The sequence below is a fragment of the Cynocephalus volans genome, chromosome 2 (assembly GCF_027409185.1).
Source record: "Cynocephalus volans isolate mCynVol1 chromosome 2, mCynVol1.pri, whole genome shotgun sequence".
Taxonomy (NCBI): Eukaryota; Metazoa; Chordata; class Mammalia; order Dermoptera; family Cynocephalidae; genus Cynocephalus; species Cynocephalus volans.
The window spans coordinates 61,361,197-61,433,285 of record NC_084461.1 but is presented as its reverse complement, the minus strand read 5'-3'; the positions used below and the strand labels follow the sequence as shown (position 1 = coordinate 61,433,285).

Below are 72,089 nucleotides of genomic sequence, written 5' to 3'. Positions count from 1 at the left end.
AGGCCATAAAATTAGTAGAGTACTCTTCTGCAAAGGAAGAACCACAATTTAATCTGAGCAGTTAGAGAAATGATGTTTGCAACTCCATTAGGGCCGAGTGCAAGAAAGCAAAGATCTAAGTAGAACCTGTGTCCTGCAGATAAAGTGGCCATCTTTTCCAAAGGTAGAAAGAAATAAATTCCCTGTACCCCTTCTTACTGGCCAGCCGTGAATTCTCTCCACCACCCTCAATTCCCTATTTCTTTTGACTTAAGTTTAAAAATCAAAATATTCATGGGGAAAAAAAAAAAGGTGAAAACTCTAATTTACTCCACCTCTCAAAGTTCAAAAAGCAAAATAATCCATTAACTCGTGACCTCCTCACAACCCGCACAGGAATAGGAATTTAGATTTACGTAACTACTTGGACATGGGTCTGAATTATAAGAAGCAATTTCTTTTTTTCAGATCTCTGGACATTTTAATTTGTGGCATTTTCGGTACTGCCTACTAAAAACAAATGCACAGAGGATTTGAAAGGTCCCCAGCTCTAGAAGCTAGTTTCAGTCTGTTAGTGAGGATGACCTAGAAGGTTTGTCCTGAAAAGCAATGATTCTAAATTTAATTAATTGTCAGCATAGCCACAAACCTTGAGGAAAGATAATGGGATTATCTCAGAGTACAGTGCTTACATATTTGGGCCAATAAAAAACAGGGTTTTAGTTTAACAGGGCTTTTTTTTTTTTTTTTTTTTTTTTTTTTTTTTTTTTAAGTAGAGGCTGACTTTGCCTTGCTAATTGTCATTCCTAGTGTTTGTTTTCTTTTGTCCTTTTTACCCATCCAGTACAACTGACCAAAACTTACACCAATGAGACTCTTCACACACTTTGTTTTTGAGAGTTTGCTATTTGCTTATCACTGTACTAGCAATAATGAAGGGGATGAAGACGTGTTTCCTGCTCTTTAGGAGACTCTAATTCACTCCAGGAGAAAAGACTTAGAAGATTTAGAATACTCGTTAAGGAGTAGGAAGGGCCTACATAGTATTGTTAACAGGACAGAGAGAGGAAGCTGCTAGCTTCTTGGCAGTAATTTAGAGTATAAGGGAAAGGCACAGGTGACAGGAATCTTTTCCAGGTCACCCAAGTGGTCTTCAGGCCATGTGGGAGGGAAAACTAGATGAAGGACTGGGAAGCCAGCAGCCATATGGGGTCCAGCTCAGCTTTGGGCTTCTTTTCCCACCCTCTCTGCTCCTGCAGTGGGTAGCAGAAAATAACTGAGGGGAAAATCAGGAGCTCCTGGTGCATGTTTGTGCCAAATACATCGTCTGAATCATTCTCACCCTGGGGTGAAGTTAGAGAGCTCCGTTTTCTGGCTGTTGACCCAGAGCTGCTTGCCTTGCTATTTGCATCAACATGATGCCCAAATGTAATCTCGGGAAATAAACTAACTGGATTATGAGCTAAAGAATCATGTGGCTTTTTCTCCCACTAGGATCTCAACAGCTGTTCTAGGACCAACACTGCCCAACAAGAGTGCCTCCATCACAGGGTGAGTCTAAATGACTTAATTGCCTGGGAGTAATTTACAGAAAGTATGTGAAATTTGTACGTGATTAGGAAGAATAACTGCAGTGGAACACCCACTGCATTTCTTTTTTTTTTTTTTTTTTTTTTTAATTTTATTTTGTCCATATACATTGTAGCTGATTATTGCTCCCCATCACCAAAACCTCCCTCCCCACTGCATTTCTTTATCATTTTTGAGACCATTCTTTCCTGGTTGGTGTTTGAAAGCAAATAGGTCTTCCTGCTTGAGAAAAGTGTTTGATTCTGTTACTCCAAGGTGTTTGACAGAGTTAAAAACAAATTAGGATACAAGTGCTGTTTTGACGCTACCTCCCCTCCACCCCCCAACATATACTCTGTTTTGATTTTTCAAACCACAGACCCAGAGAACTGTATTTTCCATAATTGGTCATATTCTTACTGATCCTGTAGTCGGCAGAAGACTTGAACTTTACCACAGTATTTCACAGCAGAAAGAGATTTTCTCCTCCTTTAATAATGTGGAATGTGGTAGGACAGCTCACATAGGCCATCTGCTTTGTCATTTGAAACAGCTAGTTTAAGTCCAATTAGCCAGAAACCTGCCTTCTTCATATCTTGCCCAAGGTCTAAAACCATAATCACCCATAACGAGCCTATGCTGTCACATCTGCCCAGACCCCCTGGTGCCAGTAGAACTGGGCAAGGCCAGGGTCAGCACCATTGTTGGGGTAGCCTGGAAGAGCCAGAGGAGCCCTGCAGATAAGCAGCATCTTGGCACCTCCACCTTCACCTTCCTGTCTCCTCCCCCCTGTGTGAAGGCCAAAAGCCCTGCCTGCTCCTAAAATGTCTGAAACAAAATATAAATCGAAAATTTCTTGTCAACCTCTCAAACTGTAAACAGTTGAATTTTCATCCATTCATGATATTATTAAGCACTTAATTTATATTTCCTCCATATATATTTGTTTGTTCATTGACGTTTTGCCCAGCACACAGAGCGTTTGGCACTCAGTTTCTTCCCTTTTGGAAAACCACCTTTATGAGTTTTCAGGGCTGACCAGGGAACGTAGGATTAAGTTTCTGTGCATGGAGTGAAGCCCCCAAATAGCAGAGGCCATGCTCCTGGCAGAGCGGTGGATGGGATAGCGGGGAGAGGGAGGAACAGAGAGTGGGCAGGTGATCCAGGAGTTCCAGCGTCTCATGCTTCTTGTCAGGTTCTAGCCTTGACCTCTTATGCCAGATAGGCCTCCAGGTATGGTAAAGGTTATAGATACTAAACAGAGAAGAACAAAAGGAACCACTCTTTTTTTAAAGCGGCAACTTTAAAAGAAAAAAATTATCATGCATGTTTTGGTTCCAGCACAATAATGATTATACATAAATAAGACATAATGTTATCTTTATTTTCAATTCATATATGCTTAATTTTTTGTCTGTGTTTCTTCAATCTGGATACCTAGAAAAAATATAAAATCAAAGTCAGCATTTATCATAGTCTTCGTATAGAATTATTACTTCCCTTAAAATGTACAGAATTTTTATTCTACGGACTTAATTTTTAGGCACAAAACTCATTTTAGGTTCTGAAAAATACTTGCAAGTTGTTTCTTTAGCTGAGTTAGCTTTGCCCATTTTACTTACTGTGCTTTTACACATATATTTGTGTTTGGGATTTATGAAAATGTCCTGATCTTTTTAATAGTCACTGCTGGGTGCATGAGCAATGGATTAGAAAACTTTCCAAAATGTGGTAATACCACCATAGCAAAACACCATTACAGCAACAAAAAACACAAAACCACTGAACACCAGCCCAGAACAACATTCCCCCAACTATCTGGGGAAAATAAACCAAAAAGAGCTATCTTTCATCGTGCCTGAAAGGTCAGTTAACCAGGGTTCTTGGGAAAACGAGAGGAATGATATTTTACAGAGAAGGGACCCTTATGGAAGACCCTCTGCTTCCAGCCCCCAGAAATGCACTCCAGGGTGGAGTGTGGAGACTGATCTCAGGGAAGAGAAGTCGAAGATATAAAGCAGTGTAGAGCCCATTTTACCTGGTGTGGAAGCTCTGGGGCTGTGTGGATGAACTGACATAATGTGGTCCATTTGAGCTAATAACCTCTCTTGTTCCACAAGCTGAGGGCAGAGATTTTTTTAAAGTTGTTATTTGTAAATGGCTGAAGGAAAGATTGGTGTTTTGTGTTGCAGTATTCTTATATAGGCATGGATTTTGAGTCACAGCTGTGTCTTTTACTAGCTGTGCAGTCTTGGGCAAGTTAGTTGGCTTTTCCGGAACCTTAAGTATTTTTCCTACTAAAAGCAGAGACACCAATGACTACTTCACAGTGTTGCTATGAGAATTAAATGAAATACACGTGAAAGCACCAATCTGATGCACTGAAAATGCTCTATAAATTATTATACCACTATCTGGAGTTTTTCTAGCATCTGAATCATCATAAAGAATTGCTTGGGCTCTCTCCTTGTATTTACTTGGGTGCACACAACCATCACCAACTGTGAATCAGGATCACCTGAATAACCCTGAGAAAGGAATGGTAGCCTGGTCCGAGGGTGGGGCCTCATGTTTTACCCCACCTGACAGCACAGGAGCACACGGATAAAAATTTGTCACTCGGGAGTGCAAAAGTTAGGGAGTTAGGGAAAGTGTAATGGGGCAGAAGAAAAAGATAGAGGGGACACGTTCAGTTGGCTTTGGCCAGGCATGTCGAGAGGCAGTGTGGATGATGGCTCTGGGGCCTGCCCACCTGGCTTCTTCTCACCAGTGATACTTCCCTGCTTCTCAGCGCTCAGGGCCCACATCTACAGGATAGGGAGAATGATAGTACCTGCCGCACACCACCGTAGTGAGGATGCACTTTCTAGAACTCTCATCAGTACTGCTGGTCATGTCTATATCACTCTTAAGCTCTCTCTTTAAGGAGCCTCTATAGAAGAACACGTGGGACACCCGCTCACGCCTCCCAGCAGGCTCTCCAATACCACACCCTCACTCTACCTTTGGATACAGTCTCCATTTTTTAGTGATGATTTTCACCACCTTCAGCTCTTCTGCATGTGTCCTTCCTCTTCCTTCTTGTTCTGGAGTGTGGCCAGGGGTTCTGAGTACTGCTGAGCCTCAGGAGGTCTTGTGCTGATTAGACTGGGGCTGCTACTGGTCTGAATGGATAGGTGGGAGAATGGACTCCATACAGTGCTTGATTTCTGATTTTTAAAAAATCAACAGGAATTGAAAAAGGAAGCATCAAAAAAATTTAAACGGTTTTTTATTAATTCAATAATGTCATTCTTCATGCTTCTATAGATCCAAAATGGTACCACTGTATTTAAGAGATGGAAAATAAATACTAATGTCTTCCCAAAACATCGCAGGACTCTGCAGTTTCCTTTAAAAACTCCTTTCCTTTTGGGAGTGGACTTGAATTCAATAGAGGGACAAGTATTAAACATGCCCCCTTTGTTAGTCTGAAATTTAGACAAGGGCTTGTGACCGGACATAGCAGAATGAATTGGAAATACTATTTTAGACTGAACTCTGACTCTCCAGATTGTGAGTAGTTTAATTCATACCCTCCGCACAGCTTTGCTATTGACATTTATTAGCTGAGAGTGTTGCTGCCAACACAAGTTTTGAGTAGATTGTGGTATAAACAGATTTCCTCTTTACACGTTCGAATCAGCGCAGAAGGACTGTTTTTATTGAAACCGTATCTCAGCTCAAGCTTCTCCACACGTGTAGACACACATGTACAGAGTTTAAGTTGAATTTATGGTTGGTAAATGGTCTAATTATGGGACTGCATGTGTTCAGAGAGGAAAATTAAATCAGCGAGCATGGGGGGCCAGGATGCCCTTCCACTCTGGTTCGGGTTCTTTATGGTTTTAGGCTTTGAGGAATCAATTCCATGAAATGGTGGGTGACAATCCAGGCAGACATTTGTCTCCTGGCTGATTTAGAATGTTATCTACATATTTATTTTTATTTTTTTCCTTGATGAGGTGAAATTTGATTCCCTGTTGCCTGCTTCATCCTAACACATCACAGAACAGTTTCTAACAAGCGATTCTTCTGGATAATGTCCTGGGCCTCATTTTCCATGTTAGAATACAAGAAATGCTAAATTAAAAGGGATGCAATTGACATTATGTCCACCACCCCAGTCGCACACTGCTGTCACAGTGATGACAATGAGTAGATGGCCATTCACCGAGCAGTGCCCAAGCTTCTTTGGAATTCACCTAAGGAGAGGTTTTGAACTCTTTCCCTGCACCTCTAATGAATACAGTCTTGACCAAAGCAGACCAATGGGTACCTGAAGGTTTTGAAAGTATCTGCTGCTGTTGCTATATAGTTAGCTCAAGGAGGATTGAGATTTGCAAAAATGGGCAAAATATGCACTCCAAGTATATGTAGAACATAATCTAGCCAGGTCTACCCAAACATAGTGATTTTGCTGCTTTTCTGGTGTAGGTTTAAGTTGACAGATTACAGAGGGGAATTTTTGTCTCACCCACACTCCTAGATTATTCAGCTTATTTATTAACACTGCTCAGCCCTCCATGGAGATTGTGCGGTATAGAGCTAGCACCCTAAACCGAATAATCTCTTTGCTGATAGCTGAAAGTAAAGGCATCTGTGGCCATCAGGTGGAGTGCATCAGGTCGGTTCCAGGTGTCAAGTTGATTAATGTTGGAGTCGGTGATGCCAGCAGCCAGGCTACATGAGTGCACAGATCCCCAGGAACCACGCCTGGTGGTGTGTCATCAGTGGGTAGAAACACACAGATACTGAACAGACACCAGTCCTTCTGTATGCTTAGCAGAACACCCAGAAAATCCTCCAGGATGCAAATTCCCAAACCTAAAACTTTTCAGCCATTTTTCATGTTTCCTAACCCAGGGGGTTGTTTCCTTAAATTGACATCAGTATTTCCTTGCTAAGAAGTCCAGCCCAAGAAGTCTCCAGTGGGAAAAGCCCAATATAAAGTTAGGATCTGCCTAATTGGGGTTGGGAAGGGCAAAGAAGAGAAGACAAAAAAGAGTGTGGTGATAAAATAGCACACTTCTTTAGTAATTCTGATTTTCCAAAGCACCATCATATTTCTTTTCTCACTTTTATTTCACATCCCTGTGAAGAAGGTTGAGAAAGGTGTGATCATGGGAGTGATTCAGGGTGTGTTTTGAGGTACTCTGTGTGTACAAGGAGCCATTCGTTAATCCCTGTTTCCATGGGGCATTATGAGATGGATAAATGGTCAACCAAAGGTCACACAGTTTAGTCGGTGGCAAAGCCAGTGCAAAAACCACAGACACATCATCCTCCACCCCTGCTCATTCTCTTAGACCAATGTTTCTCAAAGTATGGTCTCCAGCCGAGCAGCTTCAGCATCACCCTAACCTATTGGGTCAGCTCCTCTAGGGATGGGGCCCACCAATTTCTTCTAACAAGCCCTCCAGGTAATTCTAATGCATGCTCAAGGTTGAGAACCACTGGCTTAGGCCAGTACTTCTCAATCTGGGTTTCCTAGACAACAGGGCCCAGTGGACATAATGATAAAGCCCTATAAACTGTTTTCCAAATTTCATAAAACTTAGTGAAATCACAATGTTAATGGTACTTTAAAAATTATATATTTCATTTTATATGATAATAAATGAAAACTGGAAAAGGAAATTGATTATTAATCAATGCTGTTTGGTATTTTTTCATTCATGCAATTACTCAGTCATTTATGGGTTATCTAATATGCTCTGTGCGAGACACTGGCAGAACCAAAGATGGTAACATTCCTGTCTTGAGATAATTATAGGTTTGTAAACAGATGGTTACAGTATGATACAATAAGTACTGAAAGGCAGATTTAACCAGTACTATGATAGAAAAACATCTAAAATACCTGGAGAGAAGAATCTCTAGCCTGTACCATGCTGCTTTAAGGCTTTGTGGTTGAGCTTGGACGATTGGGAGGGGGAGAGATGGGCTGACAGACAACTCTCAGGTGGAAATCTGCTCCTTCCTCTTCTGTGGCCACCACCCAGCTGAGGACCCGGAGAAACAGGAGCCCACCTCTGGATGCTGAGTTCGCCCCCTTCTTGGAACCTCCTGCCTTTTTCCTAGGTAACAACATTTCTGATTATGAGAAGTCCTGACAGAGCATTTAGAACAGGCTTGCAGGGGGCTCTGCACCAGAGAGGAGAATTTTAAATAAGAACTTCAGCTTATATTTTTATAGACCTGCCTCATCTTTTATTATAATGGTTCATTATTTAAAAGGTACTTGTCTATTTAACCAGGGATCTGACACCAAATGAAATGTCTATGTGGGGAACATTTCTGTTTTATTACAGTCCAATTACTTTTGAAAATGCATAAATTTAATTTCAGTTCAACTATTTCACAGGTTTTTGTTTTTTTGAAAAATCTATGATTCTGTGGTTTGTGTTTCAGAAAAACAAAATACTCTCTGGACTGATTTTGCTTTCAGATGAGAGTGAAGTTTGTCTCTGTGAGGTTCTTGGTTCTAGTGTCTAAGTGGACAATGGGCCTACCTCTGTACACCCTTTTACGTTTACTTGGCATCTGCCTGCACTGCCACTTCAGAATGTCTGTCTGCACCGAGTATGAGGGTACTTCAAAAAGTTTGTGGGAAAATTTGTATTATCTTTCAATTTTATTTTTCCACAAACTTTTTGAAGTATAACTGAAACAAGATGAAAGGGAGAAGGCAGGGCAAAGATGTGAATGAATGCACGTATAAAAACTTTCATATGTAACAACTGGAACTTATGTTGAGAACATTAGCAATTGCTTCCTTCTTGGGGTGGGGGGCGCTTCTGGTTCTAAATGAGGTGTTAGTGTTTGTGAAGGTGATAACCTTGTCCCATTGAATTATGATGAGACAACAACCCAGTTGTCTACAGAGCCAAAAACAAACCTCAAAACTGCTTAACTCATCCGTCAAACAAATTGTATTTTAGGAAATGCAGGACAGAGAAAAATGTACAAAAGAAAAGGAGATTTATTTATTTGTACAAAAGTAGAATGACAGGCATTTGAGTGGATCCAAATAGCATTTAGGGAGAAAAAAATGTGATTCACTGCCAGCTATTAAATCTTGTTTATCCTTCTTTAAACTAACCAGAAACACATTTTGGAAAAATGCGAGTCAACTGTTTAAGCACTGAAGCCTGTTGTGGGTGCTGCCTGGGCTCTCCTGCCTTCCATGGGGATGAGGGTGAAGCAAGTGAACATGGTTTCCAGAGGCCAGGCAAGGGGGCAGCTTCCAGTTCTGCTTCTAAGGGCCACTCTCATACTCTGGAAGAAGTCCTTCAGTTTCCTCAAATAGGGATGCTCACCTCTAGGCAGTGGCAAGAAGGTTGGTGTTTGCAAGGTGGTTCGGAGGAAGGGTCTTGAAGGATACAAAACATCTCTCTGCAGACACCGCCACTGACTGAGTGATGGGTCCTTCACGAAGCATCATTTCCTGATAGCTAGTCATTATCATGGTATCCACAAGATCATCAGCTGATTTAACTAATGCTGACTCCAGATATAGCTATGTGACTGAAATTCGGCAGAACACTTGACAAGTATTTGAAAAATTTGCTGGAATCCCAGCACCCAGTGAAAGAAACCCCTCCAGATTGCAGTGTGCTGGGGTGGCCCCTTCCAGCCTGGCCCTTTGCTCTTCCTGCTACAAGACCCATGAGGGAGCAGCCTTTATAGCTGTTTCTACTGACCCTAGCACCCCCTTTGATTAAATGTGTTAGTATTAATATTTGGGTTAATGCCCTTAGAATTGGAGGGGAGTGCACTTACTTACTATAGACTATAAGAATTAACTTGATTTAAATAAGTACAAAAATATACACATATCTGAAAGAAACAGTGCAAAAATAACTTTTCTGGAGCAGAAGCCCCTAGCATCTTTTTGCTTTCCAAGCAAATAATTCTACCATGAGGATGATCTAGGATTTGTGGTTTTGGTAGTGTCTAGAGAGGGGACTCTCTGCTGAGTTTAAGGCCACAAGGAAAGGCCCAAGTGGACTCATTATATCCAAAGACCTACTCTGCCCTTCCCACAGTGGTGTTCTGGGTAGCAGGACTATCCACGCGGTGGCTTGCTGGCTTTCACACCTCAGTGCACTGGTAAAGCAAAGAACCCACGCTGGATTCTCTCTTTCCTTTTTCCCTCATAAACCTTCAACTTTTCTCTTTTGCTCAACACTCCAGCTTCCCTCACATATTTCTATTAATATATATAAATTCCTTGAGGATAAGAACTGTCCTGTTCATTTTTATTTCTCCTCTTAGCAGACACCTACCACATAAAGTAGGCATTGTAAAATGATGATTAAACTGGCTCCTGTGATCAGACGCAGGCCTTCTTACCTGGCAGCAGCGTGGGCCACCTAGGTGAGGTCCAGGCACGTCAAGGTGCAGGTTAACATACCTTTTCCCCAGATATCTACCTTTATACCTAGTATTAGGGAGACTTTCCTTTTTAAAATTTTTAATTAACTTTAGAAACAACATTTCAACCTTAACCACAACAAAAAGAAAAAATAGTTTTCATCATTATCCTGTGGATTTCCTCAGTGTCTGCACTTTTAGGGTGAAAATTCATTTGCACTGTTTCAACAGTACGTATGGGATTGATTTGGTGAGGGGAAAATAAAATAGCCTGGGACATTAGAGGAAGAAAAACTTAGATGAGAAGAAAGGTCTTCCTTCTATTCTAGTTGTTCGGCCAGAGTAGCAGTTTACAGAGGGAATGAAGAGGAAGGCACAGAGTATCATATTCACTCAGAAATGTCATCGTGTGCATCCTTCCAGGAGCTACAAGTTCCATCACTAGATCCCTCTCATCTCAGAAGGACACAGGGAGTCTGGCCTAATGGTTTTTCTGACTCTTACCACAGAACACAAGGGTGAAGGGATAAAGAGTTTAAAAGAAAAATAAGCTCTCAGGCAGTGCTTTAAAAAAATCTTACCAAGTCTTTGCATATTCACTTGACTACCTGCCCGATGTTCTGGTGCTTCTGGGAAGGATGGCAGTGGATGGAATGTGGATGGGACCACAGGCTCACACACAGGAGGAGCCGAGCTGATGGAGGGGGCAGTGGGAGCTCCCTGCAAGGTCCTCTCACTCTGGCCTGGCTTCTTTTGCCACATCACCTTCTACTTCCCCTTCCTAGGGAGTCTGTGGCCTCAACATTCCTACAGGCACCCAGGCCCCATGTCAACTATTGCATGGCAATCTCTGTGCCTAGAGCTTCACATCTGGGAGTGTGGTGGTAGAGATAGCATTTGTGGTCATACTCCTACACTGGAAATTTCAAGAATTTCCAGCAATTCTACTCCTATGTCTACACCCTAGAGAACTAAAAACACAAAGACTTATACATAAATGCTCATAAAAATAATTATCAATAGCCCCAAAGTGGAAATAATCCACATGTCCATCAACTGATGATAAACAAAATGTAATATGTCCCTACAATGAAATATTAGCCATAAAAAGGAATGAAGTACTGATGCATGCTACATCACAGATAAATCTTGAAAACATTATGCAAAGTGAAGGCCATTATACAGAAGGCCACATACTGTATGATTTCATTCATATGGAATGTCCAAACAGGCAAATCCATAGAGACAGAAAGTAGATTAGTGGTTGCTGGTGGCTGGGGGAAGGGCGAATGGGAAGTGATTGCTGATGGATATGGGGTTTCTTTTTAGGGATGAGGAAAAGTTTCTAGAATTACATGATGGTGATGTTTGCACAATATTGTGAATATATTAAAAACCACTGAATTGTACACTTTAAAATGGTGAATTTTATATTATGTGAATTATCTCAATAAAAAATACAATTAAAAAAAGAAGTAATGAGGTAAATCATTGGGAAACAGCAGCCCTCTTTTCTTCTTTCCTCCCTGAGCCAACTGGGAACCTGGTTCAAATGCTGACACACCAGCCTTGCGTTTTGTACTGACTTATTGACTCTTCCATCTTTTCTACTTTCCAACCACATATCCCTACTTCAGTGACCATCCTATAAGACTCAAACGAGTATTCAGTTCTGAATATTCCTATTTTGTGCCTGCACTATGTATAGGTCTTCTGGATTTGCTTGATCTAGATGTCAAATCACCTCTTTGTCTCCGGGAACACCACTCCTGTGAGTTGTTCCCTGTGGAAGCAAATGTCTCCTCAAATATTGGAAAGCAGCAGGGAAGCTGGTTAGGAGACTGGCTGATACACAGAGCTTGGCAAAATGCCAGCTCGGGCAGTCTGCTCTTTTTTGCTGCTGTTATTTCTGCTGTCACAAGACAAAGCCTTGGGGTAAAGAAGTGCCTCTGTTGTGGGGATCCTAAGGACTTCCCAATTTGCTCTTCATCTGTCCGCCTGTCCCTCTCTCAGCAGGTGCCATCCCAAGCACCTCCCTCAGGCCACTTGTGGGGAATCCACACATCTATTTAGCTACAAGTGTGAGGGTCTCTCAGGGATGAAACCTCATCAAAGTGGCAGCCCAGGCACAGCTGTGCTTACTCACTGAAGTCCCTTCCCTGCCCCCACTTACATGCGACTTCCTGCTCTGCTCTCCAGCGGGTGACATTCTTTCCTCCCTGTCACAAGTACCCAATCAGGCATTCCCAACCTCACATTTCACTCATTTCAGATAGCATAACCAGGTGCGTTATATTCCCAGAGATGACTTTGAAGGACAGATCAAATGGGAAGCTTTTTTCATACCAGTTCTGGGAAGGAAAGGCAATCACAACCGAAGGCTTTTAAACAGGCATTCTGAGATGTGATGCAGCTAAAGTAGTACTGTCTCCACTGGGCCACAGGAGTTTAAGCCAGCTAATAAAAACAACAGCTCTGGGTTTATTTTTTTAACTGATGAATAAAGGCTGGAACAGTCAAGTAGGCTGAAAACTATTCCAGTGATTCACATCAGAACACTGGCCATTGATGAGTCCACAAAGGGTGCTAGTAGAGTGAGGCTGAATCCATGCCTGATCATTTATCTGCAGATTTAGTAAAAACATATGCCCTAATAATTAGTAGCTTACTGAGCCATCTCCTGTAGGCCCAAAAGATGTTTATGAAGTTAGAAGTATGTTTTCCCCAATTTTCTTGGTGGGTCAGTCCAACAGAGACAGAGCTTCTGGATGACCCGAGTAACGGAGAGTTTACTGGCAGCTGTCGTTGTTCACAGACTGACAGAAAGCCTGGAGAACCAGGCTTGGGGATTATAAGAAACCAAGACTGCTCTAGAGCGAGGAAGCCTGTAGTATAGGAACGATGCTGTAGCTGGAACAGTCTGAACAAGGCAAAGCTGCCACCTTGGGGTCACTCAAGATGCAATGTCTTGGCTGGGGAGGCATCCAATTGGTTGAATTCTTATCACAGGTATGCCAAAGGCCATACTACCATGATGAGAGGGAAAAGGATCAAATCTCTCAGTTTCTGTGATAGGAGGTGGATATAGTCCCACCAAAACTGCGCACAAAGGGCACAGGTAATTTCCCAAAAAGAAATCAGGGTACTGATTAGGTAGAGGGAATAGACTCTAGGTGGACAAAAACCAACAATTGTTTCATTCAAAGTATAGAAAATCACTTGAAACAAACTAAATTGAACAACAGCTTCTCTCTGAATGAGGATGTCTAGTTATCTGTAGTGAAATGAGTATGTGTTTACAATGAGATTTTAATTCTGGGAATGTTGGCAAAGGTGATATTTGGGTACACGCTAAAGGAGTATCTGAAACTGTTACTAGCTCTGCTGCTCAGCTTGGTTGTGCAGACTTTTCTATTTTAGTGGAGACAAAGTGAGTTAGAACATACAGCACTTATACAGTGAATCTAAATCAAATTAGATAAGTTGAATCAACCTACTTTGTGGGGTTCTTCAGACATTTTTTTCTATTAAACAATTTAATAGGTGATTAACACTTCAGGTACTGAGAAGGATGGACAAGAAGACTCACAACACACATAGAACCTATATGTAATTCATTAGTGTTCATGGTTAAAACATATATATTTCCCATGCACATATGTTCCCAGCCAGTGAGAGCCGCACAGTAACCCACCAGCAGTGGTGTGCCACCCTGCACATGCTGTCAGCCAGTGGGGGCCCTGCCAGGCTATGCTGGGTAGAGCATGTCAGGCAGTGTCATTAAGTGGGCAGTTTACTTTGCTGTTGCCTTTCCTGTCATCTATGTTTCATTCCAGCAAACAGTGTCGAGCCTCTATGGCTGAAAAAGGTTTACTGTGATGGCGCTGGACCTGTTCCAAAGAATTAAAGGCAGAGGATCACGCTAGACCACAGCAGCTCATGCCCCCATTAAGGATATGGTTGAGCAAACACAGAATAAAGTTGAGCAGGCAATTAGGAATTTGTGGAAGTCCTTTGGCTGGTGAAAGAGCTTACAAATATCACAGCAGCCGTGGAAGATTTAGCAACAATTTCATGAAGAAGAGCTGGAGAAACTGTATCCAGAGGCATGTCGTGACTTCAGGGAACTGGAAAGGACAGAAGTGTGACTGCTAACACAATCTGCTCACCATCTCCAGAGGGAGGGACCAGGGAGTGCTCCCTGTCCCAATAATGCCTGCTCCTCACCCAGTGGAAGATGCCAGGGTACAAGACACAACCTCCTCAAGGAGCTACTCTTTCCCCACAGTTTTTCAGAAAACTGACTCAGCTTTTCACATTGCAGAGCCCTGCAGCAAGGCTTGAGGAGAAGAGAGGTCTGTGTGTCTCTACAATGTTCTGGGAAACTGAAAGAAAGAGAAAATGGTTTGGGGTTTACAGCAGGTATTCCATTAGAACTCTTGATGGATAAACCCTAACATTCTCCATGCCTCTTTGCATGTAATCTTAGTAAGAAAGTGCTTGGCTAATATTTTATTATTGAGAATTATGAATAATAATGATTATGTTTGCTGGAAAGCTTCTAGGGAAAGATAAATAGAAACATATTTTGTCATGGCAGTGAAGCAATCATCATGTTAGTTTTTAAGGAATAATTCTAAAAGATTTAGGATTGCTTCTTTTTAAAGAAAGGCTTCTGAAATAAAGAACATGATGCAATGCTAAAGATGAATGATTTGCTTGGAAAACTTAGAAATTTGTTTGTGAGAAATACCATTAGCAATAAAGAACTAAAATTTACGATTAGTTGTTATGTTTATACATACCCACCCCCAGAAAATTTGGCTTCAAGGAATGGTTACATTGAATAGAGTCCAACTAAGCAGTGTTTTCCTGATATTCTTGAGCTTCCTCATAAAAATACAGTCGTGCATCTTAATACAAGTTTATAAAATCCTCTGAAAATACTTAAAATCTATGTCAATATAAACAGGATTAAAATGACAGTGACAAAACTATTTGTTCCATGTATAATACAGCTTTTTTAAAAGTGGAGAAATGTGAAAGTAGTTTTTTACAGTCCTTAAGACAATTCAATCTTTTAATTTTAGATTTCTAGTCACAACCTAGGATGGATTATTTGTGAAATCAAACATTAAAGTAGAGTCAAAGTATGCCTGTGACCTGATATATTCCTTTGGGGTAGGTTTACAGGGGGAATATTTTCATGTCTCTGTTAATAAATAAATGCTTACCATTTCTCAAGCTTTAACATAAAGGGTATGTATTAATCCGTTTCTGTTGCTTATAACAGAATACCTGAAACTCAGCCTTCACAACTGTAAGAAATAAATTTCTGTTGTTTATAATCCACCCAGTTAATGGTATTTTTGTTATAGCAGCCTGAATGGACTAAGACAAAGTCCCGCATCCCAGGGAATCCCTCAAGTCCTGAGCAAATTGGGAAATGGTCATTAGGTTTAGCAACATATTGTCATGAATGATTTAGGCAAGAGAAGTTCATGTGAAATAGTAGGGACAAAAACCCTGACGAGAGTGGGTTGGTTTTAAGAGAGAACAGGAGGACCTATTGTTACATAATGTACATTACAATATTGTTAACATCATTATTCTTACATAACGTTAAAGTAATTTAAGGAAAGTCTTTATTTTTTACAGATACCTCCTGAAGTATTTAAGAGTGAAATATTATGTTATCTGGGACTTGCTTTAAAATACTTCAGCAAGGAAAAGAAAATAGTGGAACAATATGAATCACGTTTATAATTATTAAATCTGAGGAATGTGATTATGTGTTTATTATAATATTCTCTATTTTTATATATGATTGAGATTTTTCATAATAAAAATTGAAATTTTAAGTTAACAGGAGCAAGGAATTCAAGGCAGCAGGAATATACAATCTTTTGAGAAGTTTGCTATAGAGCAAAGAAGTGAGCAGTACCTGGATTGGTCTCTGGATTTTTTGTTGGTTTATTTTAAGATGGGAGAAGTTACAGTATGTTTGAATACGGACACAGGAACACAAATGAGGCAGGCAACGCTGGCAAATGCATGTGTCCTGTCCTTGAGTAGGAAGAGAGCATGGGACCTATAAGGTGCAGGCAGAGGGCTTGGTCTTAGAGAGGATGGTACGTGCCATCCTCATCCACAGTAAGCAGGAGGCGGCAGAGAGGATGCACACAGACGCGGATGGGGGAGACATGATGGTGCGAGGCAGTGGAGTTGTCTTCTGATGGTTCCATTGCTTTAGTGGAGGAGGAAGTGAGGTCAAAGGCTGAGGGTGAAGAGTGAGAGGGACTTATTGGAGGTTTAAGGAGTGAGAAAGAGATGAGGATGAAAGAGAGATAAAATTGACTAGAGAAACACAACAGGATTGTCAGGCAGCACTGAAGGCCTATTGAAGGCTGAGACCAGCCAGTAAGTGGAGAAGCCATGGGTGATGGTATCCCGTGGTACCTGTCCACATGCTGTCGGCACTCACTTTTACACAACGACTGTGAATACTTCCAACTCTGTGCCTGAGTGCCTTCTGTTCCAAGTGGAGCATGTTCTGCCTGAATGTAGGGTCATCAGGAGGTGCTGACGTGTTATTCCCTCCCCATCCCTAAAGCAGCTCTCAACCAATGATGAACAGGGCCTTGGTGGATGTTATGGACCAAATGTTCGTGTCCTCCTCAAATTCACATGTTGAAGTTTTTGTTTTTTTTTTTTTAAAGTGACCGGTAAGGGGATCTTAACCCTTGACTTGGTGTTGTCAGCACCACACTCTCCCAAGTGAGCCATGGACCGGCCCCGTATGTTGAAGTTTTAACCCCCAATGTGATAGTATTTGGAGATGGGGTCTTTGGGAGGTCATGAAGTCGTGAGGGTGGGGCCTTCATGATTGGATTCATGCCCTTATAAGAAGAGATACCACAGAGCTTGCTTTGTTCTCTACCATGTGAAGACACATTGAGAAGGTAGCCATCTAGAAGTCAGGAAGAGGGTCCTCACCAGAACCAACCATGCTGGCACCCTGAACTTGGACTTCCAGCCTCCAGAAAGAACTGTGAGAAAATAAATGTGGTTGTTTAAGCCGCCTAGTCTAGGGTATTTTATTATGGCAGCCCAAGCAGATTAAGACAGTGGATAAATAACCCGGCTCCCTCAGCACTCAGTTGAGATCATTTTGAGTCATGTTCAACACACTGCAGCATTCCCCAACGAGATTCCCCAGTTGCTCACAAAGGTAACTTGCTTGTTAGTGCACTGTTTGTTGGCTTTGTTTCCTCCCTTGTCTCACCTCCTGACTCCTCTACTGATGCTTCCTAGGATCACCTCCCACAAAACTACTTGTACTGCAATCATGTCTCAGGGCTCTCTTCTTGGAAAATAAAATCTAAGACAGTATAACATGTGTCAGTTGCTTGAGAGGAGATGCTCAGTGGGTGGAGATTAGATTTAGCAAGGGTTGGTGTTTGTTTGGTGAATTTTAAGCAAGGTGAAGGTGAACAGGACGAAGTGATGGCAATTCCGGGGCAAGCAATCCATGCTGGGTGAGGTGGGAAGGGAGGCTGTGTGGTTGATGAGGGGCAGTGAGAAGGAATATGGATTGGAGACCCCAGGGAACTCTAGGAGTTGTTGAAGTTAGAGGATTAGAGGAGTGAGCTAGAAGTACAGGAGATGGTAGTAAAAGGTGGAAGGTTGAAATTGAAAATATGTGGTGGGTGACTCAGAAATGGGAGTAGGTATAGGACTATATTACATCAAAAGATAAAATGAAGGAAACAAGAGGCCAGGCAATTGAATTATGACAGAGGTAGTGTTGGAGAGAGTGATGGTAAACCTGGTACAAAATCTTCAAGGAATGACCTGGAGGCTCATCGGTGGCCAGGCCATCATCTGATGATTGAGGAGGAAGGAAAGACAATAGTGTGGAAAGGAAGGTGAGGAGCAGGGAGGACGCCCTTCTCCGCTTCAGGACTGCCTGGGAGGACTGCAGGGAAGCAGTGTCCTCAGAGGAGATCACATTCCCATTAGTGCCGGGAGGTGAAGGAGCTCTCAGAGGAGGGGCAGAAGATATTGGGGATTTTGTTGACAATTGGCTGTGCATCCAGAGGACATCCAGAGGAAGGCGCTGGGGGTTGGGAAGAGTAGCGAGTTGGTTGGGTTGGAAGATCTACTGAGTTCTGTGGGGATGAGTCCTGGTGAGAGGGGTGGTTTGAGAAACTGGGCTTCTCTTGGTGATGGTACATGCCCAGGAAGTGAACGAGGACATGGGCGTCATGGGTTGGCCCTGGCGGTCTCTCAGGCAGATGTAGGGGTGAGACTGGGGGTTATGGGGAGGGGAAGGCCTGCAGAGGGGCGGGTCCTCAGGAAACACAGGAACTCTGCAGATGTGCCCCCACCTCACTAAATCCCAACTCTCCCTGTGCCTCAGCCTGTGGAGTTCGGGATCCAGTGATGCTCTTGTCAGGAACAAGAGGAAAATCAAAGGACTGGGGGAAAGTTAACAGTCATATACTAAGGAAAGTTAGCGAGAGGTCTGCGAGCTGCCAGACTTGACAAGGTCAAGATGGGAAGATTCGTAAAACCAACAAGGAATGGGGGCTTTCGGGCTGTAAAAATATCAGTGAATTTACCAGTGGATCACAAGCCTATGAAGTTTCAGATCAGTTTACTCTTTCCTTTGGTTATTCTGCAGACTTTCAAGGGACAGAACATTTGTCATGTGAAGTAGATTTTTCCTCTTTATGCATTTATAGGATTGCTGATTAGTGTTTATGAAAGCATGGAGCTTTTTCTTTTATTGGCAATCAGAATGAAAAGTAGAATTCTTAGTGGCTTGCCAGTAATTTCTCAAATATTTGTGAACATATCACAAGGACCCCAAAAGTCATCACATTGAAATTGTAAAGAGATTTGTGTAGCTGGCTCTCCTATGGTTTGTCCTGGTGCTGCCCACCAGGAGGCAGAAGGCCCTGTTTCATGCCTGCTTTGGTACAAAGCCCCACCTCCCCAACTGACTCCCTGCTACATGAAGTTCTGTGACAACCCTCATACCACCCAGTGTCGTTCTTGGGCACCCCCTGAAAGCAAACTTTAATGCTTTTGCCTGTGCATCTCATTAACAACAAGCTGATATCTCCTGGTTCCTCAATGTTCCTATTATTTTGAGTCTTGCATATTGCTTGGCACAAAGTAGGTATTTAACAGATATTTGGTGTATGAAGACCAAATAAATGAATTAATTTATTTATTAATTGAGCATCTCATAGGTGACAAATATTATTGTAGACACTGAGGAAATGGTTCAGATTTAAAAGAAATAAAAATCTCTGCCTCATGGGTCTTACATTCTAGAGGCAGGAAAGCAGTGTGTTTTATTGCATGTGGCCATGGTTCCTGGGTAGAAGGCAAAAACTGAAATCTGGAGTGCAGCAAGTCTTAGTGACTGATTACTGAGGGTCTGTCATGTGCCAGTTGTTATAAGAGAATATGCTATAGATAATATTGATCCCTATCTTAGAGATATGCAAACTGAGGCTCAAAATAGTAAATGACTTTCTCAAGACAATAGCGTTAAGCTGTCAGAGCAGGGATTTGAGTCCAGGACTCTGTGACTTCAGGGACCATATTCCTAGCCACTATATTGCATTGCCTGTCATTTTCTATTGAGTACTAGCAGGTGCATTTATGTGGGGTGAATAGGGGCACTGATGAAATTTGGGATCATCCGTTCACTCCCTCTAACTTGGTCATGGACTAACACTATCAAGTAGACTCCTCACTTAAAACCAAGCTTTTACTCTGTATCTACTTAATTGCCTTAAGCTGTCTAGCCCTTGGATTAATTCCTATTTGGCTATAGACGCAAATCTCAAGGCAATGCCTGGACCCTATGTTCTGGAGCTGTTTAACATGCTTATAAAATACCAATTTCCACTATAAGAGTAAGGAAAAAATGAAGAAGCTCAGCAATCCACCCACACCACCTGAAAACCAGTGGCAACCCAACTGTCCAGCAGCAGATGAATGGATAAGCCCAATGTGGCATATACACAATGAACTATTATTCAGGAAAAAAAGAAATGTTATTCAGCCTTAAAAAGGAAGGGAATTCTGTCACAACATAGGTAAACTTTGAAAACCTTATGGTAAGTGAAATAAGCCAGTCACAGAGGACAAATACTGTATGATTCCACTTACATGAGGTGTTTAAAGTAGTCAAATTCGTCGAGACAGAAAGTAGAATGGCAATTGCCAGGGGCTGGGGGAGGGGGAAAGGAGGAGTTGTTTAATGAGTATAGAGTTTTGGTTTTGCAAGATGAAAAAGTTTCAGAGATTGGTTATACAACAATATGAATACACTTAACACTGGACTGTATACTCAAAAATGGTTAAGATGGTAAATTTATGTTTGTGTGTTTTAAAGACTTTTTTTTTAGGGTAGTTTGAGGTTCACAGCAAAACTGGAAGGAAGGCAAACCTACATTGATAAGTCATAATTACTCAAAACCCATAGTTTACCTTAGGTTCACTCTTGGTGTTGAACATTCTATGGGTTTGGACACATGAATAAGGACATGTATCCACCATTGTAGTATCATACAGAGTAGTTTCACTGCCCTAAAAATCCTGTACTCCACCTATTTGTCCCGTGACCCCAACCTGTGGCAACCACTGATCCTTTCACTGTCTCCATAGTTTTGCCTTTTCCAGAATGTCATATAGTTGGAATCATACAGTATGTAGCCTTTTAGGATAGACTTCTTTTACTTAACAATATGCATTTAGGTTTCCTCCATGTCTTTTCATGGCTTGATAACTCATTTCTTTTTAGCATTGAATATTATGCCATTGTCTGGATGTAACCACAGTTTATTCACCTACTTACAATCAATGGCATCTTAGATATGATGAAATATGTCCACTTTTTTTTTTCTTGTTTTTTTTTTTACGGCTGGCCGGTATGGGGATCCAAACCCTTGACCTTGGTGTTATCAGCACTATGCTCTAACAAAGTGAGCTAACTGGTCAGCCTCATTCACCTACTGAAGGACATCTCAGTTGCTTCCAAGTTTTGGCAATTATAAATAAAACTGCTATGAAATCAGTGTGCAACGTTTTGGGTAGACATAAGTTTTCAATATCTTTGACTAAATACAAATGGGCACAATTCCTGGATTGTACGATAAAAAGTATGTTTCATTTTGTCAGAAACTAAAGTGTCCTCCGAAGTGGCTGTACTATTTTGCATTCGCATCAGCAACGAGTGAGAGTTCCTGTTGCTCCGTATCCTCACCAGCATTTAGTATTGTATTATGCGTTTTTTACCACAATAAAAAAAAAAAAAAGAAATCAGTGGCGGCGCCCTCATCATCCTGACTCCCCGAATCAGGATGATGCCCTGAATCCTAGACAGCACTTCTGCATTATCCTTTGAAAAGCATATCTCTGTACTAATATGAGTACAGGAGAATTGTTTTTGTGGGGGAGAGTTGGGAAAGAGAGGCCCTGAGCAGAGGAGAGCCTTCCTTGTATTTAAAGAAGTGGAAAAGGAAATTGTCCAGCCAGGGAGAGCTGTGCGAGGTGAGCTCTCTGGACCAAACTGTGTGCATGCGTGGTAATTACTTCCACGCTGATACTGGGTTACGCGCTGCCTTGTACTGCGCTCTTACGCCATGGTGAAGGGTGGGCCGCCTGCAGGCATCCAGGACACTACCTACTTAACACTCCCCACAAGGTAGATCCATGAGAACTGCTCCCTTCCAGGATGTGTCCCAGAAGCTGCCATCTGGGAGGCAGCCACGACAAGGCACACACAGCCTGCTTCTTCCCTGGGAGCAGGCCTTTGCATCCCAGCTTCTTTTCACCCTGAATAAAGTGTTTTCCATTGCGCCTGGTGGATGCTCCAGCCTTGTGGCTTAGGGCAAGGCACGCCAGCGCTGGGAATGCCAATGTGCTGTTGAGTTGCCCCAGGGGCTCAAGTTTGGTCCACTGTGGTTGGGGGGGTGGGGCAGGGAATAACACATCCCCTCTCTTCCACCAGCTCTGAGGAGGCTGGGTGGGCCCTGGTCCCCACGTGCAGAGGACTTTAGGAAAAGGGGGCAGTTTAAAATATTGAGTTTCCCGCTGGAAGTTAAAACAAGAAGTGAAGCAGCAGGGGTTTTCTTCATTTGACTGACTTAGAACAGCTGCTGATCAGCGTCTTCAGCCCCTGGGTAGCTGCTGCTTCCATCCAAACCAAACTTCCCCTCAATGACTTCATTGAAAGCTGGTTTACATCATGAAGAGAAACTCCATTTATTTATTTGTAATAACTTCAGGATTTTATAGACCCACAAGAGGATGTAATTTAAGAAAACATTAGCAAGCTATTCCAAATACCAAGGTTTTAAAATTTGCTAGGCCAAATAATCATCAATGGAAATATTTCAATATTAAGAGAAGTTGCAACAAAACTTTTTTGAGTAGGGCTTTGGAGGTGAAGAGGTTTTAAAATGTATTTTTTTGGTCAGGACATCCTGGGGTCCTCAGAAAAGACAACTGAATTTCCAGGAACCCATTAGGAACAACATATGACCTAATAGAAGTAGGTCCATCTAATGCCTCCCTTGTGGGGCATTTGCCCTATAAATAACTTAGAAAATACATGGGTTGGTCTACCCTCTAGAGCCTTGCTTTGAACACAGTGTTGGAGGGAATTACATGGTGTTTTTATTAGGTTTTTTAAGACAAAATAATCAAGAGGTTACCAGGAAAGCAGATGAGCTAAGAATGGCCCTCATGGCAAAAATAGGATGTTTTTCAAGTTCCCATTCTATTAGCAATTGTATGTTAGTGATGTTTTTACCTCCTTAAAAAGCCAACATCATAAATCTTTAGAAAATTTTTTGAACCATGTTCAACCTTTCCCTGCTATAGGAAGCATGCAGAATCCAACAGTGGGTGACACAAATATCTCACCCAACAAGCTCTCATCTTGTATCTCCAGGAGATACATGTTGAAAAGGGCAGATGTGCACACATGAACACCTGCTTATCTCACTGTAACTACATGCTTGTAATTACACGTACGACACTTATAAATACACCCACTTGACTGGCCTTCTTGAAGGTATGATCAAATCTGGTTTATGTATATAGCCTCAGGCCAGCATTGGTGCTTAATTGTTAAGTAAGTTTATGGAACATCTACAATGCTGAATACAAACAGTCCTGGACTTTCAGTTGTTCAACTTACTATTTTTCAACTTTACAATAGTACAAAAGCAATATATATTCAGTAGAAACCATGCTTTGAGTATCCATACAACCATTTTACTTTTTACTTTCAGTATATAATTCAATAAATTACATGAGATATTTAATACTTTATTATAAAACAGGTTTTGTGTTATATGAGTGTGCCCAACTGTAGGCTAGCGTAAGTGTTCTGAACATATATAAGATAGGCTAGGCTAAGCTATGATGTTCAGTGGGCTAGGTATATTAAATGCATTTTCAATTTAACGATATTTTCAACTTACAATGGGTTTATTGGGATGCAGCCCCATGGTAGGTCAAGGAGCATCTGTACTGTGTGAAACACAAGCCCAGGAGGAAGGGACAGAATTAACAAAAGTGGGTAGGTCATTCTTAAGCAGCTCAAATCTTATGGAAAGAGTTACTACTTCAGAGGACAATTTAGGATTTTAGCAGTAAAGCTAACATTTAAGTAGCAATTTATAGGTCATAAGATGGTTTCACAGACACTGTCTTATCTGACCCACACAAAAACTTTGAGGGGAATATAATTTTTCCTATTTTTCAAATGTAGAAATTCGAATCAAAGGGGTTAATGGCTTTTTTCAAGGTTATAAGGCAAATGACGGGTGAAGTTGGGTTTTTCATCCCCAGTTTTGGCTCTTGCCCACCATACCTTCCTCTCCCCATGGTTTTTCTCAAGTCAGGACACTGGTAGACATATATCTACTTTTTTTCTTTAACAGCAGCATTATTGAGATATAACTCATATACTACAAAGTCCATGCTTTGAGAGGTTTAATTCAGTGGTTTTTAATATATTCACAAAATTGTGCAATCATCATCTCTATAAAATTTCAAACTTTTTCAACACCGCCCACAAAAACCCATATCCATTAGCAGTCACTCCCCATCTCCCCCTTCCCCAGCCCCTTGCTACCGTTAGTCTACTCTCTGTCTCTGTGGATTTGCTTATCGGAATGTTTTATATAAATGGAATCATACAATATGTGGCCTTTTGTGTCTGGCTTATTTCACTTAACATAACGTCTTCATGGTTACCCATGTTGTAACGTATATAAGAACTTCATTTCTTTTCATTGCAGAATAATATTTCACTGTATGGATATACCACATTTTGTTTATCCATTCATCAATTGATGGATATTTGAGTTGTTCCCACTTTTGGAGTGTTATGAATAATGCTTCTGAGACCATTTGTATACAGGTTTTTGTGTGAAGATATGTCCCCAATTCTCTTGGGTATACGCCCAGGAGTAGAAATTACTGGGTCATATGGTAACTCTATGTTTAACATTTTGAGGAACTGCAAAAGTGTTTTCCAACGTGACTGTACTGTTTTATATTACCACCAGCAATATATGAAAGTGGCAATTTCTTCACATCCTCATTAATACTTGTTATTTTCTGTTTGTTTTTTTTTTTATTACAGTGATGCTGGTGGATATGAAGTGATATCTCATGTGACTTAATTTGCATTTCTCTGATGACTGGCAATGTTGAACATACCTCCATGTGCTTATTGGTCATTTGTATATTCTTTCAAGAGATTTCTCTTCAAATCCTGTGACTATTTTTTAATTGGGTTATTTGTTTTATTTCTTATTGAATTGGAAGAGTTCGTTTTATATTCTAGTTACAAGTCCTATATAAGATATATGATTTCCAAATATTTTATCCCATTCTGTGAATTGTCTTCACTTTCTTGATGGTGTACTTTGAAACACAAACATTTAAATTTTCATGAAGTTCAATTTATCTACTTTTTTCTTTCATCCCTTCTACTTTTTGTGCCACATTTAAGAAACCATTGCCTAATTCAAGGTCATAAAACTTATTCCCATGTATTCTTCTAAGAGTTTTATAGATTTAGTTGTCACATTTAAGTCTCTTGTCTATTTTGAGTTGTTTTTGTATATGGTGTGAAGTAGGGGGATGTGAGTACCCAGTTGTCCCAGCACTATTCATTGAAGACTATTCATTCCCCACTGAATGGTCTTATCACTCTTGTCAAAAATCAATTGGCTATAGATGTATGGGTTTATTTCTGGATTTTTAGTTCTATTCTAGTGATCTATATGTTTCTATTTATCCATTACAACACTATCTTGATTACTGTAGCTTTGTAGTAAATCTTAAAATCAGGAAGTATGAGTTCTCCAACTTTGCTCTTTTTGAAGATTGTTTTGGCCCTTAGCATTTCCATATAAATTTCAGGATCAGCTTTTCAATTTCTGCAAAAAAAAAAAAAAAAAAAAAATGACATCCTTGATTTTGACAGAGGATGCTTTGAATCTGTGGATCAATTTGGGGAGTACTGCCATCTTAACATTTTTAAGTCTCCCCATCCATAAACAGAGGGTGTATTTTAACTTATTTAAGTCTTCTTTATTTGGACAATGTTTCGTGGTTTTCAAATGTCTCTCTCTTTTTTGGGCAAATTTATTCCTAAATATTTTATCTGTTTTGATACTATTATAAATGGAATATTTTTAAATTTCATTTTTTGGATTGTTCAGCATTAATGTAGAGTAATACAATTGATTTTTTATATTAGTCTTTTAAAAAATATTTATTTGTTCATTGTGGTTTTTTTGGTGGCTGGCTGGTAAGGGGGTCCGAACCCTTGACCTTGGTGTTATCAGCACCATGCTCTAACCAACTGAGCTAACTGGCCAGCCCTGTATATTGGTCTTGTATTCTGCAACCTTGATGATTTCACTTACCTCTAGATTTTTTTTGTGGATTCCTTAGGATTTGCTATATACAAGATCATGTTTTCTGTGAATATAGATAGTTTTACTTCTTCTTTTCAAACATGTCTGACTTTTATTTCTTTTTCTTACCTAATTGGCCTGGCTAGAACTTCCAGTACACCACTGAACAGAAGTGATAAGAACAGACATCCTTGTCTTGTGCCTGATCTCTGGGGAAGAGCATTCAGTCTTTGACCAGTAAGTATGATGTTAGTTGTAGGTTTTTCATGTATAGTTTTTATCAGGTTGAGGAAGTACCCTTCTGTCCCTAGTTTGTTGAATATTTTTATCATGAAAAGGTGTAGAATTTTGTCCAATGCTACTTCTGCATACACTGAGATGATGATATGGTATTTGTTCTTTAAGATATTAACATGGGGTATTAAACGGATTTTTTTTTTTTTTTATGTTGAACCAACCTTGCATGCCTGGGATAAATCTCACTTGGTCATGGTGTATAGACCTTTTTATATGTTGCTGAATTCAACTTGCAAGTATTTTTTGAGGATTTTTCATCTATATTCATAAGGGATGTTGATCTTTAGTTTTTTTGTAATGATTTTGGTTTTGGTGTCAGTGTAATACTGTACTCAAGAAATGAGTTGGAAGTTTTCTCTTCTAATTTTTGGAAGACTTTGTGAAGCATTGGTGTTACTCCTTCTTTGAACATTTGCTTGGATTCACCCTTGAAGCCCTCTGGGCCTAGGCTTTTCATTGCAGAAATTTTTTGATTACTAATTCAGTGTCTTTACTTGTTATAGGTTTATTTTGTTTCTTTTTGAGTCCCTTTCAATAGTTGTCTTTCTAGAAATTTGTTCATTTCATCTATGCTATTTAATTTATTGGCATACAATTGTTCATAGTATTTCCTTATAACCCTTTTTTATTTCTGTAAGTTTGGTAGTGATGGCACCTTTTTCATTCTTGATTTTATTAATTTGAGCCTTTTATCTTTTTCCTTTTTTCTCCTTGGTTTCTAGCTAAAGCTTTGTCAATTTTGTTGCTATTTTCAAAGAATCAACTTTCAGTTTCATTTATCTGCTCTATTATTATTCTCTTCTATATTTTATTTATTTCCACACTACTCTTTATTACTTTCTTCCTTTTGCTTGCTTTAGGTTTAGTTTGCACTTATTTTCCTCATTTTTTAAGGGTGAAGATTAGATTATTGACTTGAAATCTTTCCCTTTTTTGAAATAGAATCATTTACAGCTATAAATTTCCTTCTAATCATTGCTCTAGCTGTATCCTGTAAGTTTTGCTATGTGTTACTATTTTTATTCATCTCAGAGTAATTTCTGGTTCCCTTTTGATTTCCTCTTCTTTTTTTAACCTACTGATCATTTAGAAATGTGCTGTTAAATTCCACATATTTAAGAATTTTCCAGATTTCTAATTATATTCCATTGTTGGCCACTTTGTATGATTTCAACCATTTTACACTTATTGAGGTTTGTCTTATGGCTTAACATATGGTATATCCTAGAGAATATTCCATGTACATATCAGAAGAGTAAGTATTCTGCTGTTGTTGAAGGACATGTTCTATAGATATCTATTCGTCTAGTTAGTTTATAATGTTTTTCAAGTATTTTTCTTCTTTTTTAAAAAAAAAACCTTCTGCATAATTATTGTATACAATATCAAAAATTGGATATTAAAATGCCCAACTATTATTGTTCAATTGCCTATTTCTCTCATCAAGTCTATGAGACTTGATGTATTCATGTATTTTGTATTTTGGGGCTCCATTGTTAGGTGCATAAATGTTTATAAGCGTTACATTTCCTACTGGATTTTTCTTTTTTTTTAATCATTTAGACATATTTTTCTTTGATTCTAGTAACAATTTTTGTTTTAAATTATATGTTGTCTGACATTATTGTAGCCACTCCAGTTCTCTTTTGGCACTGTTTGCATTATATCTTTTTCTGTCAATTTGCTTTCACCCTATTTGTGTTTTAAAGTCTAACATGTGTTTCCTGAAGTGAGATTATAGTTGAATTCTAGTTTTGTTTATTTTTTTATTTTATAAATATATTTATGATAGCTGATTTAATGTTTCTATCTAGCAAGTTCAATGTCTGGACTTTCTTCAGAAAAGATGTTGTTAACAGCTTTTCTTTCCTCTGTATGGGCCATGCTTTCTGGGTTTCTTCATGTTTCTCATGAACTTTTGTTGAAAATTATACCTTTTTTTTTTTTTTTTTTTTTTTTTTTTTGTCTTTTTCGTGACCGGCACACAGCCAGTGAGTGCACTGGCCAGTCCTATATAGGATCCGAACCCGCGGCGGGAGCGTCGCCGCGCTCCCAGCGCCGCACTCTCCTGAGTGCGCCATGGGCTCGGCCCAAATTATACCTTTTTAGTAAAAAATTTGCCAACTCCTGAAATCAAATCTTTGTTGTTGAAGTTGTAATTATCATTGCTTCTGCTGGTTGTTTGTTTAGTGACTTTCCTGAACTAATTTTTTTAAATATTTATTTTTGTCATGCATGGCCATTGAAGTCTGCTTTGTTAGCCCAATAGTCTGATGATTGGACAGAAATTTTACTAAATGCCTTAACCAATAAGTCACCCAGACTTTTCCAAAGAGCTCTCTGTATGTTGCAGCATGTCTGTAATGTCCCAGAGAGTAGATTACAACTCTTCCTCAGGCTTCATTTCCTGCTAGTGCAGAGCCTCAAGGTCAGTAATAGGTGAGAGCTTTGGATATTCTCAAGTCTTTTCTTGGCATGTGCACAGCTGTGGGCATGCACACAGCCGGGCATGTGCATGGCCTACTAGATTCCCAGATATGTTGAAGCTTTCCAAACTTCCCTATGAACATCTCATTTACCAGTTTTTCCTTTTAAATTATTTGGGTCAGACTGTTGTTAACTGCAACTGGTAATGCTGTGTCAGGCAGCTGTGATATTAAACAATTATAGCTGATTATTTTCAGCAAATACCCTATGGATATACTGCTTGCACATAGAATGCTCTGAGTCAGGACAAATAAAGACAAGCGCTGAGAATGGAACTTTGAAACAAATTGCCAGACAAGTTAAATAGTGACTATTCTCTGGGGATAGGGCTTTGTGGGAGCTGCAAACCTGTCTCTTTCAGTGGCTGCTAGCCTGCCGGTTTTCACAGTTACTATAGTTTCTAGACTGTTGGCTTTTAAGACTATCACAGAGCTGTGTAGAGGGGGACGGGATTTAGAGTAGGTTAAAAAAAAACAACACTGAGCTAAACCTAGTCAAGGACTGTTCAAGGTTAGGGTTCAACTTCTGGCCCAACTCTTTAGTCAACCAAATAATCACATATCCTTGCTGGCTCTGCTTCCTTTTTTAAAGAACAAGGTTCATGTGTGTTTCAAAAGAAACTATAACTTACAATGCCAAGTTCTGGCAAAGATGTGGAGTAACTGGAACTCTCATCCATTGTTGGTGGGAATGCAAAATAACACAGCTACCTTGGAAAACAGTTTGGCAGTTTTGAATAAAGCCAAACATACGCTTACCATATGATGCAGCAATCTCACTCCCAGGTATTTACCCAAGGGAAATTAAAACTTATGTCCATGCTAAAACCTGTGCGTTCATGTTTATAGTGGTTTTATTCATACCAGTGAAACCTAGGAAAAAAATGTTCTTCAACTGGTGAAAATATAAACAAACTATAGTATGTCCATAGAACGAAATTCTGATAATAAAAAAAAGTAACAAATTACTGACATTCCAATAACATGGATGAACCACACTGCACTATGCTAAATGAAATGAGCCAGACTCAAAAGACTGCATACTGTATGATTTCATTTACATGATGTTCTGGAAAAGGCAGCAGTTGCCCAAGGCTGCAGGTGGGAAAAGAGATTGACTACAAAGGGATATAAAAATATTTGGAGGAGAGGAATGATGTAACTGTTTAACATCTTGATTGTGGATGTGGTTATGTGGTTGCATGTCTCTGACAAAACATGCTGAATTATGCAATAAAAGGGGCAAATTTTATTGTATGTAATTTATACTCTGCTTTATTTTGTTTTTCTTTTAAAAAAAATTTTTTTTTGATTTTTTAATTTTGTTTTTTTAATACCCTAATTTTTAAACAAATTATTGAATGAATGAATAAATACATACATATGTACATACATACATAAAGTAGACAATGTATCAAAAAAAGAAAAGTTCTACTGCTCTCTTCAAGCAAGAAGTCTTGAACCCTGAGGTTCCAGTCATCTCTTGGGCAGCTCCCTCTCTGCAGGAGGCTACTTGGATCTGCTCCCCAGCCTTCCCTCCATTTAACTGTGGACTATTGATGCACAGATATCTCAATCGAAAGTGATCTTAAAACTAGTGCAGTTTAACTTGTGGTTTTGTGCTGGGGTCACCCTCTCCCAAGAACATTTTGCGAGTAACAATCCCATCCTTCAATGTGTGTTGGAGGCAAGAACCCCAGGGAGGGCTTCGGCTCTGTCAGATGCTGAGTGATATTCTAGCATTATTTTAAACCCCCACGGAAACATTGTCACCACGTAATGACTCTGATTCTATCCATGGCTGAAGCTAATTTAAGCTGTTATTACTCTCTCAGTGCCAAGCTTCGGTCATCTTATAGGCAGAGACCTCAATGCAAAGAGGACAGGCCAGAGGACCCGTTAAAGGTGGCTACGTGAAGATGTATGGGATGTAGCATAGAAACTATCAAGTCTTCATCTTTTTTTCCTACAGTACCTTAAAGAGCTCTCTCTGGTATAGTGTAACTGCTGGTTTGGCTCCAACCTTAATATTTATATGGAAAGACAACTAGCTAAAGAGAGGTCAGAAACAGGAAAATAGGTGGCACCAATCAGCAGAGGAACATGGACATATATTAAACATACACCAGGGACACGCTTTCATTCTGTTCTGATTATATGCTGTCTACCCACGGCGTGCTTTCTCAGGGCATGAATCTTGGCCTGTGCTGCCTTCCAGTAGGAAGCTCTGGGAAGATGCTGGGGGCAGCCTGGCTTCCCCTAACTACGAAGACATGTGGATTGACATTGTCAGGCTTCACCCATATCTAACTGTCTTGAACTTTCCTCCAGGAGCAAGATTAGGATTTCTGGTCACCCGCTATTCATGAGGAAGATGAGGAAAAGAAAGCCCTGGGAGACTGTGGTGGAGATGGAGAAACTACAGGTGGATTTCTGAGCTGTCTAAAGTTGCTTTCCCCTCCATGCTTGTCTTGTTCTGTCAGGAGGTCTGACAAAACACTTTGTGTTTTTTCCATACTCTTAGCAACACAAAACCTGGAAGATAGACCTGTGACCCAATGTGTAGGGATTTCTTCCCACCAGCCAGCAAGCAATCAGTTCTGCAGTGGACACCAGCAGAGTGTCCTTTAATTCAAATCTATTCTGACACTATCTACATGGAGATAGCATCAGATTCCCCCACGTTGAGGGCTCAGTCCACAAGACTGGCCCCACTTCAGATGCCAATTGCAAGTCCAGGCCCCTGGAACTTCTGACCGACCAAGTATAAATTGAGGTTCCCACGATCTGCTCTTTGGGTTTCATTGATTGCTGGAGTGGCTCACAGAACTCAGGGAAACACGTACCTAGGTTTACCAGTTTATTATGAAAGGTATTGCAAAGGATACAGCCGAAGAGATGCATAGGGAGAGGTACGTGGGAAGAGGCGCAGAGCTTCCACGCCCTCCCTGGGCGCTCCACCTCCAGGAACCTCCACGTGCTCTGCTGTCTGGAAGCTCCCAGAACCCAGTCCTTTTGGTTTTTTATGGAGGCTTCATTACGTAGGCATGATTGATTAAATCATCAGCCATTGGTGAGCAGCTTAATCTTCAGCCCCTTTTCCCTCCTCTCCCCTCCAATCAGGCCTTGATCTTTTGGGTGACCAGTCCCCATCCTGAAGCCACCTCAGGGCTGTCAACCATTCGTAAATCATTAGCATACAAAAAGAGAGTCTAAGAATTTTACGAGTTGTATGTCAGAAAAGGGACAGGAATGGGGATGAAGATCAAATATATATTCACAATATTGCAGGAAGAAAAGGCTGCCCGTGACGAGGGGTGTCCTCTTGATGTGAGGTATCCGGGCATTCTTCTCATACCCACCTAGCTCAGTGAAGCTGCGTTCTGGACCAGGATGTGAGGGTGGCATTCTGCAGTTCTTGAAGCTCCCTCTGGGCTGTTGTTGGGTGAGTCAGAGACCACTGCCCATAGTGAAAGCTGCAATAGAAGTAAACAGCTGCAGGTATTTTCAAATGGACTGCTGGGGCTTTGATGGGTGACCCACTGGCAGTGTGTGTGCATTTGGGGGTCGGGGCTGCACAGTGGGAGTGTCAGAGGGGAGATGAAGCCTTGAGCAAGTCACCTTTTAACATAGATCTTCCAGTACGATTGTGTTGCCTGCTAAAAATGGCAACAAGATGGGGAAGGTCAGCAACTCCATGATGCTGGGAGATGTGCTCTAGGCGTGGCCATGAGGAATTTTCCCTTTAATTCTGGCTGGGGGGAGTCAGGGATTTTACAGAAGCAACATGACATCTTTAAAAGACCCTAAATGACATGGCCTCTCATTTCCCAGAGTAACAGTTCCCAGGGTAACTTTAAGGTTCTCTGACCTTCTCTGGCTCATCCTACTCAGCCAGGTAGATGATAAACAGACTAGCAAAGGAGAGCTGCTGGAGTTGCCAGGGTGCCGGGCAGGAGGCAGCCCTGGCTCCTTGGAGACCAGTCAGCTATGAGGCCAGGGAGGGGAGCTCTGTGCAGCTCCCTGACATTGCTCCCGCTCTATTTGTCACCCTCTGCAGCCTTGGATCCCTTCCCAGTGAGCCCCAATTTCTCCCTACCTCCCAAGTGGGGGCTTCCAGTACTTTTACTCTCTCTGTTCAATTTCAGTCCAGCTCACAGGTTGTGAATGTTTCATTAGCAATATACCTGTTGCACATTTTGATTATTTCTTATTTTGACAAATAAGTAGCACGAGTGTGTGAGTTTTTATAGTTTTTAAAATTTAACTCCTGTTTGACCAATAATAATAACACTGATGGCTAACATTGAGCTTTGTGATAGACTGACTTGTGTTTCCCCAAAATTTATATGTTGAAACCTTAACCCCCACTATGCCTGTATTTGGAGGTAGGGCCTTTAAAGAGGTAAATAAGGCTAAAATGGTGGGCTCTTAATCCAACAGGACTGGTGTCCTTGTAAGGAGAAGAGGAGACACCAGGAATGATGTGCACAGAGAAAAGGCCAGGGGAGGACACAGCAAGAAGGTGGCCATCTGCAAGCCAAAGAGAGGGACCTCAGGAGAAACCAAACCTCCCAACTTCCAGCTTCCAGAATAGTGAGAATAAATTTCTGTTGTTTAAGCCATCTAGTCTGTAGTATTTTATAATGGCAGCTCTAGCAGACTAATACAAGCCCTAACTGTGCTTCATCCTGCTGACTACTTTACATACACTATTTCATTTAATGCTTTAAACAAGTCTGTGTGATTAACCCCAACTTGCAGATGAGGAAACAGTGGTAAAATAGGTAAGAGCTAGGATCTGAACTCAGGTCTGTTGGCTGCAAAACCCTGCACATAGTTCAGCACTAGACTGCTTCAAAAGGAAGTATGTGGCCCAGGCTGCCTTCAGAGAGGGTGATCGATTTCGGACATGACTGGCGCCATTGTGCACACAATAAGCACAAAATAGCCCCGGCCTCATCTTCCACTCCGGCACCAAGCCCCTTCCCCTTCCCTTGAGGAGAAGCCTCCTGACTTAAACAGAAACAACTTTTCAGCTTCCGCATAGTCGCAGTTCTCCACCCAGTTACATCAACCTAATGGTCCCTCCCCACCCCCACTACATTTGGTGCCCAACAGCTAATATAAACTCTCGCAAACCCATTGTTGCTGCTGTCCCCATTTTGAAGGCAGCCCCGGGCTGCCTGCCACATTGAGCACAGCCTGGCAGATATTCTTCCTTTAATAAAGCTTGATCGGTACCCAGCATTTCAGCTCACTTTCTTTCAGAGGGGGCCTGCGCAGCGGCAGATGCACTCCATGAGAAGTCAACAGACTGGGTGGTAGCCCTGACTCTGTCAATGACTGAGGAACTGAATGGTGACCCCCAAGAGATATATGCACATTCTAATCTCTGGAACCTTTGAATATGACTTTATATTGTAAAAGAGTGAATGTGAACTTACACAGCAAAAAGTGTGATTAAGATTTTGAGTGGAGAAGCTTACCCTGGTTAATCCAGATAGGAACTAATGCCATCACAAGTGTCATTAGGAAAGAGACAAAGGGAGCTAAGATGGATAGAAGAAGGCCACACAGAGAAGGTGATGTGAAGACAGAGCAAAGAGAGATGCAGCCACAGGCCAAGGAGTGCCAACAGCTGCCAGAAGCTGGAAGAGTCCTTTCCTAGGGCCTCCACAGGGAGCATGGGTCTGCTGACACCTTAATTTTGGACTTCCAGCCTCCAGAACTGTGAGGGAGTAAATTTCTGTTGTTTAAGCCACTCAGTTTGTGGAACCTTGCTACAGCAGCCACAGGAAACTAATACAGAGACAGACATCTCAGTGATTCCTCTATGGAATGCACATGTTGGAAAGACCAATGGTTTTGGCTTGGGTGCTCAGTTGCTGCACTAAAATCAGCCACCACTGGAGTCACCAAAACTTTAAAAAGGTCGAGGTTTGAGCATCACCCTAAAGTAACTGAAGCAGAACTGCTTGAGTGGGGGCTCAGAAGACAGAAACTGTAAAAGCTCTCCAGGTGATTCTAATGGTGCCCGGGGGCAGGCCCCTGCTTTCCGTGTCTAGACCCTCCAGGCTCTGAGAGTCTGTGACTGTCACAGAACAGAACTCAGCAGTCCCTGTTATCACCTTCTTCCAAAGCCTCATGAAACCATGTGAACTTTTGAGCGGGGAGAGAAGCAGGACTTTCCAGAATAGAAACGGATGGCAAGGGAGTCCTCCCTGGACCACAAAGGGGGATGGAGTGCTAGGGAGAAAGAGAGACCAGCAGGGCAGCATGTGGAGGGGAAATGCCTGGGAGGTCTGGGGAGCCTTCAACCACATTGGATGGGAGGATCGGAGGGACGACTCAGGGCGGAGGGGCCGTGGGGGCAGAGGAGGCACCTGTGAAAATAGCAAATACTTGAGCCAGAGACGGTACACATCCTGCCCTGGCTCCTGCAGGTTTCCCACAGAGGCAAGGATCACAGGGCCAGGGTGATGTGTCTCCCACGATGTCAGTGTCCCCGAGGGCCCGTCAGGAATTTGACAGGGGAACTAGCTCAGGGGCTGCAGTGACATCTGAGAAAGGCATATGCGAGAGAGAGAGGGAGCGATAGTCAGATCGTCATTCCCAAAGATATGGCTTTAACCTCTGCCCCCTCCTGCTCGCCAGCTCTGAGAGACCCTGACCAGCCGAGAAAGTTCCCTGAGAGGGAGGGGGTTGGGGGGAGGGCCTCTGCCGGTTGCCATCATCTCCCTCCACCACACAGCTGACAGACACTTGAGACCTTTTCTTCCCAAGCCCGTATCCTGCTGGTTCAGGGCACAGTGTGCAGCTTTCCCACCAGGATCAGTGAGGAAATGGCCTGGTTTGGACTCAAACAGACTGATTTGTTTTCCCAGCAAGGCCTCAGCTCAGTTCAGGGAGCCCCGGTGATGCCCGATTTCCAGGGTGCCTCTCCCTCCCCGCCTCCCTCCCTGCTCTGAGAACACATCACCGAGTGTCTGTAAGGCTTCTGCTTCTTGTTTGACGTCCCTTATTTACAAAGCAAACAGAATGTTCCTTTTAACACACATCATGCTAAGTTTATTAATGCAGAAAACAATCCCAGGGGGCCGACCCAGGGGGACCCTTGAAATCTGCCAGCGCAAACTCTTCAAACGCTCAGCCCGTCAGATCCTCCAGGACAATATTTCACACAATGGAGTAAAAATAATATTTTTCTTTGGGCCTTTCCAGCCGCGTTTGTGGCGAGCAGACAGAAATTATTTTCTTACTCTGCTCCCAGTGCAGAAATCTGGACGAAGCTGCGTTTATTTGTTTAACACAATGATTTCATCCTAAATGTCTCGACAGCAAATAGTTGGTGGTTTAATAAAGAGCTTTTGAAAGGAGGCTGGAGCTGGGGATATGTGAGGCATGCGGCTCTCAAGGACCAAAGGGGCCATGGCTGCGGAGACTGGGTGCCCCTTCAGCCTGCCCAAGAGCCCTGGGGCTCAGTGTTATCCCTTCCTGATCAGAACGACTTGTGCCGCTTCTATCCTGGAGAAGGAAAGAGACTGACCCTTTGATCATAAATGCCAGACCTTCACCAAGAACAGCCCTGGCAGATTCAGACAGGCATAACCCAATAGCAGATATTCAAAACTGCATGGAGAAAAGAGGCCTTTTGTGTTCATTTCTGCTTTCTTCTGATTAAAAATTATGTCCCATGTCAACCGAATGTTGGCTGCTGTTCTGATGCCAGCCCAGTGTTCTGCAGCCAGGACTCTGATTAGGGGAAGGGAGAGCGCGCAGGGCCAGCTCAGGGCTACTGACTCCCCCATGAAACAGAACGCTTCACCCTGGTCAAGCAGGGCCAAAGAGCCACGTCTTCCAACCTACAATTAGAAGTGTCAACAAAAACTCAAAAAGACTCATTTGCATTTCATTTATTTTCCTTGGGAAGAATTGTGAGGGGGAACAAAACGGAACAAGCAGAGCAGAGAGGAAAAGCGCCAGGAGAAGGTGGTGAATGATACAACAACCACTGCCCGGGCAGCCCAGACCATCAGAGTCCAGCCCTATCACTTTACAGCAGAGGAGAGAAGCCCAGAGAGGGGCAGTGATGTGTCTGAGGACACACGGCTGTTAGCGGCAGGGCCACGGCTGGAACTGGGAGTCCATCTTCCAGAGCATAAGGGGAAACAGCCCAGGCTAGCCTTTCAGCTGACGAGAACAAAAAGCTGAATTACAGGTCTCATGTTTTGCCCGTTGGGACTTAGATGGAACATCTGATTCAGTTCCTAGTGATTTGGTTCCAGGAAAAATTGATTCAGATCTGAATTAGTTCCTGGACGAAACAGTGAAGAAGAGAATATGTGTGCGTGCACACACACGCACAGATATATTTCCAATTATAAAAGTCATACTCATTCATTAAAGATTATGTAAAATATGCGTAAGTATAAACAGGACAATGAAAATTACTTATAATTACTTATAATAATGTGTTACTGTTAACTTCTTGGTACATCTCCTCTCAGTCTTTTTTCTTTGCTTCTATTTTTTTTAATGAAATTACGACATTAACTGCTTTATTTTTATTATTACTTAATTTGTTCTTAAGCATCTCCCATATTATTAACAATCTCTCTGAAGCATGACCTTTGAAAGACTACTTGGTATTCCATCATGTGGTATGACTTTCATAATTTCTTTTCCCAATACCCTAAAGCTGGTAGGACAGAATGTCTTTGAGTAGGTCTTGAAGAATAATCCCTGAAAGACTGTCCAGCTGTTGGGAGATGGCCCTCAAGTTCTTGCAGCAATTTAAGTCTCTTTCCTCCACCTGAGAATGGCTTCAGGCTGCTTTCACATCCAACTGCCTATCCCACCCCAGCTCTCTTTTTTCCCCCATATCTTCTTTCTTACTCTTCCTTCCTTCCCAGACCTGAAGCAGGCAGATGTTAATTCCTTGCATCTGCATCGCATTTTACAACCTCAAAGAGTTTTTATAGAAATGGCATCATTTGATCTTCATAAAAATTCTACAACATGGGCAGTTTAGATAATCCCACTTGTGCATTTGATAAATGTTTTGTGAGTGCTGACTATTTGCACTTTGGTAGTCACTGAAGGAGGGACACAAATGTCAGTCCTTATCTCAAGGAATTTTCAGTCTAGTGGGGGCATCTTTAAGGAATTCAGTATTCATTATTATTTTTGGCTTAAAAGTCTTGCCTTCTGTCACTTGGTTAATTAGTGGCTCAAGGAAGTGACCCAGTATATCCTCTACTTTCTGTGCCATATGACAGTTAGTCAAGAGAAGGTCCAGAATTGGGGGGAAATGGTCAGGAGAGGTGGATGATGGGGAACCTTTAGAATTCCCTCTACCCCTTCATCTCAAGCTCCCATGAAAGGTCCTAACATTTAAGACACCTAAGAGGAGTCAGTCCACGGATTGAAGCTTTGTGTTGGAGGTAGAAATGATATAATTTATCTTTTAATGAACAAATGGTTGTTTGGGATTAAACTACTTTTACATCCCTCAAAGGATATGAAAAGAAGAAAGGAGATAATATGTACTAGGCATCTTCTGTGTACCAGGCTCAGTTCTAGATGCTTCACATATATTATTTCATTTGAATCAGAACCCACAAGAAGCTTGACTGGTTTATTCATTGCTGTATTGCTTTAGACTTAGTGCAATGCTTGCCTCATAACAAGCAATGAATAAATGCTAAACTAATGAATGAATGCCCATTTTATAGGTAACAAAATGGAGGTTCTGAGTGGTTAAGTAATCAGTACTAGGTCATATAACTAGTAAGTAGTGGGATTGGCATTCAAACCCAGTCTGCCAGACTCTAGAGCTGTGTTTTCCCCATCACTCAGCCCTTGGTGAGCTGTGTACATACTTTATTTAGGCCATGGAGGGACTGTTCAGTCATCACAGGTATGGTGGCTTAGAAAGTCTGGTTCACTGTTCACAAACTACCTCCTGGTTCACTTGTGCCTCTTTCCATAGTTCCCAGCACTTTGCTATGAAAACAGCACTTGCTGTTGTGTTTGCTGATTGACTGTCCTTCCTCTAAGTCACTTGATGCTTCTCCCTTATAGCATCTCTTGCACTGGGGCTCTGACTTCTTGAGAGTAGAGAGTACATTATGTTAAGTACTGCAAGAGAAACATATCTTCAGAAACATAAAAAACACTGGTCTCCTTCTGAAGAAGCCAAAGCAAGAAAAAAAAAAAAGTCAAGTTTTGCAAATGTTACCTCTAGATGTGGTACAGTCCCATTACTAGAGACCTGCTAGGCAGGGATAGGAGAGCAGCTAAAAGAGCTGCCTCTTTAAATCTTGTAATGTCAATGTTCTCATTTGGCTTGACTGCTTAGTCCTGTCTAGGCCAGGGAGCTAATTGTTAGATCTTGAAGGAAAAGTTCTTGCTAGCATGTATATATTTAAGTCAATTGTATAGCCCACCTGCTTAGCATGTATATATTTAAGTCAATTGTATTGCCCATTGTATAAATGTGTATGTAGGAATTTAGAATCCCAACACTTATTTTATACATTCCGAGATGTAACATTACATGAGATTTAGAAAACAGAGCCTTATGAAATAAAATCAGAGTCAATTACTCCAAAGCTGAAAACCATTTAACTTTTGTTCTTTCTGAATGGTGAGATCTTTGCTGATAATGTACATATTGACATAAGAAAGCAGTGATCTCTAAAGGGTTATAGGCACTCTCTGGGAATATCTAGTTGATACTAAAAGGCCACGTCAGGACTGTTTGGGAAAGAAAAGTGATGTGTGTCAAGGAGAGTTGCTTTCAGCTCTGGCAGAGAACACTTTGGGCTGCTTTCTCATTCTCTTTACCCCTCCCCCATACCAAGACTCATACCCATTGCTCAAGTATGCAGTGTGCTTGGACCAAATCAGAGCCAGCAAAGTATTTCCTGAACTGCTGCAGTATGATTTCTTTGTCTTCATCACCCAAGTGTGAGTCTCACCCAAGCAGTCTCTGGGTGCTTTTTAAAAAAAGGGTGGAGGCACTTTCCAAAAGGGATAGTTTTATTTTGCAACTTACAAAAAGTAATAAGATCCTTTCTGAAATATTTGTTTTGTATCCCAGAATGTAACCTGGGACTCCCAATCATCACATTCACTTTGTGGGACTTAGACCATATCTTGGGGGTTCATTAAGTTATCTAGACAGCCTGTCCATTTCTAGCCTGAACCAAACCTAAGGGGTTCCATGTGGAGGTGACTTAAAGAACTCTTTTTTTAAACCACTTTTTGAGACTTGCAGTGTATTCCTGACATGTGCATACATAAATGATGTAATTGTTTGGAGATACTGAGCAGATCACTCAGATGTAGCACCTGGCCTACAATAACTTACTTTTTCACTCAAAGCAACCAGGCAACAGAATTCTACTAAAACCTCAAACTGCTACTAAATAGAATAAAGCCTCCTTTACTTATTCTCAAATCATTTAAAGCTCAGTGACAACTTTTAATATTCTTTTTATGACATGTCATATCTATCACAGGTCAAAAGGGGTCCCCCAAACAAAACAATAACATTGACTGAAAACTTACATAAAGTCTCTCTCTATTAGAAAAGTTAGTTTTGGCCCCCAAACATCAGCTTTTATGGCTTCCTATAAAACCATGACTATTTCTTAGCCGTAGGATTTTCCAAGCCTTGCAATGAAATTCTTAGTTACACCAGTTACTTAAAATATAGAATGAGTGACTCTGGCTTCAGGGAAGATGGAGTAGATATACTTTTCCCTATTCCTGCCACTAAATGCAAGTAAAAACCTTGGACATTATACATGAAACTAGCAGAAGAAGACTCTGAGAGGTGCAGAAGACAGATCAGCTAGGAACATGAGGGCCCAAGGAATGACGTGAAGGTAATTTCCCTGGATTTTCTTTTTGTCTCATATATGCTACACTTGGAGCTGAAGAAGCCAGCAACCAAGAAATGTCAGAGGGTGCAGACATAAAAAGCCCCAACAGAAGCTTAGTGTTTCTAGTTAAAGGACCAGGAAAGCTTAGTAAAACAGAAGTCTTAAATAATAACCACCATACTGCAACCAAATGCCACAGAAAAAACTGACTTTACCCCACCCATGCCAATAAAGGCCTACACTCCCACAACATAGGCTGTAATAAGGCACCCAACCTCCCTGCCATGATGAAATCAGAGAAGGCCAGATAGAGAGCCAGAACTTTTATCCCCACCAATTGGTAATGAGCCCCTCCCCACCCCTGTGATGTCAGTGGAGACCACATGGGGAGCCTGGACTTTACCCTCACCCAGCAGTAACAAGGCACCCCTCCTCCTCCCCACTGGGGTGGTGTCAAGAGGGGGCCTAGTAGAGAATCAGGACTTTTGCAACTGCCCACTGGTAATGAGGCCACCCCCACTTCACTGTCAATATGTCAGTGGAGACTACATGGGGACCCGGAGCTCTCACTCTTACCCAGAAGTAAAAAGGAGTCCTGCCTTCCCCACCTTGGATGTCAAAAGAGGCCAAGTGGGGAACCTGAACTTCTACCTCCACCTGTAAGTAACAAGGTGATGCCTCCCTAACTTTTCCTGCTGGCATGGGGTTTTTTAAAAAAAGCCAGCTAAAATAGAAGGTTTAAATAAGACTGAGAGTCTCATAATACAAAAGTGTTCAGGTTTCAATTAAAAATAATTTATCATGCAAAAACCAGGAAGATTTCAAACTGAATAAAGAAGGACAAGCAATAGAAGCTAACATTAAGATGACAGAGATGTAGAATATCTGACAACAATTTTAAAACAGCCAAAACAAAAATGCTTCAATGGATAAATATAAACACACTTGAAACAAATAAAAAAATAAAAAATAAAAAGATTCAGCAAAGAAATAGAAAGTCTCAGCAAAACAATAGAAGACCTAAAGAAGTACCCAAATGGAAATTTTAGAAATGAAAAATACAGTAGCCAAAATAAAAGGTTCAGTGGATGGTCTCATCAATGGAAAGTAGGACAGAGTACATAATTAGTAAACTGGAAAATAGAACAATAGAAATTGCTCACTCTGAACAACAGAAAAAAAATAGACACCCACTCCCCCATGAACACAGCCTCAGGGAATATGTAGGACTATAACAAAGGATCTAACATTAATGTCACCAGAGAACCAGAAGGAGAGGAGAAAGAGATTGAGGCTGAAAAGTACTTGAAAAAAATGAGAATTGAAAAACTCCCAAATTTGACAGAATGAATAAATTTATAGATTTAAGAAACTGAGTGAACCCCAAGCAGGAAAACCCAAAGAAATCCATGCCAAGACACATCATAATTAAACTTCTAAAAACTAAAAGTAAATTATCTTGAAAGTAGCCAGAGAAAAATGGCACCTTACCTATAGGGGGAAAACAATTAGAATGTTAATGAATTCCTTGTCAGAAACTGTAAAAGCCAAAAGAAAGTGGTACAATATTTTTCAAGTGCTGAAAGGAAAGAACTGTCAACCTAGAATCCTATATCTGGTGAAAATATCCTTCAGGAACAAAAGGGAAATAAAGACATTCTCAGGTGAAGAAAAAGAGAAATTGTCACCAGCAAACCTACTCTGGAATAATGGCTAATGGAAGTTTTCTGAACAGAATGAAAACAATAAAAGAAGGAATCTTTTATTGGGAGGAATAAGAAACATGGTAAGCAAACATATAAATAAATAAAATATAATTTTTTTCTCTTTTTGAGATTTTTGAATTATATTTGGTAATTTTGAAGCAAAAATTTTAACACTGTCTGATATGGTTTTAAATTATGAAGAGGCAATATTTGAGATAATTGCATTATAAGTCAGGTGGACAAAGACACATAAAAGCAGGTAAGGTTTCTGTATTTCATTTGAACTGGTAAAATAATGCCACAGTTAGACAGTGGTATACTATGTATATATTATGTATTATCTACAGCAACCACTAATAAATTTATACAAAGAAATACACTCAAAAACATATAGATGAATCAAAATGGAACTCTATAAAAAGCTTAAGTAATCCACAGAAAGCCTGGAAAAAGTAAGCAAAAGCAAAAGAACAAACAGAAGACAAAGACAAAATGGGAGACTTAAGCCTTAACATATCAATAATTATATTAAATGTAAATGGTCCAAAAAAGCCAATTAAAAGATAGAGATTGGCAAGGTGAATTAAAAGAAACTTGATGCAATTATATTCTCTCTATAAGAAATTCACTTCAAATATGATCATATAGGCAGGTTGGGAGTAAAAGGAAGGAAAAATATATCATGCAAACATTAAGCAAAGAAAATCAGGAGTGGATATATTAATTTCAGATATGGTAGAGTAAGAGCAAAGAAAATTACCAGAGCAGGACATTATATAATGATAAAACTGTCAATCCACAAAGAAGACATAGCAATCTTAAATATACATATGCACCAAACACCAGAGTTGCAAAATATATGAAGCAGAAAATTAATAAAACTGAAAGGAAAAATAGTCAAATCCACAACTGTAGTTGGAGATTTCAACACCCCTCTCTAACAATTGCTACAACACTGTACAGAAAATCAGCAAAAATGCTCATATAGAAGAACTCAACAACAGTATAACCAATAGGCTCTTATTGACATTTATAGAATATTCCATCAAACAACAGCAGACCACACATTTTTTCAAGTTCCCACACCATATCTAGCAAGATAAAGTATGTTTGGCCCATAAAAAAAACCCAACAAATTTAAAAGAATTAAATTATACAGAATTTAATTTCCAACCACAATAGAACCAAACTAGAAATCAACAGCATAAAGATAACAGAAAAACCCTTTAAATACTTGGAAACAAAACAACTAAATAATTTGTTGGTCAAGGGGGAAGTTTAATGAAAATTAAAAAGACATGGAACTGATCAAATAGAAACACATCAAAATTTATGAGACACAATGAGCAATGCTGAGAAGAACACATAGCATTAAATACATATATCAGAAAAGAGGATTATTAGAAAATAATCTAAGCATCTGCCTCAAGAACCTAGGAAAAGAAGAGCAAAATAAACCCAAACAAGAAAAAAGATGAAAATATTAAAGATAAGACAGAAAGGAATGAAACTAGAAACAGAAAAACAATTGAGAAAATTAATGAAACAGATGTTTCTTTGAAAAGATCAATAAAATTGACAAAACTGACAAGGAAAAAGCTGGAAGCATTACACTACCTGACTTCAAAATATACTACAAAGCTACAGCAATCAAAACAGCATGGTACTGGTGTAAAAATAGACACATGAACCAAGAAACAGAATAGAGAACCCAGAAATAAATCCACATATCTACAGCCAACTGATTTTTGACAAAGGTGCCAAGAACATATACTGGGGAAAGGACAACCTCTTCAAAAAATGGTGCTGGGGAAACTGAACATCCATATGCAAAAGAAAGAAACTAGATCTCTATCTCTCACTATATACCAAAATCAACTCAAAATGATTAAAGACTTAAAGGTAAGACCTAAAAATATAAAACTATTATAAGAAAAATGGGAGAAACACTACAAGACCTTGGTCTGGGCAAAAATTTTATGGAGAAGACTACTAAAGCAGAAGCAACAAAAGAAAAAATAGACATATGAGATTGCAACAAACTAAAAATCTGCACAACAAAAGAAATAATCCACAAAGTAAAGAGGCAACCGGCAGAATGGAGAAAATATTTGCAAACTATTCATCTGACAAGGGACTGATATCCAAAATATTCAAAAAACTCACAGTAAAACAAATAATTTGATTTAAAAATGGGCAAATGACCTGAATATACATTTCTCACAAAAGACATACAAATGACCAACAGAGAAAATGTTCAATGTCACTAATCATCAGAAAAATGAAAATCAAAACCACAGTGAGATATCATCTCACCCCAGTTATCAAATGGCTGTTATCAAAAAGACAAAAAATAACAAATGCTGTTGAGGATGTGGAGAAAAAGCAACTCTTATACACTTTTGATAGGAATGTAAATTGATACAGCCATTATGGGAAATAGTATAGAGGTTCCTCAAAAAATCTAAAAGTAGAACTACTGTATGATCCAGTAGTCCCACTGCTGTGTATTTATCCAAAGGAAAGGAAATGAGCATACTGAAGAGATATCTGCAGCCCCATGTTTATTGCAGCACTATTCACTATAACCAAGATATGGAATCAACCTAGGTGTCCATCAACAGATGAATGGATAAAGAAAATGTGGTATATATACACTATGGAATACTACTCAGCCATGAAAAAGAATGAAATCCTGCCATGTCCGGCAATGTGGATGAGCCTGGAAGACATTATGTTAAGTGAAATAGGTCAGGCATAGAAAGATAAGTACTACATGTTCTCACTCATATGTGGGATCTTAAAAAAGAAAAAGTTGAACTTTTAGAAGTAGAGAGTAGAATTGTGTTTATTAGGGGCTGGGAAGGGGAGGGGGACGTGGAAACAGGGAGAGGAAGTCAATGGACACAAAATTACAGCTAGTTATTAAAAACAAGTTGTAATGGTGTACAGTAGTGCTAGGCTTCTATAATTAACAATAATTTACTATATGTTGAATGGCTAGAAGAGAGGAGCTCAAATGTTCTCATCACAAAGAAATGATAAAGTTTTGGAATGATGAATATGCTAATTACCCTGATTTGATCACCACACATTGTAATCATGTATTGAAATATAACTCTCTACCTCATAAATATGTAAGATCAATATATGTCAATTAAAAATAAATTTTAAACATAAATAAAAAAATTTATCCAAGGGTAAGTAATTCAAAACCCAACTTCCTTGGATTCTAAAGTAGTCCTCTCTCTACTGAGCCAGGTGAGGATCTGGCAAGGCAAAGAGAAGGTAGAAAGGTGCCCACAACTCCCAGGGCACTCCTCGTCCAGTACCTGCTGAGAGGTGTCAGGCAGTTTCTGGTTATGATGCCTCTAGCATAACAGCTCAGCTTTGTGCTCAAATCATAGTTGGCTGGGAATTAATGCCCATTGCAGGGGCAGATCTGTTATTTTAAGGGCAGACCCAGAAAATAAGTCTGTGTGCAAAGATCATTCAGATCTTAAACACCTTTCTCTTTACATTTATGAGCATTCTCCAGGTGTTGGGTTGTGTGCTGACTATTACAATATGGATGTTAGAGAACAAAGAAAAGGTCTGGTTCCTACCTAGGAGTAGCCTAATGTATGGTTTGAAAAAATGGGCCACATGCAAATGAGACAGCTAAACACATGCATGGCATTTGTATATAAGCTACATCATGTGAGGGGACTGGCAATCAGTTTGGTTGGTTGGTGTGAATTCTGAGCCCTTTTCTGTACACTCTTGACTTATCTACCATGTCTAATTTGGGACCCCATAGCTTGAAAAGATAAGAAAAATTGGAAAGAAGCAAAAACATACAATATGAATTGCTCCATGACACTCAAATTGTAAGAAATGGCACATCTATTTTTCTACATTAAAGTAAATCTGGTACACATACTCACTCTCCTAGGTGTTGAGAATTCCAGGATCAATTGTTGCTGCTGCTCTGCATCCCCTCCCCACTTATTTAGAAACACCTGGACTTGCTGGGCACCAGGACTTTGTTCTCATCTGTCAGTCACCACAGTCCATTTGAAGGAGAAATGGCTCTTGTGGCATATCCTCCCCTCTGTGCCAGACTTGGTTTTGGGGGCCATCACTGAGGGTCTCAGAGTCACAGGGGTCAGTGTCCATTTCTACTGCCACTTTGGGATCCCTGTATGGGTGGGATCAGGCCTCTGCCACTCCTGGAATGCTGCTAGTACCGACCCCTTCCAACTCTTGGGAGACCATCTCTCCCAAGTTTAGGGGCAGCTCTCTTATCTTAACCTCAAGTTTACAGACTCTGTCCCTTCTCTATTGTTAGGCCATCAGCCAGCTTCCCTCCCTGGGCCTTCATCTTTGAAACCAAAGGCCAAACTATGGGTTATCTCCCAGACATTCTCTGAACCACCCTACACAAAACAAAACACAAAGCAAGAAGTTGTTCTTTTTTTTTTTTTTTTTTTTTTTTGAAATGTATCAGTTATTTAATTTGGTTCTTGGTAAGAAATTTAGAACACCAATTTGTGAGGATAAATTCCATTTGTCAGGGCAAACAGAGATCGCAGGTAGCCTTGGAGCTGAGGAACAGCTTTGATTTTTGGTAAAATGTGCGAGTCCACAGCTTTCTGATCTGCCTTGCGCTGCTCTGTAATCTCGTACTTCTCTTTTTCTGTGTCGAAGATCTCACCTTCCTGGTGTCTAGGCTTCTGCAGCTTCTTCTTCTTAAAGTATGCATCAGTGAGATGTTTTGGTATTTTTACATTGCTGATATCAATTTTTGTAGAGGTGGCGATGACAAATTTCTGGTGTGTTCTACGCAGAGGAACCCGATTGAGGACCAGAGGTCCAGTCACAAGTAGCAACCCACTGCTCAGCTGCTTCAAGAAAACCACCCTCTTGCCTCTGTGGCGCCCAGTAAGGATGATCAGAATGGTCCCTGGAGTGATGCTAGCTCGCAGTCTTCTCACGTGCTGACTGAAAGGTTTTTTGCCGTGGCTCAACAGCTTTCGAGGAACATTTTCAGTAGGATAATATCTAGGCATTTTGCGAAGTTTAACCACCCGGGTACCACCATTCTTGTCACCACCAACTGGTTTTGTGATAGTAGCAGGAACCTTCTCCTTCTTCTTCTTTTCAATCCTGGACTTATTCGCTGAGTATTTCCTCTTGTACATGGCCTTTCTGGAATACATAGCAGATCGGGAATATCTGCCAATTCCTCTAACGAGGACAGGATTTCGGCTGCAGTGGGGCTTCCCCTTCTTGGGCTTTTTAGCCTTGAGGTTAGCCTTTTTAACCTTGCCACCGCCATCAGCCTTCTTGGCTTCAGGTTTCTTCTCCTTAGCATCTGGCTCCTTAGCTTTTTCACCCGTCATCTTGCAAGACGGGAAAGCAAGAAGTTGTTCTACCTTGCCCCAACACACAAACACACACACACACTGGGTAAGCAAAGCCCTTTGGAAATGAAGGGCTTCCCCTCCCTAGCCCTCCACTATGTATAAAGCGGCTAAGAGCATGGGCAGCTTCAATTCACGTTCCAGCTCTTCCATTTATGAGCTGACTAATCTTGTGCAGATTGCTTATCCACTCTGTTTTCTGATGTGCAAACTTGGGGGTAATAAATATATCACAGGATGTCGAGTTAAGGCTGGCAAAGCATTTAGCACAGTGTTTAACAAGCACCCATAGAGCAGAAACACTAGGAAGACTCACTATATCTTATCCCAGCTCTGAGTGCTGCAAAGCCCTTTTCTGAGGTCTCGGCAAAGATGGAGGGAAGGCTTCTGAGCATTACCAAGGCATTTAAAAATAAAACTCATCTCTTATGGGCTGCATTGTGTCTCCCACCCCCAACAAATTCGTATGTTGAAGCCCTAACCCCAGCACTACAGAATAGGATTGAACAGTAGTATTTGGAGATGGGGCCTTCAGAGAGATGATTAAGTTAAAATGAGGCCATCAGGGTGAGCCCTAACCCAATCTAACTGGTGTCCTTAAAAGAAGGAGGGATTAGGCCCACAGAGAGACACCAGGAGCACTTGTGCACAGAAGGACTACCATGTGAAGAGGCAGCAAGAGGGCAGCCATCTGCAAACCCAGGAGTCTGGACCAGATCCTTCCCTTATGGCCCTTGGAAGAAACCAACCCTGCTGACACCTTGATCTTGGACTTCCAGCCTCCAGAACTGTGAGAAGATAAATTTCTGTTGTTTAAGCCCTGCAGTCTAAGGTATTTTGTTAGGCAGCCCAAGCAAACTAATAAAAGTGAGATAAAATGCTGCCAGAGATAACGTGCTGCCAAGTTTCTAACATTCATCATTGCCACTCACTTGGGAGGAGGTTCTACCCATCCCACCCCACCCCCAACTTCAAGAATCGAGAATTTGTGATGCACAGCATAAGCCGTGCTTCTGCATTCGATCAACTGTTTCTGTTTCAACTTCCCACAGTACCAGCAAGTTGGAAATGGTAAAAGAACACCAAAACAGCAGACTTGGGGTCAGGAACTCCCAGAAGGCACTAATGTAAAGGATTTAGGACTGTCGGCAAAAATACTTGCTATGGAAACTGAATCAAAGGTTTATATATTGGTGAGAATGTGAACAATATGGAAATAACTCTTCCCCATCCCCACGATTTTTTGTTTGTTTGTTTTTCAATTGTGTAAAGGCTGTAAGCCCAGTGCCTAAGGCTTTTCAAGAACCTACAAAATGTTTCAGAATGAAAAATTGAATTGATTTCAAAATAAGAAAATAAAATGGCCAAATCAAAATAAAAAATAATTTTAAGAACAAAGTTATAAAATGCCTTTCAAAATGTTTTCAACAACATTTATATTTAAAATAGGATGCTGGAACATGTTAATACAATTGGTATCATGTGGGTTGTGCCTGTAAAAGTTAAGATGCCTGAAGGCCTGAGAAGGACTTAAATCGGTACTGCCCATTCCCCACCCTCCAGAAACTCATACCAGGCTCATCTGGGTTTAGCAGAGGACAGTGACATGGGCCAGGATCTGTGCAGTGGGATGGGTGTGGGGAGAATTGGGGGCCCCCAGTGAAAGGCAGATATGCCATACAGGCAGGAAGCAAAGAGTCCATCTTAAACTTGGGTTCTAATGTGAATTCTGACCCTGTGTGACTCTGAGCAACTTGCTTAACCTCTCTGAACTTCGATTTCATTACTGGCACAGAAGGGGTAAGAATGCCTCCCTCCTAGGATTTTTGTGATGATTAAAGAGAAGAATGTATGGTGCTTAACTCTGCACCTGGGGAATAGTAAGTGCTCAGTAAATACTAGCTATTGTAATCAAGGCATTTAGCAGACTCTCACGGGGGGAGGGAGAGGAAGGAGTCTTGCTCACTAAGGCTTTTGCTTGAACTTGGGCCACATAGAAAATATTAAGTAAGCAGATGTTGACTGGATGTGCTCTTGTTCTCACAGTTGACAACAAAGCAGCAGTGCAGAGGTTTTGTGACTCGCTGCATCAGGGAGGAGGTAGGACCCTGCTTGGAGTAGGGGGGCGCCTAGGAAAGCAGGGGTTGGGGGGGCTGGAGAGGCCTCCAGGGGAACACATTGCCCTGGGACTACTGTGCACTGCCTAGAGGCTGACGGCAGGTCCCCAGGACCTGTGTGCTCGTGTACCTCTCCTACAGCTCCAGTGCAGGGGGAGCAGAAATTGCCAGCTGGCACCCTGGGAATGCAGGCTGCTTTGGTAAGATAGTTACAGTTTGCAGATGAACAGGGACAGATTCTATCTACTCCGCCATATCTACTCCGCCAGGAACAGACAGACACATAGAGCAAAATTCCTCAGAGCTGCAGTCCTCTCAAATAGGGCAGTTTCTAAAATTAAGTCCAGACAAAGTAAACACAGGCTGTTTCTTGATACACTTGCAGCCAGGAAAACTTCTGCGGGTTGCTTTCATTTCAGTAGTGCTGTAAAGGTGTTAGAGGGACAAGGAGATTTACAGAGTAAAAAGAGGAGATACTGAGACAGTCTCTGCTTAGCAAGTCTTAAGGTGGGGTTTTCAGAAGCAGAGAGAGACTTTCTGATTGGTCTTCCAGGCACAGTTGGCAGTCCTTGATTGGTTTCACTGGGGCACGTGAGCAGTTTAGGGACATTTCAAAAGAGAATTGCTTCCTGTTATGGGTGGCCATTTTTCTGTGGCTGACCATTTCCTGGAATAAGTAGGGGTTGATGGGCACTTTTTTTTTTTTTGGCCAAACTGTCACCCTGGCCCCTGTAGGGTCACAGGGCAGACAGATTCTCAGCAGAGATCCAGGCTGAAGGCGCCTGGCCAGGGGAAGAAAGACTTGGGTTCTAGGCCTGCTGGTCACTGACTGGACTGGTCCCTGGACCTGTTCATTATCTCAACATTAAAGGGGTAGGACCACTCAAGAATCTCAAATTGCTGACCCTTAGGGCAAATCCAGCATGCAATTGTGTTTTCTTTGGCTGCCAAATTATTAAATTAAATTTATTTACTTATTTATTTACTTATTTATTTATTGGCAGCCAGCCAGTAAGGGGATCCAAACTCTTGACCTTGGTGTTGTCAGCACCATGCTCTCCCAAGTGAACTAGCTGACCAGTCCTGGCTCACAAATTATTAAGATTTATATTTGCATGCCTTTCGGAAGGGTGTGCGTTCTCCAGTCTGCGGCACCTCTGCTCCATGCTGTGTTACACCTGCCCAGTGCCCACCTTTAGGGAACCTGCTTTGTCCCTATCCGGGTCTGTAGCCCCTGAACTAAATGACTTCCGTGCCTTGCTGTTGCTGGTTCTACAATTCTCCATGGCACCATCTCACTTTTGCTGCCTCCCACAGCCACTGCATACCACTCTCTGCAAATATTTAACACTCCAGCCTCTTGGGTCAATTAGTCCTTTTAGAAAACTGGCAAGAGAAATAATATAATTAACCACCTGAGAGAAAATGAACAGAGGAACAAGTATAAATACCCAGACCCACAGTGGAGGGCCGAAACCCAGGCCCCACTCGACTTCATCCAGCTGACGTGGTCCAACACCTCCCTGGCTGGAAGGAGCCAGTGAGGCCAAGCCTGGCTCATGCTTAGAGCTGTAGCCTTTGCACAGGGGTGTGAGAAGCAGCCTCAGCACAGCCCTCCAGACCCCAGGCCGAGCAGCCCAGGAAGCGACACCCGCCACCCCTCTCTGCTAAGTAGCCAGGATCAGAATCAACATGCTCGAAGGGCAAATCCTTTCCTCACACACTTGTGCGCGGGAAACAGATGCCCTGTTCCTACTTTGGGGCCCGGGCACTGTTATGCAGTTGGATCCTTCCACTCCATCCTCAAACCACGGACCAGATAAATCAAGCTGAACTGACTTCAAAGCAAACACTGAGCAGAGCCATCTGTGATTCATTCCTGAGCGGGCACTTTTCTAGTTATGTAACCAGAGAGATACAAACAGCAAGACACAGATTGGGAGAACTGTTTTTTGGTGTGTGTGTGTGTGTGTGTGTGTGTGTGTTTTGTTTTGTTTTTTAACCCCAAACCTTTACAGTATTGGGGTAATTATGACTTTCATAGCATTGATTGCTTTAAGCCGTCAATAATTTGAGTCCTTTTCAGAGTCGGTGACCAACTTTTTATAATTTCATTCTATCTTCTCATTTCCATTCCTAAGTAAAAGGAACTGAATCCTGAGCTCCCAGGCCTTCTGCAGAGCACCTTGCCCTGGGCACTGTGTTGTCACTTCCAGAATGCCACAATGTACACCTCTCAGCATCCTCTTGGACTGTCACAGACTTGCTCCATAGTTTCATTATAGAATGTCCACTCATCTCCCACTTGAAAGAACCGAAAAAAAAAAAAAAGTGAAACTTTAGGCTGGTCAGGGCTTTTGATGACAATCATTCATGAATCACCCAAAATATTGTAATTTCTGGATAAAGGGCAGTGGCAAATACTAGATTCTTTAGAAATTATACTTTCCACACATTCAAAATTTTTAAACATTCTGTTTTGTGATTATAAAAGTAATATCTATACAATGTGAAAACTCTGAGAAGCATATAGAATTATCCCAAGTTCTTGCCTGGGAGGATTATTTAAACTATAAGTGATGCTAATATTTTAGCACGTTTCTCTCCAGTCTTCATTTTATTTGTTTGTTTCTAGAGTTGAGTCTATACTGCATTTATCATTATGTATCCTGCATTTTTACTTAAACATTTGTCCACATAATAAAAAACTTTATAAACTTAATTTTTAATAGCAACACAATTTCAAATGAAATGGGTATACGTTTTAAAAAACAAATTTCCCATATTAGACAAAAGGTTGCATGCAATGTTTTGTACTGTAAATGCTGCACTGAACATCTTTTGCCATAAATTTCTGTCTGCATTTCTGATTGTTTTCATAGAATCTATTCCTAGAAGTATAATCAACTCTACATCAAAGAATATAAATTTTTTTCAATGTTCTTAATACACTTGAGGAAGGTCAAACCACCTTTTCACCATTAAGTATTAATATTTTTTAAAACCTTATTATTTTGCTAAGTGAAAAAGTAGAATCTCATATTTGTATTAATTTACTTTTCTTTAGTTACTAGTTAAAGTACTTATTTCTCAAATCTTTATTAGCAATTTGCATTTTATCTCTTAAGGTAGACATTGTGCAAACCTATGGACTGAGGCTAAGGATGATGATGAGATTCCAGGTGCAAAGATGCTCTCACTCAATGCAGACCACCCAGTGACGAGAGCAGTGAGGGTCCAAGAAGGTGAACTAGGGCAATCAAAGAGAAACAAGTCTGGGGTGACCCTTATTCCTGGTTGTATTAATTACCTATTGCCACATAACAAATTATCCTTAAACTAAACGGCTTCTCCAAACAAACATTTATTATCTCACAGTTTCTGTAGGTCAAAAATTCAAGAGCAGTTTAGCTGCTGCTTCTGTCCTGGGATCGCTTGTAGGGTTGCAACTGGTCGGGCTGCTATCATCTGAAGGCTTGACTGCGGCTGGAGGAACCGCTTTAACGATGGCTCGCACACACAGATGCTGGTTGGAGGCCTCAGTTCCTTACCACCTGAGTTTCTCTGCAGACTATCCTTACTACATAGATGACGGCTTCTTCCAGAGTAGATGACCAGAGAGATAGATTACTCTGTTGATAGATTGATAGAGTAATCTATCCATACCTTTTATAATCTAATCTTGAAAGTGACATACCATCACTCTGCCATATTCTCTCGGCCATACAGACTCACCCTGTTACAATGTGGGAGGAAACTAAACAAGGGTGTGAAGACCAGGAGGTGAAGATCACGGGAGGCCATCTTGAAAGCTGGCTACACACTCGTCATGGATTTTTCCCAGTTTCTTTTTGAGGAAAGGAGGGAATTAGGAACAGATAGCAGCAACTCTCTCTACAAATTGCTCACAATATGCTTAAGTAACCATACAGAGTTCCTTTCTCATCGTGAGAATAGTATCAGCCAGTTCTTTTTGTCTCCATAAAATCTGTAATTGAAAGACTATTTGTTTATTGTTCCAGATAGAAATCTGGACTGGGTGACCCATATAGTTTAGATCCTGGTGTCTGGCTGGGGAAAGAAGGTGGTGGTGGCAGTAAGTCCAAGAAAGGCACTACCATGCAGAAGCTGCCTGACCCCAGCAATCCCATGTTCTGGTGGTTTGAGTCCTGTGGTATGACTGGTGGCAGAGGTAGAGGGTGGGCAGGGAGAAGAAAGAAACTGGTCCACTGCTCAAGGACCTCGAGGTGTGATGGAAATCGCAGGAGATATTTTTTAAATGGCAGTGGGTAAGTAAACACAGAGAAGCTCAGTCCTGGAAGAGGGGCTTGGGGTGAGGAGGGGGCAGGAAATATGGTGTCACAGGTAAGAAATAAGACTCTGCTATGACATTTGAATCTAAAAATTAATGTGTGAGTGGGTGTGATCATTAAAACGTACAAATATTACCAAAAAGTGTTGTTGGCATCAATGCTAATGTTAGATGCTGGAGAATTAGCCAAATGGGCTCTTCTGTTTTCTCTCTACACTCCCTCCCTTGGCAGTTCCATCAATCTTGTGCCTTCTTCTATTTCTTTCATGTGATGACTCCTAAATCTCTGTTTCCAACCTTGTTGTTTTTTTCTACCACATTTCCAACTTCCTGCTTGATATCTCAGCCTTGTCGATTTGTCAGCACTTCAAACTTAGTGCATACAGAACAGAACATTTCTTCCCTCCCAAACCTGCTCCCTCTTCCATGCTCCTTATTGTGATAAAGGTACCACCAGGCATCTAACCTTGAGAACTAAGGTGGAAAAAACAAATGTATTACATAGATAAACAGTTTCCTGTTATAAGAAATTTTAAAATTCATGCATGAGTAGAAGTGGGCAACCAGCAACAAGCAAGCTGAATAAATGCATTCATTCCACAAATATTTATTAAGCATCTACCATGTTCTAGAACTAGGCATTGGTAAAGAAATTTCTGGCCTCATGGAGATTTTATGCAGAGGTACCAGGCCTCTGGGTACCAGTAATAAGTTGTACCCTCTTACCAGAACCTCAGGTAAAGTCAGGAGGGACAGATCCCCTACTTTATCCTGCTAAGAGCCAAAGAATGTTCTCCTATTAGCACTGGGTTCTGGGTTCTGCAGTATTAGGCAAGGAATAGCATCAGAGTGGATGGCGAGAAGTGACGAGACCCCCAAGGGAGACAATTAAGCAAGTGTGGTAGGCCGCATAATGACCTCCAAAAGATGTCCGTGTCCTAATCTGCAGAACCTGTGGATATGTTCCCTTACATGCAGATGTGATTAAGCCTCTGCAGGTGGCAAGGTGGGCCCAATGTAATCACAAGGGTCCTTGTAAGAGGGAGGCAAGGTCAAAGGTGGAAGAAGGAGACAGGATGATAGAAGCAGAGGTTGGGAGGATGCACTCTGAAGATGGGGGCAAGAGCCATGAGGCAATGAAGGCAGGTAGCTTCTAGAAGCTGGAAAATTCAGGGAGACTGATTCTCCACTGGATCCTTCAGAACAGAGGCCTGCCAACACCGAGATTTTAGCTCCATATGACTCATTTCAGACTTCTGACCTCCAGATCTGTAAGATAATAAATTTGTGTTGTTTTAAGCCACTAAGTTTGTGGTCATTTGTTACAGCAGCCATGGGAAACTGATACAGCAAGCAAGCGGTTTGGCTTGCCACGTGTGCATAGGTGTGGAAAGTAGACAGACCCAAGTCAGTTTATTTACTCACCACACAGCAAACTGCAGGAACATCTGGAGTAGAGCTTATTCCTACTCTCGATTCCCACAGGGAGCTGTGGCAGGCGCAGATGGTAGCTATGCTCACAGTGGACAGTGCCACAGCTAAGGAACCTGGGGCCAAGAGCACAAGCCATTCACCCTTCACTGGTGAGTGTGTCTTCAGTACAGTAGTCATGCTATGATCACCTTGACCTGCTTAATTGTCCACACAACTAAACTACACACACGGCTCAGAGTCTGAAGACTGTTTGACCTTGCAGTTTGGCACACTCAGCAAGGACGTGCGAGGACGCTTGAGGCCCATGCTGGACTGCCTCTCTGTGCAGGCTGCCCTCCCAACCTCAGTCCAGACTACCAGGCCTGAGAAATTGCCTTGATTCACCTATGAGAGGTTCATTTTCAGGCCCCAGCAAATGCCTCTTTGTCCTCCAAGCAGTTAATTTCAGCTGCCAGGGCTCACAAAGTTCCTGCCCAAGGTTGAGAATTGGGCTGAGGTGTTCCCATTTGGGATGGTACAAATGCCCACACAGTCTCCCGTGGGCCAAGCCAGGTCAGCAGGCTGTTATAAATGCCAAGTGACAAGGCCAGTGAGTTACCCAAGCTGAGCCTGAATTGGATCTCTGTGTGGTGCAGCTGGTTGTCTGACTCTGGGTACCCGAGGGAGACCTGCAGGAGGACAGATTAGCCAGGCCAGCAGCCTCTTCATCATAACCATCGGGTGTGCGGGAGGGAGAGAGCACTGAGAAGTGGCTTCCCGGATATTTCCTTAGTACAGGGCTTGCAGTTACTCCTAAGAGGAAGCTATTGGGGCCTGGGCAGTGATTGGTGTGGTGCTGAGTCCAGCATTCTGGGGGCCAAGACTCTAGGCAATAAAGGAGTTAAGTGTGTGCATACGTGTGCAAGCTCTTGACATGGAAAAAGATGAAACAAGAATATTTAGAGGTATTTATCCTTTTTCTCCAAGACATTACATGTTAAGATGACCTTCCCATTACAGAATATTAACTGAGCCAGGACAACAGTTTCTCTGCAGTGTGAGAACATACTCATTTCCTGCTGAGGAATGTTTTTTCTTATGGTCAGTGATACAAATCCCCTTGCTATACATTAAAGAACTACAGCTATAGTGTACTGTATATCAACGATATTCCAGCAAAGCAACAGAAAACAAAACATATTCCATTCTAAACTCAAAGAGAAAAACATCTTTTGCCTTCAATGGGATTATACAAAAACATACACAATAAAACCCTATTAGATAATACATTTGTTTAGAATTTAGTGTAAAGTACTGCCATGGAAGATTCGCACTCAGATATTTCACCCACTATCTAAAATGTGTGTTCCCCAAAGTTTCAAGAGGTAGGTGACAGATATTCACAAAGAAACACTGAACACTAGTGCAGGGAAGTCAGCCACGAAGGCAGGGACCCCCTTCCCATTGCATCCTGTCACCCAGAACAATGCCACGTACACAGTAAAGGCTCAGTAAATGTTTGTTGAATGGATGCATAAATGAAAGAAATTCCGTTGAAGGCTGGTCTAGCCCCTGTTCTATCACATGAACTTTAAAATTCTCACTAAGAAAAAAGCAAATTGAAAAATAATATGTATAGTATGACAGCATGATACATTTTTGGTAAAGAATTTTTAAAAATCTTTATGTATTTAGAAGAGCATAGGAAAAAACTACTGAAAGGTTGCATCTGCGCTGTTAATGATGATTACGTCTGAGGACCAGCCTGACTTTAGGTAAGAGGACTACCACATTTTGCACAATCCATGCATTTCTGCATTGTTCAACCTCATCAAGTGAGTTTGTATTTTTTTAGTTAAAAAATAAGAATTTTTTTAAAGACCACTTAAAGTATACAAAGCTTTTAAAGAAGTGATTTGATGGGAAAGAATGTTAACTTATCAAAAGAGAAACCAAGGTTTAGGAGAGTTTATCATTTCTGAAGGTCATGATAATTTCCTAACTTCTGACCGAGTGATCTCTATCCACCAGGACAGTGGTAAGTTATTTTTTAAAGTGCTACGAAAAAGTTAATAGAACGTTAAGAACCACATTAGGTTCAATATTTATTAAACAAATATTTATTGAGTGCTATGCTTGCCTTATGGACTTTTAAGTAAAACAGAGACTAGAGCACAAAGGGTCTTATAATGGAAAGAAGTCAGGATTCTGGCTGGATTTTTTAAAATTCAGTTCCTGTCAGAATTGGAACCTTGTCAAGCATTTCCTTGTCAAGACTGGTTGTTACAGACTATGCTTCATCTGAGGACTTTGTTTCTATTCTATCTCAAGGGTGGAATGCCCACTTCACAGGATGTGGCCATGTGATGTTTTTCCTATAAATTTATCATAACTGCAATTGTAGATTTATAACGATCTGTACACTCAAAGAAAATAAACCTTCTAATGAGGACTCAAACTAACCCCCTTAGAGAATTGCTCTTTTTGATTGTATTTTAAGGCCATTAAAATATTTGTTTAGTGATTTATTCTTCCTGTAGACAGAAGTAGGAATCAGTCTATTTTTCACATTACACTGGAGTTTTCTTTTTAAATATTCTCCTCGGCCTTGTGGTGAAATGTGCATTACGATACTTCCTCACAGTGACACGTGCAAAAGCGCTATCCATCAAACCGTATTTTCAAGCATACTTCTAGTTATTCTTTCAAGTATATAAACATAGTAAAGCCCTTTACTCTTTCCACAATAGAAAAAAGTCAAAGATGTGTATTCCTGACATGCATGTACTTGGATTTTAAGAACAGGGCACCATATTTCCCATAAAGTTCTCTCTTGTTCTCTCTCCTTCTGCTACCTCCCCCACACCAAACACAAGACTGTATTTGGTCCAATGCTAAATCAAGGTAAATGAGACGTGACCTATTAAAAAGGAAATGAATAATTCGAGCGAGGGGAAAATTGCATTCCTGGCTATAAGCATGAATGTCATGGCTTGAACGTGTAGGTTTATTCTACCACTTCGCTAGATGATTTTGCTTTTTGGGTGGCATGTCTTCCATCATCCAAATTACCTCATGAAGTCAGCAAAGTAAGTCAAATCATATTTTTGGTCCTATCTACTTTATATTTTTTTCAAGGTTCTTTTGAATGGATTCTTTCTAATGAATGGATGTGTATATAGCAGACCTCTTGGAATAGTTCTTATTAAATTCCTTAGAACTTGATCCAAATGAGGACTTAAATGATCTGCATGAGCAGGCACATGGGTCAATGTTTCACAGGTAAATCTATCAGTAGAATCCCTCGTGTCTTCTAAGTACCAGTGGAGTCAGCCTTGTTCCTCCTTGTGAACTGTGGAGAGGGAGGTGGGGTTGAAAAAGACCATATTATGAGCCTGGCATTTGTAGAATTACTACACTGCCAGAGATCATATCTGAAAATAGAGTCTGCAAATTGGAAATGTCATATGTGTTCAATGTTAATAATTATCATCATTATAATCGAGATTAAGATGGCCAATCTGTACTTCTTGCTTACATAAAGATATTTGCCCTAGAAATACGCCTGTTAATTATTAAGCTCTGAATTATAGGTCGGAGCTAAATTTGGATTTGTTCTCTCCCTCTTTTTTCTTTTTAGTTTCTTGATTAAAAACAACAATATGACATCTTTTTCAGATGATTTATAATAGCCCCAAACTGGAAACAGCTCAAACGTCCAGCAATAGAAAAGTGGATGGACATCTTTATGATGGAATACTACTCAGCAATAGGAAAGAACTGACTACTGATGCACGCAGTAACAGCAAGGAGTCTCAAAAACATGCAAAATCCAGTCATTCGTCGATGGCCACTTAGGTTGGTTCCATGTCTTGGCTATTGTAATTAGAGCTGCGGTGAACATGGGAGTGCAGGTATCCCTTCAACATGATGATTTCCATTCCTTTGGATACATACCCAGTAGTGGGATTGCTGGATCAAATGGAAGATCTACCTGTAGTTGTTTGAGGAATCTCCATACTGTTTTCCATAATGGTTGTGCTAGTTTACAGTCCTACCAATAATGTGGAAGAGTTCCCCTTTCCTGCATCCTCACCAGCATTTGTTATACACAATGGAACACTACTCAGCCATAAAAAAGAATGAAATTCTGCCATTTGCAACAACATGGATGAGTCTGGAGAAAATTACATTAAGTGAAATAAGTCAGACAAAGAAACAGAAATACCACATGTTCTCACTCATAACCGGCTGCTAGGAAGGAAGGGGGTGGGCAGAGGGAAGGAGGAAAGAAGGAAGGAATGAAGGAAAGAAAGAAAAGACCACAATAATACATTGAACTTTCAGAAGGAGAGAACAAACCTAAGGATACTTAGAGCTGGGGGCGGGGGGGAGGGTTGGGGTTTGGGAAGTGACAGGTCAGGTAAAGGGCATAAAGAAATATTAAGATTTGTAAGAATGAATATGATAATGATAAATTTAAAAATTTAATAATAAAAATGAATAAAAAGTAGTACTAGAAAAAAAATTGTGTGATAAAAAAACAGATGCAAAAGAGCCCATACTACATGATTCCATTTATGTAAAATTCTAGAAAAGGCAAAACTAATCTGTGATGCCAGGGAACAGACCAGTGGTTGCCTGGGTTGCGTGCAGATTGACAGCAAAGGGGCCCAGGGGGGTTCTGGGTGCCTAACCAGACCATTGGCCATAGTCACTCCTAGAGAGTGGGATCTGGGGAGGAGGGATGAGATTGATGCATTTTGTTTTGTTTACTTTGTGCCCTTCTTGTAAGTAGGTGTTACCTTTGTACTAATAAGAAGAAAGAAAAACAGATAAAGTCCCAGATAAGATAATGATACACTGAGCAGAGTCACCCCTTGTTCCCTCTCAGGGTAGGGTGTAGCTGTATGTGTGGTTATTGCGTGGTTCAATTAACATCATACTGCGGGCTTGCAAGGGATAGGCTTTTATAAGACTCCCCCGTGTGAAGGCTGCACTCATAATCTGGCCTGGGGTGTGTTTGTGGGGGCACAGCTTCCCCAAGCAGAAAAGAATAGGGAGACAGCCACTTAGCAAACGGAAGGTTGGGCCAGCCCCATATAACCCCCAGGATGTAAAAACCTTAGGATGAGAGCTTTCAAGTTCCTAAAGAGCTTCACTGATCTTTCAGAGATTCTGGTGTCCACCCCCTCTCTTCTATAATTTTTAGTATTTTTTAAAAAGCTGGCGTGTCTCAGCTGCATTGAAGTTTTTTGGGTTGTTTCCTTTATTTTGTCATTTAGTTTCAGAGAAAAGGAGATCAGGATATCTTTGATGGCCAGACTTCATGGTGACTGAAGGCATAAAAATGGAGAGAAGAGAAGAGCAAAGGCTGCTTGAACAGAGCACGCCACCCCGTCCCCCAGCAGTTCTTTTTCCAGGATTTTCTGTGAAAATTTTGGGGAGTTGTTGGGGAGGGGGCCCTTGGTTATGATTACATATATCCAACAAAAAACAATAATTTAAAGATTAGCTTGCAGAGCAATGTGCCTTTCCGCATGGCAAGAGGCAAGGTTGGTTGGCTCTTTTTGCGAGGGGGATTTAGAGAAGCCTTTGAACACCAATGCTTGGGGTACAGCCAGGGCCTGTGACTGACTGACCTGTCTGTGTACGGTTGGTCCACTTCGGAAACAGAAACTTCCCCGGTGGCATGGGAAAGAAAACACCAACCTGATCCTGAAAGGGTAACTTTAAACCAAAGCCCAACCAAGAAAGAGAGTGGGAGAGAGACTGCCAGCTGAGGCAGGCTAGAAATAAAAGTCCCATTGTCCTTGCGGGCCACACACTCCTGCCTGCCTTGGCTTGCTCCACACTCTGACACTTCTCTACCCTAGAGAGTGCATTCCAGTGGCAGGCAGCCTTCATCCAAAAGTATAGCCTGACGAGATCACACACCACACACCGGAGGCCTGGGGATGGCGATATGGGGAGGTTATGACATGGAAAATGATTAAGCACTAATGGAGCTACCACCTGATCAGTCAGCAAACAGGAATGATGTTTCTGGGATTGCTGGGTCCATGGAAGGAGAGCAAGGGGTGGATTAAGAGCAGGGACCTCGAGGTAAGGAAGGGGAGCCAGCCCAGCTCAGCCAGAGCTGAGGACGGAGAAGCTGCCTCCAGGAGTGAGCCTAGGTCCTAGATTTTAGTGGCCTGAAGGTCAAACTTCCTCCCAGGGCCGTGGAGCTGCTAAGAAGGATTTCCACTAGCCAGAGCACAGGGAGCAACTCACCTTCAGGGACAGAGGCTATCGGAGGCAACCATTTGCTTGATAAAGTTCCCTTGAGAGGATAAAAAGCCCCAATATAAAGGGTTTAAAGTACATGAGTGGATAGACCATTGATAGAATGGCCATGTGGAAAGAAGCTGGAATGAAATTCAGGAGCCATGGGTTTTAGTCTGTAACTCTGGGTAAGCCACCTGCTAGCTTTGGTTTGATAACAGTTAGAGTGGAGGGGTTGGCCCTGCACCTGCCATTCCTTCTAGATGCCAGAAATTCTCTAAGCATGTGCCTCCTGGGTCCAAAGAAGGGGATTTCCTTACCTGCCCCTTCCTCCCTCTTGTCATCCCATTTTCAGGACTGCTTTCTAAAGATCTCTAAGGTTTCCATCAGCTGGGAAATCACCCCTTTCTATGACTGAAACCCATTCACACCCAAAGTCTCAACCCTCAAGTTGCACAAAAATAGAAAGTGGCACTTGGAAAGCTTGAGGGTTCTGAATGTTGGGGAGGGAAGATGCTGCCACCATTGTGAGAAGAGCCCCAGGAGAGGGGTCTGGGCATGCTGAAGACAGGCTTAAAAGACTTTGCAGCTTCACAGCTGGGTCCTATTTCCTTACCTTCAACCAGAAGAAGAAAAATGGGAGTCATCCTCAGAACTTAAGAACACTACAAAAAAATGTGTTTTTCATTACAGATGGGCTGCATTCCCAGAGCATTTGTTAATCTAGGTGTGATTATGTATGTGTTAGCAGGAAGTGTCCTGGGCTAGCATTCGAGTCTGGATTTTGTGCTCAGCTTTGGCTTCAACTAACTCTGTAGCCTCAGTAGAATCTTAGCACCTCTCTGGGCTTCAGTTTCCTTATCTGTTATGCAAGGGGCTGGGTGACATAATCTCTGACAGCCCTTGAAGACATTTCCTGATGCTATGAGCACAAACCATCCTTGATGCACCTTGCTCTGCCATCCTCTCCTATTTTTCCATCCTTTGTCCCTTCCTGTAGAGGGAGGTTTGGTGGGCACCAGCAGTGAGCCAGTGCTCTTGGAACCACCTAGAAGCACAACAGTGCTAGAGGAACTTGGACACCAGCCTTCAGCAGTCATTTGTCCTAATGCACAGACAGCAAAGTGGAGGTCAGGGCTGGCTTCATGGATCTGCAATCTTAGAAGGACCCCACACTTGTTTTAATGCTCTACTGTTGCTGGTTTAAAATTTTTAACAACACTTTAACAAGGGTCCCTGCATTTCCATTTTGCACTGGGCCCTGCAAATTATGTAGCTGGTCCTAGCAGGGGGCCTTGCCCTTGGGCTGCTACCTGGATCTGGGGCTAGGGGGACAGATCTGGCAAGAGTACCATTGCTACAGATGCCGGTTCCACAGGCTGCAGGACAGGAGATCCATGGGGCATGTGGATGTGTCTAAATACAAGAATGTGCAAGCGTATAACAGTGAAAATATACTGGAAACTCTTAGGTGGGGAACTTTTTTTTAACGAAAAGCACAAACAGATGCATATTTCTAATATGGGTAGATATACACGCATGCACACACACACAAATACACACATAGAAAACCTTAAAATGGCCAGAGAGACCTTGAGCAATCTAAAATCAATAGTGAATCAAATGTCAACTTGCATATGTTTAAACTGAGAAAATTTTCTAAACCAATTCATAAAAAAACACTGGTAAGACATTTGGACTTTGAAAACTTCACAGAGGTCACTTTCAAACAGCTTATGGTGGAGGAATCAGAGCATGAACCTGGGTCAGGACCGTTACTTGGGCAGGAGTTTATGTCTTGTCCATGCTCAGATCAGAGGGAGTTTACGTGTTCATTATCAGCACTATCTTTCAAAGGAGATATGTGTTACATCCAGTATTTGGATATTCACAGATACTTGAGAATAAGAACTTAGTTGTATTCATCTTTGTGTCTTTCACAGAAATGCAGTGTTCCTGGCATAGAGTTTACTAAATGAGTATTTGCTTAATGAATGAAGACCCATCTCCAAGTAGACAGGACTTTTTCTTACAAACCGTCACATAATTAAGGTGGATGAATGTATATTTAGCTATGTAATTATATCATGGATTCATAGAACATTAAACAACAAAAACTCTTGACTATAATCTAGTCCAAGCCTCTCATTTTGTAGATTAGAAAACCGAGGCTCAAAGAGTCTAAAGTTATCTAAGGTCACATAGCTAATCAGTACCAGAACCTAACTCTTCTGACATCTAACCCCAGTAAATTTTTCCACTAAACCACCCTGCCTTGAGAATCAGGAAGCTTAAATAAAGGATCTGAGGTGTTTGCTCAGTACTTATATATAGTCTTCCCAACCCTTCATTATGGACGGAGAACAACTCAACTGTTTTAATTGCCACCTGCAAAAGTATTTGAGATCCACTGCAGTTACATTTTTGGCGAGCCCCTGTGAAAGACAATTTAGGATCTTAGGCAAAATGAGAAGGAAAGAAGGTCTAATAAAAGCTTTTTATTTGTAGATTAGGCTTAAGTGCTCTGCACGCAGGCCCTTGGCTTTATATGGACTTCAGGGTTGCTGCTTTAACGCTTCAGCGAGCAGAAAATTGGAGAGTAAGAGCGTCAATCACTCAGTCCTGCCAAGCAACATCCCCTCAAACCTAAGTGAAATGTAATATTTTGCTTGCTCAGAACAACTCCAAAACCACCTCAGCTCCATTTATACCATGGGTTTTGAGGAAGCTGCAATATGGAGATTTTGTGTCACCAGAGGATCTGCCCCTCTGTGTGATTCTTCTAAGGTGAATTTCTAAAAACGATCTTCCAGGTCTCAGTTGGCCGATCAGATGCATCCTCTAAGCCCCACGCAGCAAACTGCTGGGCAGGACTGGCAACAGGTCTCTGCCTTCAAGCAGGGTGGAGCAGTGACCAGATGGCATTAAGACTAGCCAGGAAATTAGTGAGGTGCAAATTGCATGGTGGTGGCTGCAGGGCAAGAGGAAAATTGCAGGCCATTGCCTGGAGAGAGAGAGAAATAGCAGGGTGGTATTTTGGGGCCTGGAGAGAGTGAGCCACTGGGCATGCTCATAATTGCTTTAAAAAAACAACAGCAACAATTTGTTATTGCAGTACAATACACAAACAAAAGCACAGAAATCATAAAGGCTCAATGAACTTTTATAACCCTAACATGCTCTATACTCTGCCCCCAGATCAAGAAAGAGCACCCACTGTGTCCACTTGCAGTCAACCCCAGGGAACTGCTATTCTGATTCATCCCCATCATTCAGATGTAAGCCAAATAGCAACCAAGGAGGAGCCAGTGTAGTGGAGTTTGTCCAGATCTTCTCCCAGCTCAACTGCTGAAGGCCAGGCCTGGCAGCCTGTTGGGTCCTAGCCTGCAGCTTCCCCAATGCAAGAGGATCTTGACAGAGTCAAACTGGGAGAGGAAGAGAAGAGAAGGAGACAAAACGGAGGACTGGCCCTTTCCTCCTGTCTGGCTGCAGAGCTGGTCTCTGTCCTGAAGACGGCTGGCCGAGGTAGTAAGATGGCACAGTCTCCTTGTAGCATCGAGGTTCTTGGTCATATTTTACAGTGTCGGGCTGTTCACATAGGGTTCTTCTGTTTCTTTTTTGGTGTTTTTGTGGGTTTTCTCTCATTGTAGGCTCTCTAAGTTTCCTTATAGTGGTCAACCGTTCTGGGGGAGGAGTATAGGTTGTTTTGCTCCTTGGGTTTCCTGTTAGGCAACAATGTCAGACCTCGAAGGCTTGGCAGCTTCCACAGTGATTTTTGTGGCCTGCAGTCATGGCTGGTTTTGTTTAGTTTGCCACCTGGCTGCAGGGGGCTATTTTGCCCTGAGTTAGGCACTGTTTCTGAGAGTAATCAGGCATGTTTTAAATAGGTTTTATATTCTGGCTCAGAGTCTGGGTTTGGCTCCCTTACGACGTATGGTGTGCTGGCGTGCTGGTGTATGTGTCTGTACCTGTGGGGGAGAACCTCATTTCGTTTGGGCATCAAAAATAACAGCCAGATTCTTTTTCTGTTTTCTGCGGGGTGGTGAAGAGATGCTTACGCTCTCAGGGGAGGGGATCTGTCCCAATCATAACTGCATCCTTGGCTTGTGGAAAGGAATTTCATTGTCTCTCTTGGCTCACTGCACTTATTTCTCGACCCACTACAGTTCAGTTTCTCTGGCCTCACCATGTTCCTCTGGCTAAGGCCACCCAAGTCTTCCCAGATGTCAAGTCCAGTGAAGACCCTTCAGTCCTAATCTTAAGGCAGCCTCTGGGTGGTGTTGGCACTGTTGACCTCTCTGACCACCATGGCATTCTCCTCTCTGGGCTGCCAGGCAACCATCCCACGTTCTCCTTCTGCATCTCAAGTTCCTCCAATTTCATCTCTTTCAAAGTCTCTTCTACTTCCACTTACCTTGCTGGTGCTGGGCTGGCCTAAGGGTCTGTCCTCAGCTCTCTTTGACTCTACACTCCTTCCCTGGGCAATCACATGCACCCAAATGGCTTCAGCCTTGAATCTTGATCCCCAGATGGACTTGTCTCCTCAAAGTTCCAGTCTGACCACTGACCTCTCCTTGGCCTCTCTGTAAGCATTGATAGCAGTTGCTCTCAACCTTGACTGCACATCAGAATCCTGGCAGCTTTTAAAAAATATCCACATGTGGGCTTTACCACCTGAGCTAGTGATTTAATTGATCTGGATAGGATCTGGACATGATTATTTTGAAGTCTTCCTGGGTAGTTCTAATGAACAGTCAGAAATTAGGATGCTGAGGCACAAGGCACATACATGTAGTGAGCTGAAGTGCTTTGGACAGGAATCCCTTTACATGCCCACACTGGGCCTTCCTCCACGACTCATGACTCCAGCCCTTGCATGTTCAAAGCTCCTTATAGGCATTATGAGTTAATGTGTGGCCCACTAGGAACCAGAATTGACAGGAAAAAATTGAGGTTGTGAAAAAAGTCTGATTCAGAAAACTAGTTCACCACCCTTCCATCCCATTCCCAAACACAATACCTGCTCTGACCCTGCTTAAATTCTGGAGCTGGTTTTGGGTTTTTTTTTTTTTTTTTTTTTTTTTTTTTTTTTTTTTTTTGAACTTGTCACATTTATTCATGTGCCATTTGTTCACCATTCAAATGCCATTTCTGTGGCATTTATTCAATTGCCACTCCAATTTGCAGCTTGTGAAATGTCTGGCTCCAAGTGAAACACATCCCTTTTTATTCCCTTGCAGGTTTTTGCTCTGATTATATATAATAGCAACACATACTTGTACCAATTTTTAAAAACTAGGAAAGGAAAAATAATCTGTAACTCCACATAATTAGTATTTTGATGTCTTCTCATTTTAAAAAAATGCATTTTTACAGTTGTGATCACACCAATTGCATGACTTTGAGTTGTACCTTTTTCACCTTATATGCTCCATATTACTTATATAAACCTTTCATAAGTACTTTATTAGTTGAGGAGGCTTCTATTCCAGATTCCAACCTGTCTCTTACAAAACCTGAAAATAAAACCCATGCCACTTTGATGATTTTCTTCTGAAAGATCCTAATCTAGTCCACAGGAAGAGGTTCTTTGTAACCTCGTAACTTCAACTCTGTTTCTTATAAAAATGTCCATGGCCATGACATGGAATCACCCCTTCCCTTCTCCAGGTTACACTACAAAATTCCCTTACACGTTAAGTGCTGATGAATGGTAGCATACCTAAGTGGAGTGGGTAGGTGGTAGTTTGGGAAAGAGGAAATACTCAGTTCATCTTGCCATGTACATGTATGTGTTTGAATGCACATGACTGGTTTTGGGTATTTTTAAGGCCTCCAGCTGTTTCCCATATTCTTTCAAGTGTTTCCTACTTCTCTGAAAGCCCTGAGGTTCTCCAACCCTAGTATGACCTAAAAGATATGAACAAAGGGGCTGAGAGGAGACATGTCACCAGGAGTAGCACTAGAAACTATTAGGGGAATTAGAATGAGCTGGGGCCTCATCTTCCCTAATTATCAAAATGGGAATAGCAATTCCTGCTTTTAGAGAAGGTGTGAAATGTAAGTGAGAGATCATGAAGATGCTAAAATATTGCCATTAGTATTTCCAATTTGAATCCAGAATTGAATTTATTCACACTGGGAGCTGAAATAAATAACCATAAAATGTGTGAGCAGGAAGCAACATTAGAGATGATCCTATCCAACCACTTTGTTTTATAGGAGACGAAACAGGCCAAGTGGTTAAGTGACTGGCCCAAGGTGACACTGTCAGCCAATGGCTCAGCTGGGATAAATTTTCAGTTTCCTGACTCATAGTTTAGTGCTCATTTCACTACTCCAGGCTGCCCTAATGGGTGTTACCTTATTCATGTGACTGTGCTTGACTCTTCACAGGTCACCTTTTCAAACAAGAGACCCAGGGTACTCTGTCTGGGGTGCAGGGTCATCTGGGGACCTACCTTTCCCAAGGAAAACCAAAGCTATTCTTTCCCCTTCTCCCCATCATGCCGCCTTCTCTATTCAAGACTCTGAATGCAGATCATTCTCTGCTGGAAGTTGTAAAACTTTGGTGGCCTTCCTACCTCTTACCACTGTGACCTCAGAGTGTCTCCCCAGTGAGTAAACTTGGGGGGTGGAGGGCAGTGAAAGTTAGAAGGGACTTAGCTCAGAGAGGCTGGATGTCTGCTTTCTGGTGACAGACTAACCTTTGCTTGTCTATGGGTTGATCTTGGACCAAATATGGATCTTCTTTAAGCCTCAGCTGTCTTACCTATGAAATGGGCATCATAATGGTATCTATCATGTGGAGTTGTTGTGAGGACTGAGACAAGTTCCCTAAAGCAGTGATTCTCAAACATAACTGCACATTGGAACGACCCGGGAAGTTGCGGGAGTGGGGAATGATGCCTTGGTCCTACCCCTAGAAATGATTGTTTAATTGCTCTTGGCATCAGATTTTTTAAATTCCCCAAGCTATTCCCAAGTGCAGCTGAGATGGAAAACATGTCTGTAAAGTCTCAGCATAGATCGGGCAAGTGGTCAGCACTCAAGTAGTCAACTTCTCTTATGAGTACGATAACGACTCAAAACTCCCCTTCTAGAATGTCACAGCCCTCTAAGGGACCTTCTGCCTCTCGGATTTTCTGGGGAGGACTTTCCTCCCCCATCGCCTCCCCTGTTCTGCTCAGAACTCCCACTCTGAGTTTTTCTGAAACACTGGGGTCTGAGAGGTCAGTGGGGAAGAGAAAGGCGTCCTGACGTCAGGTGGCTGTCCGCAGATCCATCCCAGTGGACTCAGGCATCTACCGGCTGTGTCTACCAAGACTGTTTATCCTCTTGGTGTTTTCCTCCTATGAAGTGAGAGGGAACTGGCCTGTATTACTCCCTGAGAGGTGCTGGGCACTGTGCTAAGCGGTTAGAACAGACTGCCTTTCCCTAAGTAGGTAGATCGCCTCTGCCTCGCTAGTTATTAGCTACGAGGAGGAAATGAGACACAGCCCCGCGCGCCAGGAGCCTGGCCCGGCCCGCAAGCGGCGCCCATAAGTGGGAGCAGTGGTCTCACTGTTGTCTACGTCGTGCAGATCTGCGGGTCTCTACCGGTGCCACCTTGTAGAGATGGGGAGGCTGGAAGGTGGAGCGACACTCCCTGCTGGGTCTTATCCACACGTCGCAGACACAACTTCTAAACCGCCCCCTCCTGGCCAATTTCTGGGACCTTCGTCTACCCCGCCCGTCTCTCAGTTCCGCTCTGACTTGAGTTCGATCTCGCCGCGCGGGGGAAGCGTACACCCGCGAGTGGTACCCGGCTGATGACCGGCGTGAGACTTCGTGGGTCTCCCTGGGGTGCGCGCGGCGCGTCCACGAGACGTGCACTCCGAAGACAGCGGGGACGCGCCCTGCGCTGAACGCAGTCGGGGTCCAGGAGGGAAGTCCGGGCTGAGCCCCTCGCTGGCATGAAGGCAGCTGGGCGCCCACCCACCAGCCGCGGACAAGGTGTCCCTGTCCAGCCGCCGGCCCAGGCCCTTCTCTGGCCTCTCAACCTGGCAGGCCAGATCCCCGGGCCCCTGCGCCTCCTCGCGCTCCAGAGGCTCGCGCTGGGGTCCCAAGGAGACGCGCCCCTCCTTGATGTTCACTGTCGAGGCCGCGGAGGATCAGGCGGCAGAGGAAACAGCTCCGGTCCCGGCGGCCCGCTCCGTCGTCGGCCCTGGCTACTCTGCGGAGAACACTGTCCACGCTTATGGTCCTCTGCCCCGACGGCGCCATGGGTCCCAGGGGCGACTTGCCGCCCTCCGCGCACTGCCGGTGGCTCCGTGGGTGCGGGTCTCGTGCCACAAGCCCTACTCACTACAGCTTGGGTTCCAATCCCGGGTCGTCGCTGTCCTCGCTGTCACCACGGACGAGCCTCAACTTCTCCCAGCACGTCTGTCACTTTCTTTAGGTGGTGTTTAGGAATCTGGATTCCTATCCCTAGCTGACCATTTACGGCCACGTGACTTTGAACAGCTCAGGTAATCTCCGCGTGCTTCAGTCCTTCATCTGTAAAATGGGTGTGCTAATATTACTACCGACATTGAGGTGTTGTGAGGATGAGTGAATGTAAGACACCACCGTGCTGGGCACATGATAAACACTGCTTGAACATCTAATAATAAATTATCACAATGTTTACCCTTCCTCTTTCCGCGTGTTGCTGTTTAAGTATCAAATGAGGTAAGGTAAGTAGATTGTGTGTATTAAGTACGAGGTACATAAATAATATTTAGTGTTACTATTTACTCCAGAGGAGTCTGATTTCTCTCTTTCCTTTTTTTTTTTTAAATCTTGGCCTCCTCGTGTGTTCATCCCCGGGAAGAACTGTGCGAATTGGCACTTCAGGCTCGGTATTAAAGAGCCCCCGAATTCGTGCCTGGTTGTAATTTCCTTGGAAGGTTTGAAAGGGGCGCTTCAACCTTGCCAGGCTAGCGCAGCGCTTTTGTTTGCAAGAGGGCAGTGAGTAAATTATATCCTGGGTTTAGCAAAGCAAAAAATAAACACGTTCACAGTAGGACTATTCGGATGAATTATTTTATTTCTCTTTTGTTTTTTTTCTTGGTCGTTGATGGTCTGCTGCAGACTAATGCGATGCTGATGTGTCTTAATATTAATGATTCGGAGCTGAAGACAGTCGTCCACCTCACGCTGGCAGGCCAACTGGGCAGGGTTAGGAGCGACCATGAGGCCCAAACAAGGCCAAGGAAAGATTCTTGTCACTTGCTCCCTCTCTCTGACAATATCTCACGTCTGAGTTCCTGGGGAAACGTCTTCCTGATTGCAGGTGAATTTAAACTTCGCTGCTTCTTCGATCGTATTTTTTTCTGCTTGAGCAACAAGCCGGACTGTCCTCCTAAACTGAGATGCCCCTCTCTGCCATGGTTTAAACATGGGCGCGTTTAACCCTGTATACGGGAAATGTGGCTGGGCCAGGTACCCGCGTTCCAAACCGCCCTCACCCAGGGCACCTGCTGTGAAATATTAAAGGTGAGCAGAGGCTATCCTTGAAGGGAACGCTGGTGATGTCAGTCTCCTAAAAACTAGCCTTTTACAGATGAGACCTGAATCAGGGATTGCAGTCCTCCTACCTCCCCGGGGCGCTCTGGCCTGGCAAAGCGTAGTCAGGACAGTCACCAGCCTCTACCTGTGGAGTTCATTCGGGGATTTCTGTCCCTAAGGAGCTTCCAAAAGCCTTCGGGACTCTGTGGCCAGGCCTATAGAACCCTCGTCCCCAGGACTCCAGTGCAGTGTCCCCCACCAGGATCTGAAGGCGAGAGCCATCGTCCAGGGCCAGGTCCCAGCGCCCTGGGCTCTGTAGAAGTTCTGGGGGCTCATGGAAACTGGGGGGACAGAGACACACGTCGGTGGGATCTGGGCGTAGCCAAGTTTCTACCTTTTAAAGGAAGAACCATGCATTGTCCTTGGCCTCACCGGAAAGACAAACACTGAAGCGAAATTAAGCAGTGGGGCGAGGTTCAGGAAAGGGGCCCAGGGCGAGAAAGCCGGTACAGGTCGAGTGCGCTCTCGGCGTGTGCGCCCCGGAGACCAAGCGCGCCCGGAGGTGTTCCAAGTCGCGCGAAGTCGTCCGTGACCGACGCGCGGCTGTTTATAAACTCGTTGCGGGTGTCAGGGCACCCACGACGCCGTTCGTGTTGGATGACTTTTTTTTTCCCGGAAGGGAAGGACGAACAAAACAGTCTTTGGCAACGGTCAGCCTCCCCGTGGCATC

At 42.2% G+C, this 72,089-nt stretch overlaps 1 protein-coding gene and 1 non-coding gene across 2 annotated transcripts; both read right to left on the bottom strand.

Moving 5' to 3' along the window:
- Positions 1–25,819: 25,819 nt before the first annotated feature.
- Positions 25,820–25,894, bottom strand: TRNAI-GAU (transfer RNA isoleucine (anticodon GAU)). The gene has a single exon. It is a non-coding gene; the product is annotated as a tRNA-Ile (tRNA).
- Positions 25,895–46,787: 20,893 nt separating this feature from the next.
- LOC134370034 (large ribosomal subunit protein eL6-like) lies at positions 46,788–47,701 on the bottom strand. Its single transcript, XM_063086955.1, has one exon. It carries the CDS (start codon positions 47,699–47,701, stop codon positions 46,835–46,837), a length of 867 nt encoding a protein of 288 aa, XP_062943025.1. The 3' UTR covers positions 46,788–46,834.
- Between the last annotated feature and the right edge of the window lie 24,388 nt (positions 47,702–72,089).

Bases quoted from the DNA above. Each gene is read 5' to 3' on its own strand.
- LOC134370034 (XM_063086955.1), bottom strand. From the start codon at position 47,701: ATGACGGGTGAAAAAGCTAAGGAGCCAGATGCTAAGGAGAAGAAACCT.